Source organism: Brassica napus, chromosome A7 (assembly GCF_020379485.1).
Source record: "Brassica napus cultivar Da-Ae chromosome A7, Da-Ae, whole genome shotgun sequence".
Lineage (NCBI taxonomy): Eukaryota > Viridiplantae > Streptophyta > Magnoliopsida > Brassicales > Brassicaceae > Brassica > Brassica napus.
In genome coordinates, this window is record NC_063440.1 from 35,844 (window position 1) to 98,869 (window position 63,026).

Sequence of the window (63,026 nt, forward strand, 5' to 3'; positions counted from 1 at the left end):
GAAGTGATGATGACTGTATTTGTTTGTAGAGAGTAGAAAGACTGACATTACCTTTGCTCGGGAGGCTACATTATTGTTTGCAGCCGATGCCCTAGCATTGACAAACCTCCACTGAACCAACCGATTGTTCATAAGCTTCAGCTGATGAGAAGCCTCTGTCTTTGGTTTTAATGGGGAAGAGATGGGAGAGGACTTGTTCTTGCTCCTCCTGAAGAAATCCAAACCAAGGTTGAATAGTTTACCAACGCCTTTGCCTCTTGGAGGCTTGAGGTTTGAACTTGGATATATGCTCGAGGCCTGATGAGCTTCCAATGATCTTCCTGGTGACAGCGCCCACTGAGACATTGAACTGCCATACCTAGCCGCTGAATTAGTCCTACTCTCGATGCCCCCCCGAAAGCTCTGGGAACCTTGTTGTAACCTCGTGTTGTTGGTGGTGCACCCTTTGCTTGCATCATGCAGATATTTAGAAGAGACTTTGATACCAGGTTTATGGCTCCTGGATAATGAACGACTTGTGCTAAGAGTTGTTGAAGCAAAGGACACATCACTCAACTCTGAATCAGATTCATCATTATAATAGAGTAGAGAGGAGCGAGAGTTTCTCCTTGATGATGATGATCTGTGCAATGCACATTCGTCAACGGAAAATCTGCCAGGAAGTATGACATTATCCTCATCATCGATCCGCCTACGATTTTCTTTTGTGTCAACTTCAGGACCATTACTTTGATTTGGGATCCCATCTGACATCCGATCATGCTTTCTCAAACCGAGATGGACGTTGTTGGCAGATGAATTGGAAGTGGAGTTTCTGCGGATAGGAGAAGAAGATGATGTCGGAGAGAGGAAACGTGAACTAACCACGCGGGACTTTCCTCTGCTTGTTGTTTTCAGGGAAACATTTTCATGCTCACAACTCTTCATTGTTACTCTGAGAGCTTCCTCTATGAGAGAGAGAGAGAAGTAGGGAAGATTTTAAATCTTACTAGAATTACAGAGAATCTTTTTTTGTAACTTTCAAAAAAAAATGGCGGCTCAATCATAAGTTGGTTCGGTTCCCACTATGGTCGCCAATATTATAGGGTTTGTTATTATTCAGTTAAACTTATTCTTTGAAGCAAAGATTTTTTTTTCTTTCATTTTTGTCTTCTCGTAAGGAAATATTATTGTATACAAACAGAGAATAAGCGATGCTTCACTGAATTTGAATTATCAACATTCACAACATATAGAAAGTGATTGGTGTCTGTCTGAGCATACAAAACACTTGCAAGTGTCTCTGTAACCAAATGTGGGAGGTATGGCTGTCTAGAAGATGGAAGTAAATCTAGCCAAACACTAAAGTATCAATGAAAATTGCATTGTTTCATAAAAAAGGTGAACAGCTCCATTGTCGATGAAACGAGCATCCACATTGGCATAGCCCAATCCCAGAATATGCCACAATGCCTCTAGTGCCTCTGTGTTTCTCGATTGAGGATATTTGATTGCCCTTTCTTTTTTTTTTGGCAGCGCAAGTGAATCTGTATATTATTTTTCTTAATTCTTTAGAATCTAAAAGAAGATGAAGGTTTTTTTTCTAGCATGGAACATGTCAGACAATAAGCCTATTGTTAATAAGGTTATCTTTTGTATACACGCTACTAGTCCCGGAGAGAACCGGGAAGTCGCTGGAGCAATAGAGTTTATGTTTCAGGGTTGGCTGGAAAGGAGCGGTCAAGTTGAGCTTGGAGATTATGAGCGTCTTGTGCTCAAGGGTCAAGAGTCTTGACTTTTGAGAACAGATTTGGACATTGTTAAACCAGAAGAGGCAGAACATAAAATATACTCTGTTCTGTTCTCTTGTTTTTTTTTTTTTAAACATAAATATATCTCAAGAAGTCCAAAGCCAAAACAAGAGTTTCTATGGCGGTGAAAACTGACATGAGCAAAGCCTATGAAAGGCTCGAATGGGGCTTCATTCGAAGAGTGCTTTTGCGACTGGGGTTCCACGCAAAATGGGTAAATCTGATCATGGCTTGCATCACATCTGTTACCTACGCCTTCCTCATTAACGGCTCGCCTAGAGGAAGAGTTAAATCGAGTAGGGGAATCCGCCAAGGAGACCCACTTTCACCTTACATTTTCATCATGTGTAGTGAAGTTCTCTCGGGGCTGTGTAACAATGCGCAAGCAGATGGGAGTATGGAGGGGATTAGAGTGGCCAGGGGATGTCCTCAGATTAATCACCTCCTCTTTGCCGATGATACGATGTTTTTCATCAAGGCAAATGAAGAAAGCAGCTCGGCTTTAGTCTCTATCTTGAAGCAGTATGAGCTTGCATCGGGCCAGACTATTAACCCCAACAAATCGACTGTCACGTTCTCCGCCAAAGCACCTGCCTCCTTGAAGAACGCCATCAAAAACAAAATGCAAATACAGAAGGAAGGGGGTATTGGGAAGTACCTTGGACTGCCCGAACATTTTGGTAGGCGGAAAAAAGATCTCTTTACCGCTATTGTGGAGCGAATAAAGCAAAAGGCCAAGAGCTGGTCGAACAGATACTTGTCTACGGCTGGTAAACTCACGATGCTGAAGAGTGTACTCACACCGATCCCATCTCATGCAATGACTTGCTTTAAACTCCCGGTATCTCTTTGTAAAAGAATACAGTCTTCGTTTACGCGATTCTGGTGGGACAGCAACGACGGAATCCGGAAAATGGCTTGGGTCTCATGGTCAACAATGACAAAACATGCGTCCGAGGGGGGTCTAGGGTGGTTCCGTGACGTCCAATGTTACAACGACGCGTTCCTGGCTTAGCTGAGTTGGAGAGTCTTAAATCACCCAGAAAGCCTCATGTGTCGAATCCTTCTTGGCAAGTACTGCTACACTGAGAGTTTTTTGAAGGTGGAGAACAGAACAAATGAATCACATGGTTGGCGTGGAGTCCTTATAGGATGTGACCTGATCAGAGCTAACACTGGTTGGACAGTGGGAGATGGAAAGTCAATAGAAGTGTGGAACGAGCCCTGGCTGGATAACTCGACTCAGCTGCGGCCTACTGGACCTGCCCCTGAGCATCTTACACAACTGAAGGTTTCAGAACTGATTGATCCAAACAGCCAGGATTGGAACAGGGCAAAGATCCAATCCATCATCCCACAATATGAGGAGCTGATCCTAAAAATCAAACTGAGCAAGATGGGGGTCGTGGATAAACTTATTTGGCTCAAAACCAACTCAGGTGAATACACTACTAAATCTGGTTACTGGACAGCCTATGAGATGACGAGAAGGGATGAAGAACAACACCACCAAGCAGATTTTGATTGGAACAAGGGAGTATGGAAATTAAATGTGGCGCCGAAGATCAAACTCTTCCTCTGGAAGACGTTCCAAGGAGCATTACCGGTCGGAGAAAGATTAATATCAAGGAACAATGTAGGCGATACTAAATGTACGAGGTGCGGCCTCACTGAATCTATCCATCATCTACTTTTTCAATGTGAGTTTGCTCAAAGGGTATGGGCTTTGGCTCCAATTAACCCAAATGTTGAGGGTAGCGGATTGATAGACTTTCCTGTGAACTGGACGAACCTGATGGGACTGACTTGCCTCCCCCCGATCGGTCTCTCAGCAGAGGTGCTCATTCCATGGCTATTATGGTCACTCTGGATCGCACGCAACAATCTCTTGTTCAACAAGAAAACAGCGGCACCGGAGGATATTATTTCAAGAGCCGTCGGCTCTGCTAGGGAATGGTTAAATGCCCAGGAACCAGCAGAACTATCTCCTCGAAGCAGACCTATAGTCGAAAGACCAATTGACAACTGTCACAGATTACAATCAGATGCAGCATGGAGAGAAGATACTGGCATTGCAGGCCTCGGTTGGACCATCAAGAAGAATACAGAGCGAGCTTCCTTTGGTTCTCACTGTTATTTTGTAGCGTCCCCTATGGTGGCAGAAGCTCTAGCGCTACGCGAAGCGATCTTCAAAAGCAAAGAGTTGGGGATCCAACGACTCAGGTGTGAGACAGATTCGTTACAGCTAGTCAAAGCTATTACAGCAAAGAAGCCGCCTCCGGATATCTATGGCATTGTGTCTGATATTATTAGCTTAATTTCTGAGTTTGAGTTGATTCAGTTCAGGTGGATCCCTCGGGAACAAAACAAAGATGCTGATGTCTTGGCAAAGCAAGCTTTGTTGCTTGAAACCAATGTAATGAACCCCACCCTTAGGGGCTTTTAAAGTTTGAATGAAAAGTTGGTGTTACAAAAAAAAAACACAACTTATATTAATGCAACGGAGAGAGTTAGGTGATAGTCATAGAGACTTCACCATCTACAAGACCCTGTTTTGTTAAGAGATCAGCAGCATAGTTCTTATCTCTAGGAATCCAGTTAAAGGAAATAAACTCAAAGTGAAATGAAAGATCAACAATGCCGGAAATGATCAGCAGCAGAGTTCTCTTGTTTTAAATTCAAAGAAAACAAGACAGATTTTGCAAGTGCGGTTGATGGTGTACAGGCCCATGCATATTCCAGAAAGATAAGTGCTCTGGGATTATTATTTTCCCCTTGTAATACTCGGAGACAATACAGACCTTTGTGGTCACTTCATGTTTCACAACCTCACCCTAACATTCACATAGTTAAAAACAGTTTCCAGAGACATCTCCGCACATTTTCACTAGACATATCAACTCTGACTAATTCACTATCAAACAACACCATCATTTTGCTTTTACTAAAATAAAAACACAACATGACTACCCTTGTGTCTACTTTATTACTTACAAAAGTAGGATTCGAAGAGCAAAGATACTTTATCGATCTAACACTTCAAAGCTCGTAACCTGGGAACCTGGCCTGCGACGGGTCGACCATGTCAAGGAAGAGATAGGCCATCTTTCCAACGTACGCCTTCAAACAAGGAATAAGGACTATCACCTCCGTGCATTTCTCCTTTTGAGAGTAGCTTGTGGCCTCTGTCAAGCAGAAAGCTGGCGAAGGCTTTTGCCCGGTGGAGATACTCGTTCCGTCCAGTAGCTCTGTAAAAGGAGAGAAAAACATATGCATTGCCACTGATCCCATGACAGATCCCCACCCGCTTGAGCAATCCACGGTTCCAAACCACCTCTGCTGCAGCTTCACCAGCCTCCAGAAACTCTCTCCCCAAAAACCTGTGTTTCATTTTCATATCCCAGAGATCAATGATGGTCTAGAAAGCATTAAAAGGAATCATCAGCTCAGCTGCCTTCACAAGGGTGAGGGCAATCCCAGGAGCTCCATGACACCAATGCACAAGAAGATCTCTTCTCCTATCCTCTTCGCTAGCAGGGTAGTTCCACTTGGAAACCGATTATTGATCAAATACTTAAGGGTTCCCTTCACATCCTCTGCCTCGTCTGGCTTCAGCTGAACATCCATCAAGACATGCATAATACCAGCAAGCCCATGTGCTGTGCCCCAGTACCTTTGGCCATACCATTCAAACATAAGGGGCGATTTTTCATTCTTAGTCATTGATCTACTTTCCTTGATAATCTCCTCAGTAACTTGGTGCTGCACACTTATTCTTTGTCAGAAAGATATTATAATATTAGTGATGGGCTTAACTCACATCCAAAAGTTAGCTCAAGAGTTGAAGATTGCCCATACACATATATTGCCCAAGGAATATTATTATTCCCGATGTGGGACATCTAATAGCCCCTCTCGAGATATGGGTGGGAAACGGTCCAATGGAAACAGCTCAAGCCCAACATCTCGGACATACCACAACAAGATGGGTCATTTGTAGAGGCTACATAGGTAGGAAACTGTTTATATAGGAAATCATCTGCTGGGCTTTCACCATAGGCTATGATATCATATTAGTGATGGGCCTAACTCACACCCAAAAGCTAACTCAAGAGTGGAGGATTGCCCATACACATATATTGCCCAAGGAACATTATTATTCCTGATGTGGGACATCTAATATATAGTGACAAAAAAAAGGCGACGTATCAAAATCTTTAACATCCTAAGCATTACTTACAATGGTAGTTGAAGACAAAGTTTCTGCACCAACATATTTGTTCACAAAGAGACAAGCCCATAGATAACCAACTATTCCGTATAGCAGCTCGTTAGCGATATAGCTAGATAGTCTAATCTGTTTTTTGAAAAGCTCGATTCAGTAAAAAAAAAGGAAAATGGAGAAAGAACAAAGTGGAGAAGCAAAACTGACGGAATTGTGACAAATAGTAATTTAGCAACTCTTGGTCACCAGAACGCTTGGCGGCAGCAGTGCCGAGAGCACATACACCAGCTCGGCCACATATGAAAGTGATATCCCTAGCAAGTAAGGAAAAAGAGGGTACCGACCGAGAGGAGGCAGAAGCAGCATCACAAGACAAGCTTTGAGGATTTGCAAGAAGAGGGAAAGGTCGTTAGGGTTGGCAGTGACCTGATAAGCTCTAAAGAGCAAAAAGGCAGCTCCAAGTGTTCCCGAGTAAAGAGGGAAGTCCTGAACAAGCTGACCAGTAAAACCCCAAGTCTCCATCACAACCTGAGAAACAGATCAAAAGGCCTAATGGATTCTATAGAAGAAGAATTAAGAAGAAAGAAAAGAAAAAGACGATATCTTTGGCATGTACAGTTTCTTTAAGACCCAAGGCAGAGCGTTGGAGGTTCTGGGAAAGAAAGGAGTAGGGCATAGCAAGAAGATTCATGAGCGAATCTCCTTCTTCCGCTACACTTTGCGAAAGGTCAGGCATCAGATTATCGAAAAACCGATCCGTCATTTTTTAGGAGAGTTAGCTCGAAATCAAATGAATGATTAGCTTCCTACAAGTACAAGGTAAAGACGGACAAAACAAAAACGGTATATGTAATAACCCTCACGAGCCAATAAATTTTTGGTAGAGAAAAATCCCGCTCAACCAGTTTTTAGTTGGTTCGACCATGATTAATAAAAATAAAAATCGACCCGGTAGATTAATTTCTCGACGGGACTGTCTTGTGGTCGAAAGACCTTCACTTGATAGTTTGGCCGAGTCTTAAATATTTTGGTCGGATTTTTATTAAGCTGGACGAGACTTTCCGGGAACAAGACGAGAGACAAAGACAAGGAATATTTGGTTGAAAAATTATTTAAATGATCGACCAGCTGCCTAATTAATTTTGGACCAGACACTACAAGAAAATAAGGATATTGTGACGAAATTTTCCGTCACAATAGTAAAGAATTCGTAACAATATCATCATTGTTACGTTTTTGTTACCAATTATTAATGGTTACAATACGTGTGTCACAAATGTTCTGGAGTAACAAAAATGTCACAATTTCTTGCGACTAGACTTTTTGTAACAAATCGTCACACATAGTTACATTGTATACTAGTAATAGAACTGTAGCAATTTCTTACTTATTAAATTGTATCAAACTGTCTTAATTTGTGACTATTTAATGTGACAACTATATCACTCATTGTGATGGGTCTTTTGTTACAAAATGTCACTAATATTGACGAAATTGTAGTCTTTTTACCGTCATTGATACTGACAATATATATTGTCTCAAACCGTCATTATTCATAACTAATATATCTTTCGTATGGTAAAAATATTAGTCACAAAACATAATAATCAATGACGAAATAAATAATATTTATCCGTTACTATAATTGCGTAACAATTTTTTGTATTTTGTAACATTCATTATGAAATTAATTTGTCATAATTAAACGTCTAAAAGTATGACAGTAATAGTAACATCTCAGTTTCAATTGGTTACTGTCTATAAATCGAAATAAATATAACTCGGTTTACAAAATGAAATTGGTTTAAAATAAAATTCGGTTTAGATAACTAAACCAAATCATAAAAAAAAAATTCAACCCTAAAAAAAATAAGCGGCCATGCGTGCCTCGCCTTGCCTCCTCCAGCCGCCATGTCTGGCCTTGCCTCCGCCGCACAACAGCCACTGCGACCACCGCTGGTCTTGTCTCATCCACCATCAAGCTTCTTCTGCATCATCACCTTCCTTTACAAAAAACAAACAAAAATCAGATTCAAAGAGAGAGAGACAAAGACAGAGACAGAGAGAGATATGTCGAACCGTGGTGGAGTGGTGGTGGACGGCGAGCGTGACATCAAATGATGGAAGACAGAGAGATCACTCATTCAATTATTCAACCTGCACCAAAATAAAAGCCATGCAGAAGAGAGATGATGGAAGTAAAACTTATAATAAACGACCATTAACGGAGGTGGTAGAAGATGGAGAGCGATGAAGGCAGAGCTCTTGCGAGGGTACACGGAGCAGAGATCTTCTGACGAATGAGAAGAGCGGAGATGCGGAGGCCAGCAGTTAAGGAAGCATATGAATGGAGATCTGAAGAAAAGGAATAACTTTGGTCCATTGGATCCAATCTCATCCGACGGTGAAAAGCTTGATCCTTGTGCTTGTGAATCAGCCAATAGGAACTTTTTGGCTGTTATACTTTATTTCTCAACTGACAGAATAAGTTTTATTCTTCTTTTTTTTTGTCAACAAGTTTTATTCTTTAATGTTAGTTGTTTTAGAGTTTTTGTTTCTAATCTCATTTCGTACAGCGATATAATTTTGGTTTCTAATTTTTCTTTAGTTTTTATGTTTATTATAAGTTTTATTGTTGATAAAAAAAAGTGTTATTAAAATTATAAGTTTTAGAGTACATGTTATATAGTTCTAGATATGAAAAATAGATTTAGAAATGAAATTTATGATATATGATTTGGAGTTTGAGGTTTAAGTTTAAAATTTAGAAAATATTTAAAAATAGTTTGAAGTATGTATATGACTTAATGTCTTAAGATATAAGGTTATGTATGAGTATATGGTTTGAAGTATATGTAAGGTTAAAAGTTTAAGTTAAAAAAACTTGGGATTTAAGATTTTTAAGAAAACAAACTTTGAAGTTATGTTTAAAAACAATTAAAGTTTAAAAACTATATTTGAAGTTCAGATTTATGATATAGGGTTTGATGTAGTTTAGGGTTTAGACTTGAGATTTGGACTTAACTTATTTGATTCAGGATTAAGTGTTTAGAGTATATAGGTTTAAATTTTTAAAATATATATTTGAAGTTAAAGTTTAAGAATTAATTTCTAAATTTTAAAAGATCAAATTAATTATTTTGTATGTAAAATTAAGTTTAGGGTTTAAGTTTAGGGATTAGTCTATAAAAAGGTTTCATATTCAACCACAAAAGAAAAATGATAAATCATGGTTTATTTTTTGAAACCAATGATAAACTATGGTTAAAACTGGAGCTACATAAATAAAACTTACAAGATCACCCAAATAATTGTGTGCTTGAAAAGTTACAACATTTTTTATTTGTTATCCTTTTCAATGTTTTGATCACAAACATTTAGTATATAAACGGAGTCATAACCTTTAGTCACAGACTCGCATAGTTGTCGCCATGGTAACAATAAACATAGTTACAATTATGTCACATTTTTTGTCTCATTTATTTTTGTCATATTTATGTCACTAAATGTGACATAATTTGGTTACAGCAAAACCGGTCACAATATTGTGACCAAATAACTACTCTTTTTTTGACATAAAAGATCAGTTACAAATCAGTGTCTGTTATGTCACAAATATGTGACTAAGAAATCTAGTCTCAAAAAATCGTAACAATAGCTCCTTTTTCTTGTAGTGAGACTCATGTATTCCACCAGCTTGTTTGCTCAGTATTTAATCACATGACTTGCACCTGTCTGCTTACCTAGCTTCTTCAGTATCTGGCACATGACAATCACAAGCTGCCTGTGTGCTTGTTTCCTTACTCTTTGATTAATTTTGATTGGCTGGAGACTGCTTCATGGGAAGGAAAGGACAGTGTGCTGCAGATGATAAAGCAGGTTGCCAACTGTCTGCTCTCAGCCAAGCTTTGTTATGAGCTAAACCTTCAGGTGAAGCAACCACAGCTTGTATTTAACCCTCCTCCAGCTGCTTCCCACGTTCAGAACCCTGCAGAAAAAGCTAGAGAATTTCAGTGAGAAAGAGAGAAAGAAGAACAGAAAACTCAGTGAGAAAAATCAAGAAAAAAATTGGTGGTGACCTAATCTTCAACCTTAGCTCAGTTTGGTTCTTGAGAAAGATCAGAAGGTGAGATTTTTAAATAAAACCCTAGACCTAGTTGAGTTCAGATCATGATCAGACCTTGATCTTTCTCTTTGATCAGTCCAGCCACAAGCTTACCTTGGAGAAGAGGATCAGCTGAGGCCATCTAGTCCTTTGGTTTGTCTTGGTAAGCTTTGGTCTCCTAGCCTCAGTCAGTATCTGATCAGAACAGTTCATGGCTACCTTAGATCTTGGTCGGATCAGTTGTATAAGTTATGATACAGTTCAGGTCTAGTTTAGTTTCGGTTTGAATCCATCTCCTAAAACAGTTTGCTAAGCTGTTATGGATTGATTGGAGAAACGAAACTAAACTCAGTCTGATCTTGTCTTGAACTGTTGTTAACTGAATAGAACTGAACTGATCTGATCTGGTATGAAAGGAACCGAGCTTGAACTGATTTGATTTAAGTTGTTTAGCTTGAACCGAACTGTCGGATTGTTGATGTTCTGAACCCAACCTTACCCTGTTTTGATCAGCTAAGGTGTGGAGCTTTGCTAGTCCCATCTTATCCATTCAGTCTCTTGGTAAGCCACAATCAAGTGAGTCAGATGAGTTGTTGAGTTAACCATAGTAACCGATCAGAACCTTGTCCATTCTCAGGTCCATTCAGCTTTGTTCAAGAGGAACTCAAGTATTGTCCAAGCCAGTTTCAAAACTGTTCTTTAGGTGAGTCTAGACAGATGTTGAGATAGATCATGAATGAGTCCTTGATTAAGTTAGTAAAGTGTCTGAATATTTAAGAATGGTGTTGTGTTTACTCATGCTAAACACTTACACTTAAAGAATAATTTTAAAGTGAGGTTAATCCTAATCTTAGTACTTGTTCTCAAGTACTAATCATAAAATAATCATGGTTTTGATTATGGATTAATCTAGGATTAATTAAGAGTTAATTATGATTAATTAAGGATTAATTATGAATTAATTTCAGAATGATTATGGAAGTAAAATCATGTGAAGTCTTGTTATATTCACTATCCCTAAAGCCCCCGCATTACCGTGACTTGGTCCTGCGAATGGAACAAGGTCATGAAGACACGATGATGGGGTAGCTCCCTGGAGACCGTGTACTGCATGACGATGCAGTGTCGGATTGTTCATACCGGACATTCGACAATGATGGTGATGCTAACTCACTAGTCTCGGTTAGCCTTAGTGGTTTCTCGGGTCTAGTATATATATTGTATTTTATGAGTATGGTAACGGGCGGGTGTTGTGGAAGTGATGTTTAAAATAAGAATTCACAATGATGATCGATATTAAAGTATAGTACTAGTACTTGCATGATCATGTATATGCATTTGATAATTGCTTGATTTATTATTGATTGTGTTGTGATTCTAGATTCACTGAGTAAACTAGTTGCTCATGACTCATTTGTGTGTGCAGGTAACCCTTAGGCGGGAGACACTTAAATCTTTTGGACGGAAGGAGCGGCCAACCAGCGGTAGTATTTTGTTGTCCTTGCAACGTACATTTTGATGTATATTTACTTAAAACGTTGTTGGGCGATAGGCCGTAGGGAAAACTATAACACTTTGTAAGATGTTTAAAGTAAATAAATAATGTATAAAAGATGTTTATAAATCACGAGTTCTCATATGATATTAGTCCTTGTCCGGGACGAACTAACTATCGAATATTGCTTTATCGGGTTGAAAAGCCTAGAGTAATATCCGATAGGAGTGTCTGTGTTCTTTGGTTGTTGGTCTAAGGTGATCGGATTTATTTCGAGAACCTCGGGTCGACCATCAGGGAACATCGACCGTGTCATTTCCGGTTATCTACGATCGGGGGTGTCACAAAGGTGGTATCAGAGCATGGTTAAACGATGCTTGAATGGGACTTGTTTCAAATAATTTTCGAGTCGAAAATGTGTCGCAAGGATAATTAGGATATGCTGGTTTGTTCCTTCTTTTAGAAATAGATAGACCTGGGTAGAAACTTACCATGATCTTTCGTTGCAGATGCCACCGAGAAGAGCACTCTTTGGACGCCGTGGAGGTCCAAACCTCCCAATTTCGATTTCATCATCTTCAGACTCTTCGCCGCCATCTACTCCGGCACCACTTCCGACTCCTAGCTTTGATGCTACACCTTCGGGCTCTAGCTTTGAGACTGACCCGTCTGAAGGGTCATATGATCAGACACCGGTGCACATGCCTTTGTCTCCAGACCCGTACTTTATGGACATCGAGGTGGATGTGGTACACGATAGTCCAGTGCACGGAGATCATCCCGCAGCTCCTGCATCTCCTGCCGCTCATTTTCCACCAGCCCCTGCTGCACCTATTCCGGCAGCACAACCTGGACCAGCTCCAACTGATCCAGCTATAATAGCACTTCTAGAACTGATGGCTGAGATGGTGAATTTGCAACATCAAGCATTGAATGCACAGCGTGAAGCACAGCGTGCTCAGCCAGCTCCAGTACCTACCACTTCTCATCCGGACTTTCTGAAGATAGTCATGATTATGAAGAACTTGGGGACGAAGCGTTACCAGGGAGGCACTGATCCCTTTGAAGCTGATGCATGGCTGCACAATCTCGAGCAGAACTTTGCTGCAACCCGTTGTCCGGTAGAATTTAAGAAGGACGTGGCTGTTTACTATCTGGAGAAGGACGCCATCAGTTGGTGGTTATGCGTAGAGAGGAACTTTGGAGACTTCAATCTGAGTTGGGCTGACTTCCGTACAGCATTCGTTCGAAAGTACTTCCCACCGGAAGCCCGTGATCGATTGGAGATTAAATTCATGGAGCTAGTTCAGGGAGGATTATCTGTTAGGAAGTATGAGGCAGAGTTCACCCGTCTCAGGAAGTATGTCCACTATGGTCGAGAGGACGAGATGATGATTATCCGTAAGTTCCTTCGAGGACTTAACCCATATATCAGGAGCAGACTTGAGGCAGTAGAGTTTCATAGGCTTGCTGATCTTGTTGAGCGTGCTGTGAACGTGGAGGAGGCCATTGCTGCTGAGAGAGCTTCTTCTAGCCATTCTGCACAACCTAGACGTCCATCCGTTCAAAGTCAGCCTCAGCCACATTCTCCTATGCCGCGAGGACGGGGAGGTAGAGCTTTTCGGGGAGGTCGATCTGGAGATCCTAGACCTAGAACCCCAACTTGTTTCACTTGTGGCCAGCTGGGCCATGTTAGGAGAGATTGTCCGACCGTGGGACAGTTCCAACCGGCTGTACCATCTCACATCACTTGTTTCACGTGTGGAGAGCGAGGACATTACGCGACATCATGTCCACACACTCATCTTGCTCAGCCTGTTGTTACGAGTGCTCAACCCGTTGTACCAGTTAACCCACCTTTACCCTTACCTCCTGCTAAGCGTCAAGCCACTGCTGGTAGGGCTTATGCTTTAGAGTTACCAGGACCATCCGGACCACCTCAGGGTCCGATTTCAGGTTTGTTTTCCTAACCAATTGAGTGTTGCATAATTTTTAAATGATTGGTAAATTGGTGATATAAATAAAAAATAGTATAAAAGTTGTTGAGTAAGTAATTGAAGGGAAAGTCAATTATTGTCAGCGACTTTGCTTGTGGGTGGAATATCCGCCCAAATCCTTTTCGATTTGGGAGCAACACATAGTTTTGTAGCTCCCGAAGTAGCATCATGATTCGATGGAGAATTCACTAAGGTGAATTTATCCATTCCCGTTCTCCTGGAGATCAAGTTCTTGAAACTGAAGGTGATTGGCTGTCAAGTTACCGAGCTCACCTTGATTGTGGTCGAAGGAAGATTGTTTTCGAGAGAGATACCCAACCCCCTTTAGCTTACCATGGCATAGTACCAAGTGTTGGAGCGTCATTAGTGTTAGCACTGAGAATTGAAAACCTTTTGGAGAAGGGTGAAGAAGTATACTTAGTGACCTTAGTTGTTGGACCAGTAGAAGACGAGAAAGAGCAGAACATGGAAGAAATACCAGTAGTCAGAGAATATGAGGACGTGTTTAAGGAATTAGAGGGATTGCTGCCGTCTAGGAATAACTCCTTTAGTATAACCTTAGAACCCGGATCCGCTGCAATAGCAAAGGCACCATACCGAATTGTCGCTAGAGTTGGAGAAGTAGCCTATAGACTAGAACTTCCACCCGATATGCCTATGCATCCGGTATTTCATGTATCGATGCTATGTAAGCATATACCAGATCCAAATATGGTCGAGCAGCAGCGACCAGAGGACTTGCAACCTAACCTCACCTATACTGAAGGTCCTTTGCGGATAGGCGAGCGTCGTATCAGGAAATTGAAGAATAGGGAAATTTTGCAACTTGAAGTATTGTGGGGAAAGCGACAGAGAGTTGTTATAACATGGTAGGATGAAGATAAGTCTGAGCTGATTACCCATAACTCTTCTCAGATACCCCAGTCGTCCAGTAAAGGGTGTACACTTGTATTTTGAGAATTCGGGGACGAATTCTTTTAAGGGGGGAAGAGTGTAATAACCCTCACGAGCCAATAAATTTTTGGTAGAGAAAAATCCCGCTCAACCAGTTTTTAGTTGGTTCGACCATGATTAATAAAAATAAAAATCGACCCGGTAGATTAATTTCTCGACGGGACTGTCTTGTGGTCGAAAGACCTTCATTTGATAGTTTGGCCGAGTCTTAAATATTTTGGTCGGATTTTTATTAAGCTGGACGAGACTTTCCGGGAACAAGACGAGAGACAAAGACAAGGAATATTTGGTTGAAAAATTATTTAAATGATCGACCAGCTGCCTAATTAATTTTGGACCAGACTCATGTATTCCACCAGCTTGTTTGCTCAGTATTTAATCACATGACTTGCACCTGTCTGCTTACCTAGCTTCTTCAGTATCTGGCACATGACAATCACAAGCTGCCTGTGTGCTTGTTTCCTTACTCTTTGATTAATTTTGATTGGCTGGAGACTGCTTCATGGGAAGGAAAGGACAGTGTGCTGCAGATGATAAAGCAGGTTGCCAACTGTCTGCTCTCAGCCAAGCTTTGTTATGAGCTAAACCCTCAGGTGAAGCAACCACAGCTTGTATTTAACCCTCCTCCAGCTGCTTCCCACGTTCAGAACCCTGCAGAAAAACCTAGAGAATTTCAGTGAGAAAGAGAGAAAGAAGAACAGAAAACTCAGTGAGAAAAATCAAGAAAAAAATTGGTGGTGACCTAATATTCAACCTTAGCTCAGTTTGGTTCTTGAGAAAGATCAGAAGGTGAGATTTTTAAATAAAACCCTAGACCTAGTTGAGTTCAGATCATGATCAGACCTTGATCTTTCTCTTTGATCAGTCCAGCCACAAGCTTACCTTGGAGAAGAGGATCAGCTGAGGCCATCTAGTCCTTTGGTTTGTCTTGGTAAGCTTTGGTCTCCTAGCCTCAGTCAGTATCTGATCAGAACAGTTCATGGCTACCTTAGATCTTGGTCGGATCAGTTGTATAAGTTATGATACAGTTCAGGTCTAGTTTAGTTTCGGTTTGAATCCATCTCCTAAAACAGTTTGCTAAGCTGTTATGGATTGATTGGAGAAACGAAACTAAACTCAGTCTGATCTTGTCTTGAACTGTTGTTAACTGAATAGAACTGAACTGATCTGATCTGGTATGAAAGGAACCGAGCTTGAACTGATTTGATTTAAGTTGTTTAGCTTGAACCGAACTGTCGGATTGTTGATGTTCTGAACCCAACCTTACCCTGTTTTGATCAGCTAAGGTGTGGAGCTTTGCTAGTCCCATCTTATCCATTCAGTCTCTTGGTAAGCCACAATCAAGTGAGTCAGATGAGTTGTTGAGTTAACCATAGTAACCGATCAGAACCTTGTCCATTCTCAGGTCCATTCAGCTTTGTTCAAGAGGAACTCAAGTATTGTCCAAGCCAGTTTCAAAACTGTTCTTTAGGTGAGTCTAGACAGATGTTGAGATAGATCATGAATGAGTCCTTGATTAAGTTAGTAAAGTGTCTGAATATTTAAGAATGGTGTTGTGTTTACTCATGCTAAACACTTACACTTAAAGAATAATTTTAAAGTGAGGTTAATCCTAATCTTAGTACTTGTTCTCAAGTACTAATCATAAAATAATCATGGTTTTGATTATGGATTAATCTAGGATTAATTAAGAGTTAATTATGATTAATTAAGGATTAATTATGAATTAATTTCAGAATGATTATGGAAGTAAAATCATGTGAAGTCTTGTTATATTCACTATCCCTAAAGCCCCCGCATTACCGTGACTTGGTCATGCGAATGGAACAAGGTCATGAAGATACGATGATGGGGTAGCTCTTTGGAGACCGTGTACTGCATGACGATGCAGTGTCGGATTGTTCATACCGGACATTCGACAATGATGGTGATGCTAACTCACTAGTCTCGGTTAGCCTTAGTGGTTTCTCGGGTCTAGTATATATATTGTATTTTATGAGTATGGTAACGGGCGGGTGTTGTGGAAGTGATGTTTAAAATAAGAATTCACAATGATGATCGATATTAAAGTATAGTACTAGTACTTGCATGATCATGTATATGCATTTGATAATTGCTTGATTTATTATTGATTGTGTTGTGATTCTAGATTCACTGAGTAAACTAGTTGCTCATGACTCATTTGTGTGTGCAGGTAACCCTTAGGCGGGAGACACTTAAATCTTTTGGACGGAAGGAGCGGCCAACCAGCGGTAGTATTTTGTTGTCCTTGCAACGTACATTTTGATGTATATTTACTTAAAACGTTGTTGGGCGATAGGCCGTAGGGAAAACTATAACACTTTGTAAGATGTTTAAAGTAAATAAATAATGTATAAAAGATGTTTATAAATCACGAGTTCTCATATGATATTAGTCCTTGTCCGGGACGAACTAACTATCGAATATTGCTTTATCGGGTTGAAAAGCCTAGAGTAATATCCGATAGGAGTGTCTGTGTTCTTTGGTTGTTGGTCTAAGGTGATCGGATTTATTTCGAGAACCTCGGGTCGACCATCAGGGAACATCGACCGTGTCATTTCCGGTTATCTACGATCGGGGGTGTCACAGCATAGCTTTAGACGAACGGTTCGGCTAGTTAGTTACATGTTTTGGTCAACGTGTCCCTTTTCTTAAGTAAAATCAAGTGGAGAGAGAGATCTGAAGAAGCAAAAGCTCTCATCCCTCCCTTTAACCATCAATTCATGGCCTCTTTCGATGAGGGGGACTTCCCCGCTCAGACCACCCATTCTCCGTCCCAACCGGACAATTTCTTCATGAGCGACCACAATATCTCTGAGGCCCATCCTCCACCCTCGACTCAACATTCGTTGAATCGAGATGGAGATGGAGATGATGATTTTGGATCTGAAAATAATCCTGCCTCCCCCCAACCATGCCAACGGCAACGACGACGCGTTATTCGCCTCCGACGGGCCATTCTTACGCCTTGAGTGGCGCTGGTCAGTAAAATTAATTAGGGCTGGCTGGTACTTTATTGGTACCAATGTTCATATGGGAGAGATTTAGTAAAATTAATTAATGTGTATCTTGTAAGCTTACAAGTAGATATCAGTTTACTCCATCAGAGTTCATTTACAATCTGATTATGATTCAGAAAGAAGAACCCCCCCCCTCCCCCCAAGTACCACATGTCTTGTCTTCTTTTCATGTACCAGTTAGAGTGGAACCACCATACATATATTAAATAATCTCTCAGTGATTTCGATACTGATGTTTTCCTTCAGCCTAAACGCCATTCACCTTGAGGAGAAGGAAAAGAAAGAGAAGGAGATGCGCAATCAAGAAGGCCTTCTACGAGAAAAGAGAGAAGACCATCGAGACCAAGAAGGCTGATAACCGCGAAAGGGAGAAGGTAATTAAGCAGAGCTATTAATTAAACTCACACAACTTCATGCATGCCAGTTTTGACTTTTGATTTGCCTCGCTTTCCAGCTTTACTGAGTGAACCAAGAGAAGTTCCACAACGAAGTTGACAAGCATTACTAGAAATCCATTCCAGAGCGAGCTTATCTCGCGTGAGGTTCCCAACATTGACAAGAAGCGAGGGAAAAATGATCCCGACAAGAAACCATCCATGATTGTTATCCAGGGTCCTAAACCTGGGAAGCCCACCGATCTTGGGAGAATGAGGCAGATTTTCCTCAAGCTCAAGACTAATCCACCACCCCACATGATGCCTCCTCCGCCCCCAGCCAAAATGCCAAAGACGGAAAACCTGCAGCGGAAACAAAGGGGGCAGAAGAAAAACATGCTTCACCTGAAACAGTGAAACCAGCGGTTGTTGCAGTTGACTCGGGAGGGGGTGAGAAACCTGAGACTGCTGCTGCTAGAGCTGTAAACTGGGCTAGCCCACGTCCATTAGCTCATATCTATTTATCCATCCCCTATATATTATTTGAGAAGCATTATAACTTTTTTTGTAGCCATGTGTCATCACTAGAATGATTCTTAGAATTCTTAAAAAATAGGTTGGTCCATCTAAATATATAATAAACTTTTTATTAAACTAACCATAAATACATTATTAATGTGCTTCATTATTTCCTTAAATAAAATTATGGAATTTCCTAATGTGGCTAAAGTATATATGACAATTAATGATTTTGAATAATAAAGATTTGATAAAAATAAGGGTGTCTTATATTATATTTGTTTAATTTTAAACTATTAAAATAAATTAAAAAACCATAGTAACCATATAATAAAAATTAAATTTTTTCTTTGTATGTTATATTTTGAATTTTTAAAAGCGATTATGAATTACTAAAATTGTTAAAAATTTCATATTCAAATTTTGTGATCCATGGTTTGAATTTTTTGATATGCCTTGATACAAATAATTAAAAAATCATATAAGTTTAAAGTCTCGTTTAATAAGTATTAAAAGTAAAAGATATATATATCATTTTAAATTATATTATATGACCATATAAAAATATATAAATATCTTAATTTTGAAATTTACTGTGAACAATTTGTTTTTGATAAAAAATTTGAAAAATATTGACAATTTAATTTTTAAAAATATTATAAATCACTTAAACTATTAATCTCACAGTAAAAATTTGTTATCAGTAATTTAAATTTTTTGCTATAACACATACAAATGATAAAAAATATATGAGCAAAAATTAACATTTAATAAATATTAAAATATACTATATATATGTTACTATCATTTAAATTTAATTATATACCATATCAAATAGAAAAAATATTTTTTTGATTAATCAAATTTATTATATGTTCTCACCAATTTAATTATATAAGTAGTAGTTACCATTATTTTAATTATTCAATATATATTTTTTATTTTCATAATATGTTAGAAACATATAATATAAAATATATATATATATATATAATGTTCATTCCGCGCAAGGCGCGGATCTTAACCTAGTTTATTATTGTTTGTGGACAAAGAGTGACCATGTCCATTAGGAACCATGTCCACTAAGGACTACACCTACTAACACCCATGTTTACATAGGCTGCCATTAAGTCCATAATAGACCATATAAGAAAAGTTTGAATTTTAATCTATAAGCCTACAAATTTTACGGTTTTGACGGAAAACTCGATTTTGCGGTTTCAGTGAAAAAATCGATTTTGCGGTTTTGTCGGAAAAACTTGGTTTTGACGGACAAACTTGATTTTGCGGTTTTGGCAAGAAAATTTGATTTTCCAATCTTGCAAGGAAAACACGATTTTTTTATTTCGGCGGGACAACTCGATTTTCTATTTTTGGCGGGAAAACTCGATTTTACGGTTTTGGCGGAAAAACTCTATTTTGCGGTTTTGGCAGAAAAACTCGATTTTGCGGTTTTGGTGGGAAAACTCGATTTTGCGGTCTTGGGTAGAAAAGTCGATTTTGCGATTTTGGCGAAAAAACTCGATTCTGCATCATGCTACCTCTGGAGAAGGTGAGAAACATGTGGTTGTGGCTGTGGCTGAGGGAGCCAAGGCACAGTGAAGGAATAGAGTTTGTTAGCATTACTGTTATGGTGGAGAAGTTGGTATTGAAGTCACAGTAGCTGCATGCGGGGAAAAATAAGAAGAGGTAAACATGTGCACATAGAAGCTTCGATTCGGAGCCGTTCTGTGGCATACGATACTCTTCTGGAGCGAGAGAGAATCTTAGTCCTTTGTTATGATTTTCTATTTCTTATTGCTTATTTGTTCTGCATAATTTGGTGATGAGGATATTGTCTGGGATGACGTTCACGTTAATCATTTTGATTCCACGTCTTATATTTGCAAGACTTGAGGATTTTCAGTTACAGGTTGTTTGTTGGATGAATAATATCTATCATAAGTTGTCTGTCAATAGTTTGGGTGGTGAGAGTGTCGTGATTGTGTGCCATGTTAACATTGTTCTCCTAGCTGACCTGACGGTCCGGAAAATAATGGCGTGGAGGCACGTGGTGGTGAGGTCTAGTTGTTTCGTCTGTTTCCAGACACTCTAAAGGTATGTAGGAGCATGTTAAGGAATTAATAATGCCTCCCCTCAATGAGAGAAATGAAGACACTTGGGAAATTATTACATCGAAAGAGTCCCCAAGTTGTTCTCATTGGAAAAAGGCGTGGGGCTCGCAAAAGAGTTGGAAGAGAAAGCAATGAGATTTTGCACACTGTGGTAGCTATTATTATGCATTTGTAGGCTGTCTCATTATATAATAATGTCCCACAAATGACACTAAATATGATAATACAGTACTTTACTCCTATCGCCTTTTACAAGGTTTAGAAGGAAATAAGAAAAAATATTGAAAAAAGGATTACATAGAGAGTAGGTCCAACATTAGTAAGTAGTAAGTACTGTAGTAAGTAGTCACAGAATCAAGCTCTGATGGCTTCATTCACGAACACACATAAACACAAGCCCAAAGAAAACAGAAAAAAAAAACAAGGGAAGAGGGAGGAGAGCATCCTCTCACTCTCACTCACTCAGTATACTCACCGATTCTCTCTCCCGACAAAAAAGAAGTGAGGACAGAGAAATGGGGGTGGGGAGCTTTCAGTTTAGTTAGAGGACAGGGGAGAAGTTGAGGCGGGAGGTGTAAGTAGCTTTGGGAACCCATTTTTTGGGGATGACGTCGGCTGCGGACAGCGTTTTGTTGTTTGACAAAGTGGTGAGCTTAACGGAGAGTGGTCCCTTTAGTGGTCCTCCGACGATGCACCAGTTTGCTCCCCATATGTGCTTCATTGCTATCCACTCCTTCGACCCCGCCTGCATTACAAGAAAAAAAAACGAACTATAAGTAAAGAAGAAAAAGAAGGAATTGTTAAAAAAAAATAAAAAAGAGGATGCTAATTAATAAAGGAATATTCATACTTGACGAATGTGCATAGAGCCAATGTCCCCTTCTCCGTCTTCATACTCAATGAGAAGAGATAACCAATAAGCTGTTGATCCTGCGTTCACGTGGAATGCTATGTTCTTCTCTCTGTATTTGCATGCCGTCCTGTTTTTTTTTTACCAACTAGTTTAGCTCAATGTAACTACGTTAGTTATAAAAAAAAAAAAGACAGACAACCAGTGTAGTGTGTGTGTGTGTCACTGTGTCAGAGCATCCAGAGTTATGTTGTGCGTGAGTCATATATAGTCAACAGTCAAACTATGGGACCATCGAAAACCAGAACGCCGTTAAAGCTAAACCTATTTGTTTACTCCTTCCAATGTAAAATAAAATAAAATAATACATAAAACACACACACACTCATTTGTTCGTTAGCATTTAGCAGTCATTGATCAATATATTTAGCGCCAACAAAAAAAGGAAGAAAAAGTGGTTACTGGCGGTAGAGGACGGAGATGAGGCCGCGGTTGCGCATGATGCCGGAATGGCCGGGGATTGACAGATGGCCGAATGCGGCGCCACTAAGGTCAAAGTGAGTGTGCTTTGCTCGAGCAGATGGTCCTGACGGTGACTGGTCTGTGACAATTATTGTGACTGCTCTCTTTGAGCAGATGGTCTTATCCAGGCACCTGACCTTGTAGCAAGCGCCGCAGCCTTCGCCGCTCTTGAACAGCAACGGACTCACTGCTCCAACACGAGCCTTGAACGGCTTCACGTCCACCAGCGACCCGTATCCGCATGCTCCTCCTGCGTTTCATTATTATATTGTTTTAGTTTCTCAATAAAAGCCTAAACTTTTAATTTGTTGAAGTAAAAAAAAAAAATCAAGATCAATTGTGGCCAAGTATCCAAGTAAAAGAAAGAAGAGGGTGTAGGCGGTTGTTACCGCTGCTGCCGTCGCCTTCGGGACTTCCGTACCAGGTGGCGGTGGCGGGGAGCCAGTGAGGGGCTGATCTGTGGCGATTAGAGTGAGAGGCGGATGCGTCTCCTCTCGACAGCAGCTGCAAGAACAAGAAGCAGAGTGTCGATAGGAGCTGCATTTCCACCGGCTATACCACACTTCTATTGGTGAGCAAGCAGAATCTAAATGGAGTGAGAGAGAGAGGGTGTGTGTAGTTTGGTAAAGGAAAGCGAAGGAAGCCTTTTTGCATCAAATCAAAATGCATTGTGTTTGTGCCAGTTATGACCCTGAGTCCTTCTCCTTATTTACGAAAGGTATGCCATTGATGGACCCACTGACAGTTAGGGCCTCGATTCCACACGATCCCGTAGGGTAATGCATGTTTATGCAATTATTTATAAAAAGATTCGGCCGTTGAAGTCTTCTTTTGGGAGAAAGATTCTTCTTGTGCTTCTGCTAAGAAAAAGAACCCGTTGTTCTCTTCTTGTTACTTAAGTTCTTTATTCGAACAGGTAATAATGTGGTCGAACTGGTTGAATATGTGAGGATATGTGCCGCTCAATAGTATGTATGATGTTTCACTTGTTGGGACAACATTGAATTCACTAGCTAACGGATTTATCTTCACATCATTGAACTCATTGCTCGCCAGCATACAAGTTATGTGTACTACTTACAACAACAAACAAACAACTTCACCTTTTTCATGCATCTCTGAAGAAGAAACAAAAAATCTTTATCAAAAGATTGGTCAAGGTCACTGAAAGGAGCTATAGATCAATAACATCTTTCAATAGACACGATAAGATTGGAGAAACAAAATCTTGTTCGCCAATCTTTTTCCCACAGACACAGCGACAGCGCATCAACCATTTCTACAATATGAAAATAGTATTATTTTTCATAACTGTTTCTGAGTTTCATATTTTCTTTTAACCAAGTAACTAACAACTAATCGTCGACCAAAAAAAAAAAACTAACAACTAATCATACCTCAATGAGGCCATTATTCACTTTGATTTCCGTCTACATTTATTGTTAAAAAGAAGAAAAAAATGATATTGCAATTGTAATTTCTAGGGATGGGCGTTTGGGTACCCATTCGGGTTCAGTTCGGATCTAATCGGGTTTCGGATTTTCAGATTTAAAGATTTCAGCTCCATTCAGGTATTTCTAAATTTCGGTTCGGGTTCGGTTCGGATCTTTGCGGGTTCGGTTTGGGTTCGGATAACCCATTAAATTATTTTTAAAATTTTAATATTCATTATATACTTAAAATTTCTCAAAATCTATATAACAAAATAATATATTACATATAAATTTGTATAATATATGTTAAAATACCTAAAATTAACATATAAATTGGTTTGATTTAAATATTTGGATAGAAAATCAATAGATATTTCAAGCATTTTGGTGTTTTGAATATATTTTAGCTATTTTAGACATTTAATTTTGACTATTTATGTATATTTTCAAGTATTTTAGATAATTTAAAAGTATCTTATATATTTTAGATGTTTTTAATATATATTAAATCTAAAAATAAGTAATATATTTAGGTATATAAATCTATTTCAGTTACATTCGGGTATCCGAGATATTTCGGTACGGGTCGGGTTCGGTTTTGGTTCTTTAGATACCAAAATTTCAAACCCGTTCGAATATTTAATCAATTTCGATTTGGGTTTAGTACTATTTTTTTAGATCAGGTTCAGTTCGGTTCTTCGGATTCGGGTTTTTTGTCCGACCCTAGTAATTCCTTTTTTTACGGTTTGTTGTATTAGGCTGCACATGACAATATGACATAACTAGTGCCTACGCCACAGTCCAGAGTCCTTACTTTTGATTATACGGCTCTTCTTATTCTCTTTCTTTTGAATTTACAAAGAAAACGATTCTCTTTAGATACAACTTCGGAAGGAACTATATTCTATCGTCAATTACACTCCAACTTATAAAGTATGTTGATGCCATAATATGGTGGTTTAAACCTAGTCCAAAAATTAATTACTAGTAGATATGCTTATTTTGTACGTACAGTGCTTATGTAGGAAAAGTTTGTCAAGAGAAATGCAGCATTTTTTTTTTTGGCTAACTGAAGGTAGATTTTGTTTATGATAATATATAAAATTAATTTCTTAATATAAATCATGATTCTTGGATGTATATATGCCGTGTGTGCATTAGCAAAAGACTGATGAAAGATATTATTGACAACTTCAATAATGGAAAATATAAAATGGAGATACGTTATGGGAATGATATACTCTTTAATCAAAGTGGAAAAGTCAGTCATATTGTATTATTGAGAATGACAACAAGATAAAGATGATTTTGTATTTTATGAGACTACAAAGTCACATGAGATGATGAAGAGGGGTATCAATAAAAACAGTTCATATACGAATCTTACAGTTCACGATCACATTCTTAATTAATTCCTTCTTCTCATTTTTACACTACTAGAAGACTTTATTCACTTCCTCCCATGTGCCCACAAGGCAATAAGATTACTCATCGAATACCAATATTGGTGTTGGATTATTTAAAGTGTTTTTTTTTTCCAAAAAAATTGTGTGAACACCTAAAGAAGACTGGCTTCATAAGAATCTTTTTAACAGCGATGAGCATGAGACGCTATGGTAGCTCAAACAAGGGTCACTGATGTTCATGAAGACTTGGAACAAGATAAATAAAAATTATAGGCAGGGCCAAGAAATCCCGAATAGTTCTGTTGTAAACCAGTTGGTACAGAACCGGTATCGACAGGACAAATCACAAAATTTCTAGCGATGTTCATGAAGAGTGGACATTGATGCTTGTGGAAGGGCATAACATGAGATACAGAGGGTTGGAACCGAACTGATCACACATTGTAGTTTTTAAAATGCATATGAGAGTGTGTGTATATGTGTATGCAATTTTTTTTTTACAAGAGTAATGGTAATATATTGAAAGAGGTGAGTCTTGGCTATGTTGCTTGGTGCTTGTCTTGGTCTACACCTGTTTTACCGGTTGGCTCTTTCATTAATCCTAACAGTCCACGAATCCGGTTTGGGTCCATAAATAGGTTCTCCAACAACGTATGGATGAGGCTGGCGAGCATCCCGGAGGAGTGCAACCGTGCTCACATCATACTCATCGTCACTGTCATAATGCCGGTGAGGCCCAAGAGCTTTGAGCAACATGGCCAATAGAACTGATGCACCCTGAGAAACGAAGAAAGAGGAACGCTGTGAAACATTGCAAACTTGAAAGGGAGAGTAAAAAGGTAGAGAGGCTAGAAAGAGACCTGGACAGAGACAATGGAGAGACCAATCCATCTGCAAATCTTATAGTTAGACTCGACGAACTTGGAGAAACGGTAGAAGGCACCAGTTGGATCCTCTGGAAAGTCCTGAAAGAAAGCTTCCAGAAGAAGATTAAGATAAAAAGGGAAGATTTAACAAAAACAAAAAGAAGAAAAAAAAAGAGAAGAGAGAATAATAAACCTGTTTCCAGTCAGGGTTTAGAAAGGTATCGGCGATGACACCACCTTCAACCATAATAAGCAAGACGATGAATCCCATATACTGAACCCAACCAACAAAACAATTCCATCAATAATTCACATCAGAAAAGAAGAAGAAGAAGAAGAAGAAGATGAAAGGAAAAAGAAGTAGCTTACAAAATAAAGACAGCAACCATTAACGGTTTCAGCAGCGATGTGGCCAGCGCAAGTGACAAGACAGAGAAGAGCCCCGAGACAAAGAAAAGCAGAAATGAACCTGGAGAGTGAGATTGGCTGATTTTATCATAACAATTGACAACAAAAAGGAGAGTTCATTTCCAGCAAGATGAGTAACTCTTGAGAGACAAATCCTAAAAGATAGATATGATATTATTTTTCATAGCCTAACAGGTATGATGAGGTCCCAGACATAACATCAAACACCTAAAGCTAACAGAATCTATATATATATATATCAAACAACTTAAAAAAAAAAAAAAAAGAGTCTAATAAGTAATCACCAAGGAAGAGGGTGAGAGAAAGGGAGAGATCCAGTTTGTTGTTGCCATTGCCTGATGAGCCAAACAGCGTAGAGGATCACGGCGACCCCAACCATGCCAAGAAGGGAATTCACCAGCTTCAGCATCGACTGTAAGCAGCTTCTCACCATCCTCACCATCCCCCCTGGAGACAGACGAAGAGACCTGATTTAATTTATTTTTTCTCCGTCGGTGGGAGAAGAGAAATCGAAAAGCACCAACCAACCTGTTGTTTCCTCTTTCTAAATCCCAATCAAGCACGAAACTTGTTTCTTTTCTTTTTTTTTTCCTAACAAAAAAAAAAAATAAAATTATATTATATTTATTGGAAAAAATTAAAATAAATGGACAATTATTTGGAGACCACAGAATAGAATTGAATTACTTTGCTTGAAATGAAATGAAGGTTGACTGACTCTAAGGTCAAAGGCTTTGTCCTCCATCCATCCATCCATCCATCCATCCATCGATGATTCTATCCCCATGGCTTTCCCTCACGCCGGTGGTGGCTAGTCCTTCCCTCCGACCACCACCATATTCAGTGTTTCACCCTCTCTCCTCCATCCCTTTCCCTTCTCTCAGATGCTCTTGTCTCAGTAGCAAACCCACTCCCCATGTAATGTTCTAACTCTGTTTTTTTTTTCTTTCTCCATTTTAACTGAGGAGGGTTTTCTAAAATTCATGGAGAAAGAACAGGGGTTCTCGGTTTTGGCATCAGAGATTCCGTGGGAAGACAAGAACGTATGGAGCACTTTCGCTCTTTACATGTTCTGCCTCCATATTCCTCTCAGTTTTGGTGGTTTATCCATCCTTGCTCGCACCCTCCACACCCCTCTTCTCCATCCTCAGACCCAAGTCACTCCCTCCCTCTCTTCTTCTATTTATATATACTTCTAAAGTCAATACTGAACTTTACAATGTACAGGTGCTATCCCTTGTGCTTCTCCAGTTGCTCGAACTTTCACTCACCCTCTTCCTTCTGAGGTCCACCGCCAAGCCTCAATTCAAATCATTCAACTTTCTTAAGGGCACTAACAACAGTGTCGGGAGAAACTGGGTGGTTGGTTCAGCTTTGGGTTTTGGAACTCTTGTGGCTTTTATCTTCCTCACTTCACTTGTAGCTCATCAACTCTTTCCTTCTCAGGTCTCTCTCTCTCTCTCTCTCTCTCCTGAATCTTTGGTATCATTTTAGCATAAGACTGTGTGTGGTTTGATCTCTCAGGATGTGCACAACTCCGAATTGGATAAGATTATTGAGAGCGGGGAGGTGTCGAGAATTGGGTGTTTTGTTCTCTACTGCGTTGTAGCTCCCATACTTGAGGAGATTGTGTACAGACGATTTCTACTCAGCTCCTTAGCGTCCACAATGGAATTGAGGAAGGCCCTTGTGATCAGCTCAGGAGTTTTTGCAGCATCTCACTTCTCTGGGGAGGATTTTGTGCAGCTGTTTGGGATAGGGTGCCTTCTCGGGGGATGTTACAGCTGGTCAGGGAACTTAGCCTCGTCCGTGGTCGTCCACTCCTTGTACAATGCCTTGACACTCCTCCTTGCGCTGCCTTCTTAGCCACACCACCCAAGATGGGCCATCTTTCTTTGTTTAGAAGACAGAGTATAAACCGTGTGTGTTTGTTTAAAGAGAGAATCTTGATCCCCTTTTAGTTTAATAAAGTGTATTGATTAATGGTAGTACAATAAACTAAAGGTAAGAGGCGCTTAGCTTAACTGAGAAGAAGAAGAAAAAGGCTTTACCAAAAGGATGTGATAGGTTGGTTTACACAGAAGATGATATGTAGCTAATAGACATAAAAAATTACGTGTACAGACATTTTTTTTTTAAAAAAACAGAGTTTAAAGCATTTGTTAATCGGTGTTTAAGGCAAAAAGGAAGAAGTAAAGTGTGAAACAGACGAGAGAAAAGAACGACAATCAAAACGGGTGTGTGGTCCGTTAGTGGGTCTTCCGTTGATGAGAAATGCGCCCAGCTGAGCTGGCTATATCATATTCACCGCAAAAATTATTTCACAACGATCATCGATTCAACTAGCTTTAAAAACAAACTAGATCTCGACCCCCACAATTGTGCGGCTAATTATTTTCATTTTTATACACATAATTATTTATTTTACATGGTTAACTATAATATTTAACATTTACAAATTGTTTAATATAACATTTTAAAACACAACAATTTTATAGTTCACACGCAGTAACTTAATTTATTTGTTTTGAATTTTCAGCGATAGCATATATTAAATCATGTGATATTAAATTTTAAATTGAAAATCTTATTGATTAAGGATCAAAAATTTAATTGAAACCACAGGGTGGTGGGCTAGTGGTCTTGAGGTAGTTAACACACCAATATGGACCCGGGTTCGAATACCCCCTGTGGCCACGGAATGCTTTACGCCCTCCCCAAGTTTAAAGTTATCGCGGCGTTGGTGCTGGGTCCTTGGGTAATGGGTATTAGTGCCGGCTGGTTCCGGGCCAGGGGGATTAGATGGTTGGCAATCGGAAACCATGTGCGGATTACGGGCCTTTGGGCAAACGGAAACCACGTGCGGATTACGGGTCACCTTTGAACCTCCTGTTAAAAAAAAAAAAAAAAAAAAAAAAAAAAAAAATTAATTGAAAATTATTATATTAAATTAGTATCATAAATCTAGTAAAATATTGTACATGAGATAAGTTATAATTAAAAAATTAATTAGATATTTTAAAAGTTTGTTTTAGTTAAAATGAAATATATATTTAATTTTCAAATGAACACGAAAATAACTAAAAAAATATTTTTTTGTTGAAGTGAAAAATGAAATATACATTTATTTTAAACAAATACGAAATTGATTAAATATTTAAAACCTTTATTTTAATGAAAAATAAAATATATTTTATATTGTAAAAAGGATATGAAAAGATTTTTATTCAGATACAATTTGAGAGAAAATATAGGAATATTTATTTGATTTGTTTGTTATAGAATATTCAAATAACTGAAATATTTATACAAAGTAATTTAAACAATTTTCTAAGGGTGGTCCAAATTAAAAAAAATTACACATGAATTAAGTCATGACTTCTATTTTAATAGTATAGACTAGTGTTTGATCCGCGGATGTTGATATTTAGAGGGGTTATTGGTAAGTGAATTTTCATGAATTTAAAAAATTTGAAAATTCTATTGTTTTTGGTTTTTGGATTTCAAAAGTTTTAATAAAATCCATTGTTTATTGGTTTAAGAATTTTCAAAATTCATTCAAATTCTTTTTTTTTTTCAAATTCTTTGTTATTCAAAAAGTTTAGTTATTATTGATTCTCTAATTTTAACTAAATTTAGTGTTATTGGGAGATGAATTCTATTCATTTTTACTCATAACACTCAACTTTCAAAATATCATATGTATCCATGTGATAAAAATTAGAAAACAAAATAATTATTCTTACCAAAATCTATTTCACCTTAAATCCAAATTCTTTGTCCAAAAACTATAATTCGTTACATTTATATACTTTTAAAATTTTAAATATATAATTATTTTTATAAACATTATCATTTTTTTAATATAAATATCAATAATTATAAATTATAAATATTACCAAATTTTAATATAAGTTTTTTAAAATAGTTTCAAAAAACATTTTCGAATTTCAAAAACAAAATTAGAAAAACAATTATGAAAAAAAATCAATACGATTTATAAAAAAAATATAAAAAGTTTGAATTTGAAAACATATAATCTGAACTTATAAAAGAAACTTTTTATTTTATTTTTATTTTTTATTACTTATATATCTATAAAGGAAGGGGTAAAATAATCTTTTGCCCTTTTAATGAAACTTTTTTAGTCATTTTCTTTTTGAATGCTCTTTTTGTAACAAAAACTTAAAAATTGTTATTTAAGAAAATTGTACAGTTTTGTATGTATCACTATTATTTTCTTTTTAATTTGAAAGGAAAACATAAATAATCATGCTATATGATTTAGAAAATAAATAAATTATATATTTACTTTACAAAAAGAGGTAATATAAATTCATGAAAATCTATACCAATCTAAAAAAGATACGATCAAAATTCATAAGTCAATGTATATAAATTTCACAATCCACATAACTTTTAAAAATCTATCAACTCTTAAAATTTACAAATTCTACACAAATTTGTCTTCCAATAACCCTTATTTTATTATCTTATAAATGGTTTAACGACATTTTTAAACTTATATGTTATTTGAATATTTTTGGGTTTCTATTAATCTACCCGGATTAGGAAGAATCCTGTCCAAAAATTTATAATATCCAAACATAGTTCAATTTAAAATACAAAAAAATTGATATCCAAAAAATTGGTATATATTCGAACGTGTACATGAATTTCCATCTTTAACTTATTATGTAAACAAATAAAAAAATTATTAACCGGTTTGAATTCTTGTCATTAATGTAGCAATTTTATTAAAACATATGAAACTGTTATGTTTAACACGTAAAATAAATAATGTTGAATGAAGTAGAAGTGGACGGGATACATCAGTGAAGTATCTGGAACTTGAAATGTGAAGCTGATTCAAAGTTACTTATCAACAGCATCAAGAATGGAACACTCTACCAAAGTGTGTATGGAGTCGCGGTGGATATTCTCTGCATTGCGAACTACTTTGATTCTATCTCTTTTGGTTGGATTTATAGGAAAGAAAACATTGCAGCTGATATGCTTGCAGAAACAAGTATTGAATGTATATCTTTTTTTTTATATTGGTTAATTATACATTACAAACTATGAGAAACATTACAAAGACGATATTAGAGCTGATAATTCTACTTGTCTTATGAGGAATCACGTCTGACTACATCACCCTGAGTCGTCTTATGAAATTTAATATTGACGGTATTTCTTGCGTCATGTTGAAGATATCTTGTAAGCCTCTTCAATATTAATTATGCATATTTTGCCTTCTTCTAGAATTGAAACGTATATCTCATTGTGTATAAGAATTAATGAACTCTTGGTCGAACCAATGGACTAAAGATGATTCCACAAAGTATTGCTCTTACTTAAACTTTTAAAATGAATGAAAATTGTGTTTCAAGAAAATAATGTCTACTTATTATGGTAAATCCAATAAATGAAGTAGTTAAAAAATTGAAAAAATATATGAAAAAGATGTAATAAACACACATAAAAATAGGTAGATTTTGTTTTATATTTTGTAATAAATGATGTCGAATTAATTAAAAAATAATAATAAATAAAGTGGTTATAATTATTTTAAAAGTGATAAAATCTGTGAAAAAACCAATTAAAATAGACAAGTATCATTTCGTAATTTCAACTTTAACAAAATAGATTTACCGGCTAATTGCTATATTTAGATATTCTACTTTCTTTTTGTTGTTGTTGTTAAACCTACCTATACATGTTATATAAATAATTAGGAAAATAAATAGTAAAATTAGGGAAATAAATTTGAGAGCAAAAATACAGCAGAGATTAGCTTGCCTGTTAGGTGTAAATCTTCCTGATTTAGCTATTAATAAAATGAAACAATATCTTTCTCAGAATAAACTCACCACAGCTGTCATATCCCTTGTCTATAGTTATAAATACAGGGATGTGGGCACAAGAGGGACTTTACTTTTAATACACAAATATCTCCGGTGCCCCCCGAGGAACAGAGAGATAGAAAGGAAGGGAGAAAGAAAGAAAGAAAGATGGGAGCATTCGAGGATAAGGTGAAGCTGAGGGCGATAGAGCTGAAGCATCTTCTGAAGAAAGGTATCAAAGTCGTCAGCAAATCTTGCAAGAAGGGATGGTCCAAAGTCAAGAACCTTAAGCGCTAATGATTGCTCCTTGCTTCTCCTCCATCTCTGTGTTTTCTTTCTTTCCCCTCTAAAAAAAGATAACCTACGTTTTGTCTTCTTTTTTTTTTGCTGTTAAGGGTGATTATATATTGATCTAAGTATTTTCTTAATGGTGTCTTGTTTTCATTCTTTTCTTCTTCGTCCTAATTACTTACATATCTTCGATATGGTTGGATGTCAGCAACACCTTCTTTTTAGTGGATATGATGAGATTTACTCTTAATAATACGCAAGTATTTACACATATTATTCACTTTTCCAGTTATGAAATGACAATCTGAAAAAACTTCTTCTAAATTTGTATTAATTGAAAGATTAAGCCTAAATGAAATTAAATATGAAACCATATTTAGCTATTAAAACTTTTTAAAAATAATATGAAAACAGTAAAGTAGAAGAAAACAAGAAAATTGAAAAAAAAACTAAAGAAGAAGATATTTCCTTTTGAAAATGGGATTGAACTTTGAACCAATCACCAAGTACAACACAATGGGAAGGTTACACGTCGGGTGGATAATGTTGAGTTTTATTAGGCCGACATATGGGCCTCTACCCGAGTTTGGTCCAGCGCTAATCACCACTGTTGCAACTTGTAAGCATATAACGAAAGATTCTAGGGTTTCTGTGGAAAGGTATAAGAACAAACTCTGTTGGCTGGAATAAGCGCGCGCGCACACACACACACACAAAATCGTTCCCATTTTTAACAACCATAGATGCTGTGTTGGTTTTATATCATGCGTGTCTTTCAATTATTTGATGTTGAATTGAGTAAAGTGGCGATTTTGTTCTTGGTAAACATATTGATTGTCTTTTCTTTTTTTATTTTTGAAAAATTTTATCTTCTTTTTTAACATATTGATTGTCTTTATATGCTTGGTTGTGTTGTGTACATGGTTGGGCCAGTGATGATTGAAAAAGTTTGCCTACATTGTTTGATTTTACCACTGAAATGGAAACTTGAATATTTTATTCACTCTGAGGCTCATTCATTCTTGCCTTCCTGTCTTTATTATTTTTTCATGGAAATATCTTTTCTCTCATCAGGCAGGCTTATGACGATTCAAAATTTACCTACATTGTCTGATTAACCAATGATAGCTCTTCTTACAAATACTTCTCTTGTTTTCTGAATGAGAAGTCTTCAAATTTGTAATTTTTTTGTGTCCTTGTTGGAAGAGGCTGGTGATGATGTAACATATCTTTGCCTACATTGGCTGATCAAAGCTATTTTGGCTTTGAGCAAGTGACTGAATGATAAACTATTCTGAAGCCTCTCATCATCAAGAAGTTTTACATATCTTTTTCTTATCATTTATTTTTGTTTGCTAAACTAAATTATAGCAAGTCCCCTAACTAAATATTTTGCGGACTTGTTTGTCGAGATTGAAATGTCTTCCAAAAGACAAAAGAGTTGAGGACTTATATGGTTGGTTGCTTCTACATGGATTTTGAATAAAAGGTGCTCTGAAATTTGTTCAGTATGTGGTAGAGCATTTTGGCTCAAATAATTACAGTGCAGTGTTGAAATTGATTGATGGTTAATATCTTTTGAACGTTATTAAGTAGTAAAAATGTAAGTGGAGACGCAAATCGTTATCAACAACATTCATTAATCAGGGCTTCCAATAACTGAATGAAATTACAAGTCTATATTATAAACAAATTCCCATTTGTTCTCTTCACCGGATCTGATGAACAACAGCACAGGACACGCCAAAGAGACTTCAACTTCTTCCAAACCGAACCGGATTCCCGTAGTTTAGAAATTAATTGGAAATTTGATTGCAGCAGTCTTCCGGTTAAAAAGAAGACAAGCGTAATTTTTAAATAAATAAATAAAATACAAATATATGTTGTTTAGTCAAAAGCTTAACAGTTGACGCACGGACAGGAGCGAAAACCTAGGAAGAGGAGTGTGTCTGTGTCTGGACGGCTTTGAGCATGAATCATCTACTCCGCCCACAATTTGGAAGCTTCAGGAGTAGCCTTCCTTTCAGATGTTCCTTCCTTCGTTTCCCCAAAACCGTTCCTTCCCCCGATCCGGTTCACGACTCTCTCAAGCGTCGTATCGAACGCGCCCCAGATTCGATGCCCTCCCTCACTCATTTGCTCCACGAATGGCGACAACTCGGAAACAAACCGGGTCTTTCAGAACTCAGGAGCATCATCTCCTCCCTTCACAAATTCGACCGCTTCTCCCACGCCCTCCAGGTTTAGTTTGTTTGTTTCCACCAATCAAATATATACTTGTACAAAATCCAGTTTGATTCTTAAATGGATTTGGGTGTTAGGTTTCGGAGTGGATGAGTGACCAACAAGTTTACAATCTGTCTACGGTGGATTTCGAGATTCGGCTTCTCTTGATTGCTAAACTTGATGGTCTTGAAGAAGCCAGCAAGTTCTTGGACACCATTCCCTTGAAGAAGAGGGACTTTTACGTGCACAACGCTCTCTTGAACTCTTGCAAAACCCACGGCTCCCTGAGCATTGCCGAGACCACGTTTCAGAAGATGATAGACCTCGGCTTGGCTTCCAACAACCCTAAACCCTACAACACCATGCTCTCTCTCTACCACAGTGCTGGAGATCACGACATGGTTGTCAAGCTCCTGCTCGAGATGGACGACCAAAGATTAGAACCCCAAGGAGTTCCCTTTGGCAAGCTCTTTTCCTGTTTCGCTCTTGCATCATGCGTCAAAGACTCTGTGGGAATGGAGAAGTTTCTCAACAAGTGGAGGGACCGGATGGAGCCATGGGCCACATGCTTCTTCCCTGCATGCCTCTATATGGAACTTGGATCTCTTGATAAGAGTTTGTCTTTGTTTCGTAAGACTGAGGAGTTACTCGATGATGACTGCAGAAAAAACATGTATGGAGCTCTCATGAGAGTCTATTGTCATAAAGGCGAAAGAGAGGACGTTTACCGTCTCTCCAACTTGGCTAAACTCCACGGGATATCCTTCGACGCCACTGTAACTTCTGAGATGATCAAGTTCTTTGCCTTGAAGCACGATTTTGATGGGGCTCACGAGATCATGGAAGAGTGGGATACAGGGGCTGGAGATCTTGGTCTTTCAGATTTTGGTCACCGGAAAAGATGCATGAAAGAGGAGGCTGATAAAGCTATCAACATGCTTGGGAAGAAGTGGGAGAGCAAGTGGGAGAGTTTGACTGACATGTTACAGCAAAACTTGGCGGAGGGTGAGGACGAGGATGGTGAAAGGGAGAGGAGGAAGAGAGTGACGGAGGCCTTGGAGGGGAGGCTGCACGAACGCTGGAACCCAAAGACCACTATGACTCTCTCCGCTTACGCCTGCGTGCAGTATGTCGAGGGTCGAAGGGACATGGAAAGTGCAGCTGAGATTCTCAAACTGCTTAACAAACAAGAGCTAGTGTCACGTGCAATGGACAAAGACAGATTGTGTTTGAAGATGGTGGAGGCTATGAGAGGTGGAGGATACGTTGGTGGACAAGACTAGCATAAATATTAATCCAAAAAACAATATTTGTAACTCATATAATTGATTTAACATTATTAATCTAGTAGACCTCAACCAACAGAAAGAAAAAAAGAAGGCTTTATAATATTTAAATCCAAATGGTGTTCAAGCAAGACTCTTCTGGCTACAATCTTACTTCAGTGTTGTACCGACTTTCTTCCACATGAACAGAAGAGCTTATAATAATAGTTGATTAACCGTACAATATGAACAACGCAAGCCTACAAGGTTGTCATACCAACGTATGTGCCCTCACTCGCTTACCATACGTTTTGGTATGAGAACCTTGTAGGCTTGCAGGCGCATGTATATGATCTTGGTGTTATGTACTCTTAAACTCTTTATAATTATATTATTCTCTTTGTTCTTCCTCCATTTTATTATCGAGTAGAAAAAAAGGGGTAATGAAATCCAACCATAAGCTTATTCTCCAAATGAAAAGATCATCATTACTCGAAAAGGTTCATCTACTAAGTTCTGTGCAAATGCTCACGACCATCATTACAAAGAAACAGAGAGGTCAAGATCAATCTTACATAAACCAACAGTTCTCTTTCTCCCAGCTGAGGTTCAGCCCTTGTTTTCCTGTAAAGAGAACATGAGCTAAAAGATATTGGAACAAACATAACAAGAACAAAATCACCTCAGACAAAAGTAGTCGAATGGCAGTGAGAAATAATACGAAAAGCTTAGACCTGGGGAGTGTTGTTGTTCATGGAGAGAAGAAGCCTCTCAACGTATTTGCCCATGATGTCAACCTCGAGGTTCACTTTCTGCCCAACTTTCTTGGTGGGAATCACGACATTGAGCTGCGTGTAAGCAACGAGCATGAAGTTAAAGCAGCTGTCCTCGTCAGACACGTCCACCACCGTCAGGCTCGTCCCGTCGACGGCGACAAAGCCCTTGGGGACAATGTATTTGAGCAAAGCCTTGTCCGCTCTCACCTTCACCCACAGCGAATCTCCCTCGGCTTCCATCGAAACTATCACTCCCGTACCGTCCACGTGTCCCTGCACCACGTGTCCGCCCATGCGGCTCACCGGCTGCAGCGCACGCTCCAGATTCACCAGAGACCCTCTCTCCAGCTCCTCCAGCGACGTCTTTCGCAGCGTCTCCGGTGCCAGCCCCACGGTGAACGCCTCGGTGTCGAAATGGGTGACTGTAAGGCAAGTGCCGTTGACGGCGATGCTGTCGCCAAGCTTCACGTCCTCCAGCACCACTCTCGCCCCGATCTTAAGGTCGAAGCCGCCGCCGCCGTGGTCAGCCAACCCCAGATCCTTTACGTGGCCCATTTCTTCCACGATTCCCGTGAACACGGATCGGATGCTCAGATTTTGCCTCCGACTCCTCCGATGCCTTGTTGAGTCGAATCTGAGGAGATTTGGTCTGAGTGAAGAAGCCAAGGTTGGAGGAAATGCTTTCGGAAGCAGATTCAAAGAGTGAGTCGCCATCATCCTTATTATCCCAACCACGGCGGCGCTCGTCTCTCTAGATTGATTGTAGTTGTAGGTGTGTTCTCAAAAATTAATAGGATAAACGAAAAGAACCCAACCCAATAACCCAAACCGACCCGATCCAAAATATTATACTAGTAATTTGAATCTGACACAAAAACATCCATCTGTTCATGGATTTTGTTTTACTCTAATTAAGATTTCAGGTTTCACACAACAGAACCCCAATATGTTAAAAAATCCAACAAAATAAAATAAAAACTCGAAAATGTCCATAAACAAATTTGAAGCATTTTTGGGTATCAGTTCGGTTCGAATAGTCAATTAAATAATCAAATAATCTATTTTCCGTTCGGATCAGATTTTGATAATTTTGGATTCGTTTACTTTGGATTGTAAAACTATAAATCAAAAATAGAAAAATCTGATTTCCGTTTGGTTCAGTTATTTAGGTAATTCAAATAAATTATTAGGTCATTTGGATACATTGTTGAATAACTAAGATGATTCGGATAAAAATATCAGATAATTCAAAATATCCTCAGAAATTTAAAGAAAAAGATTCAAAATAAAATTATAATATTGAAGAACAAAAAATAAAATATTATTAGAAAAGAAATCCTAGTGCTGATGCTAGCGCAAGGCCACAAAAAAAATCTCTTTTTATCCTCTGAATGTTGACCTTAAATTATATATATATGGTTATGCTATATATATATATATATATAATTAATATTTTTATATATTCGAGTATCCATTTAGTTTTGGTATAGTTATTTCAGATATAGAAGTATAACACTCGTTTGGATATTTGAAAATTTTGCTCCAGTTCCAGTTTATTTTTTGCCAAAACTACTTGTGATACTTATTAAAGATCCCAGCAAGTACCTAAACTAAAAATGTATTACATGAGAGAACTCAAAAACTCAGTTTGATTTATGTTTTGATATTTGGTCAAATATTGAAATTTTGTGTTTTTGATAATTGCATTTGAAGTCTGATCAGAATCCTCCTCGTATGGCTTTACATGTTGTGAAAGTGTATTACAGATCATAAAAGGTAAGCTCAGACAATAGAAAGGTCCACTAAATTCACTACTTATAGTATGTATATATATATGATTTGAATCCCTTTGCATATATGGCCGATTACATGACAAAGACAAAAACAAAAGCAAAAACTGTATTTCTCATTCTCATGGTCTGTGCGAACATATTTCTCTCGATTTCTTGTCCTGAAGATGGCGTCCTGTGACCCGAGCCAATCTGCAAGATTGCTCAGTCATTAGTCTCTGTATCGATTTTTTCTCCCAGGGGACTATCCCAAAGTCATCGTTGAAACCTTCCATGCCTTGTATCAAAAACTGCCACACCAGTGTTCCTGCCCCTGACCTCTTGCGCTTGGCTGATTTGTATACAAGATCAAAGATTGTTCTGTAGAACCGATCACGCTGCGACGGCTCATAGTCTTTGTTCAGATTCGATAGCCCGAACTCGGTGAAGAGAACAGGCTTCTTCAGTTCCTGGTCCCCGTCTTCAATGTGAGATAGCATCCATTTCACCACAAACTTTACTTTGTCTTCAAACCCCTGATCGTGAAACCTGCACCCAGTGAATCAGAACTGAAGACTTCCACGCACACACCAATCAAAACAAAGAGAGTGAGGCTGGTTACCAGTGATCAGGGTAGATATGAACCGATGCAAAATCAATGTTTGGGGACTCAGAGTTTCGAACAAAATCTGACCCAAGCTCAGAGGCCCATCTTTCTGGGTTCACCGTCAGCCGTTTTGGGCTCTTGGGACCGTAGAAACCTTCCAAGCCGACGGTAAGAAGATGCTTGTTGTCAATCGATTTAATGAATGCTGTCATTTCGTTAATCCAGTCCTTTTAGAATGAAAAGAAAGACTAACTTGTTAACATAAACACTAATTAATCATCAATGGTATTGGACAGCAAGAGAGAAACTCACTTGGAGAGTATCCCCAGAGATATCAGTGAAGCAGCGAGGCTCGTTTATCAACTCCCACGCAAATATGGTAGGGTCGTTTCTGTACTCTATCCCTGTTATCGAGTTTTTGCGGGTCAGCAGGACCTGCCAAAATGAGAGTTTCAACACCAACTAACAACTCCCTGCTAGTGCTAGGCTAGAAAGAGACATACAGTGAGATAGTTCTTGAAGTATCTGCGGATAGATGGGTCAAAGAAGAAAGAATCGTTGGAGGAGCTGAGGCCAACGCCTTCTTGCCATGCCCAGTTGACGTACTGAGTCTTGCCTCCATAGGCTTGGAGGTTATTGACTAAGCTAAGAAGCAACCTAACACCATGTGTTTTTGCCTCTGCGATTACATGATCCAAGGCCTGACCACATGATCCAAGGCAAAATAAGCAAGTGCAGATTCTTTCAAGTGCCCTGTTTTCTATTAATAAAATAAGCTCAACCATGCCTAGTCTCTGCTTAAAAAGAAAAGAAGAAAAAACATCTAAAAACAAGATCCTGGGAATGGACCTTGAAGACGCGTTCGTCGAATCGGCCAGGAGAGATCTGGAGAGCGTTGTAGCCACCATCATTGAAAGCCCAGGTTCGACACACAGTGAGGCCCATTTTGGATCCAGCTTGGAGCATTGCACCCACACGGTGCCTGCTATGATCATTGACGGCGTGGTCCATGAACCAGTACGAGTTCCACCCATTCACATACAGAGGCTTGCCATCCAACACGAACTGCGTGCCGTTCCGACTCACGAACCCTACCTCGGGCTCCCCTCCTCTGAACCCCAAGGAGAGATACATAAAGGCGGCACATGTAAGGAAGCCCAGAATTGGTATCACTGGGCCCATATTGCCTCTTCTGCCTCCTCCTATTAGCTTCAGATATTTCACGATCCCTTGTACTCTCGCCAGTTTTTTTTTTGTTCCGATTCCGAATCTCCCCAAGCCCAGACGGGAAACAATAAGTTACCCACAGACAAATTGCCAGCCGATGATTTCTTTTTGAAAGAATCAGAAAAAACAACACCAACTAGAGAGGTTAGTTCAGAAGAATGTCTGTCTGTTTGTATCATTCAGAAGAATAAAGGAAATGCGAATGCGCATATATTAAGAGATCCAATTAACCAGTTGAACAGTCAGACTCGATTGTTCGGTTCGGAAAAGAAGAAAAAAAAAAAAAAAAAAAAAAAGTTAGGAGCAAAAATTAAGAAACGAATTTTCTCGCACTTTGTTTGAGGGGCCTTTTGCGGTGAAATGCTCTTTTCATTCTTTACTACTACTCCACTACTATTTAATCAGATCTGTACAGAATGAAAACAGATTATCATGACCACACACTCGACTTTAATTTCTCTTTTTTTGGTTTATTACTTTTAATTTTCAATCGAGTAACCCATGACATCATAAAATAATCAATTCTTTTCAAAAGTTAATGATTATTAATAGAAAAAAAAAATCAAAATAGCACTAAATCAAATTTTTGTTTCAAAACTAGCACTTAAGGCCAAAAGTCACAAAAATAGCACCTCAAAGAGTGGGATTTAGGATTTAGAATTTAGGGTTTAGAGTTTATGTTTTAGGGTTTAGAGTTGAGAAGTGAGGTTTTGGGGATAAGATTTCAAATTTTTAAAAATAAAAAAATTTAAATTTTTCAAAAGATAAAATGCTATTTTGGTCATTTTAGTTTTTGAATGCTATTTTTGTGATATAAACTTAGAAATGTGCTATTTTGGAGATTTGCCCTTATTAATATTAGACTTAACTTGTTTTTGATTTTGTCTTTAATATCAGCCGGTTGATGGTAAAAAAAAAACGAATTCTTGTTCTATTTTCTATAAAATCACATACAATATACAACACTACGGTAAAGGCAAGACTTACAGAGGGACTTCTTTATTGGGGTTGATTTCAAGAATCACTACAACTAATGTTCAACGCTTAAAATGATTCAGATGTGTTTGAAAATTAAATACAACAAACTTGACCGTTATACATAATCTTTTTGTTTAAAGTTCTTATAGTATTAGAAAATATAAGCTATATTTATATATTTGTGTTTATAATAATATTTCAATTTTAATATTTACATATTTAAAATATTAAAAAAAACAGTTTACAATATTTTGTGATTATCGTAAAATGTCAACAGTCTTTTGGTAGTGCTATGAAATGGTTATTACTTTTTATAGACCAAAATTCTGTACAGTTGAGTAAAAGTAAAACATGGCAATCATTTTTTTAATACTGTCTCTTTTTGTTCTTAAAATAGCTTCTCTACAATCTTGTTGTGTCTGTGTATGTATGGGCAGATCTTTTGTTACTTATAATAGTAAATGAAACATAATATAAAAGAAAGGCCTGTTAAGATTAACAATCAGAGAGATCTTGAAAAGAAGAAAAAGCAAACACTGTCGGTGACTTTTTTCCCCATTATTAAATAAATCATTGTACGGTTCTGTTTATTTTATTAATAGGCTTTCCCGGAGAAGAAGGTTTCCAACTTTCAACGTTTAAAAAGTGTTGTCATCAGCATTCTAATATTAGTTCCTCTAATTAATGCCTTTTTCTCCTTTTCTTCAATCAACAGAAACGCAGAAACTCCTCATTTGCTGTCCAGAGACAAAGACATATGGTCACTACTCACGAGACTATACTGTGTTAAATCCCCAATAAGTCTCTGTTAAGTTGTTTTTTTTTTTTTTGTTAAAAGGCTTTCATTGCATATAATAAATAAAAGAGAAAACATACAAGCCTGCTTGAGGCAGTGTTTTAGAGCAAGACCCAGTACAGAAACCATTCTAAAAGTCTCTGTTAAGTTGTTGACATGTTGCTCTTGTAGTTTGTTGTGTTGTTACAAACAGAGTAACTGAAACTGTTATATTTCAAAAGGAAATCACGAGCCATTGTTTTGAGTTTGATTTAAGACTTGTATTCTATTTTATACTAGTGGTTTTACCGCGCGGGGTGTTTGCCATTTGTGTTATCAAACAATGATCATATGTCATTAGACATGTTCAAGCAATACAATTGTTTAATTTGAACATCTACGATTGTATTTTTTAACTGTATCTTACTGTTGTAGTTGCTTATTTTGTCAACGTTCTTTCTTTTATTTAGTTGTCATCGGTCATAATGTTAAAAATGTATGATCCCACATACTGTTCTTTCTGAAGCAGTACTTAAAGGTTGCATTCTTGTGTGCTATTAAAGGAATGCTCATGCGCAGCTTCTGGAGGCGTTCTGCTGGTGGTTTTGAATACCTTTTGTAGAACAGCAAAGGTCCTCATACTAAGCAAGCCTTCAGTAGTAACGATTTGGTGTGTGTACGATGTATAAGGCTAGTGGTACTGTTTGAATGTTTCAGCAAGAAGGGAAATTTGAAATAGGCTATAGGTGAACCTCATATGTTCAAATATTGATGAATGTTTTTTAAGACAATAAAAATATAGACAATGAGAGGTAACATGATCTTTATACACAAATGGCTGAGAATATTATCGAGAAAGTTTAAATGAAATAATCAGGATGATGGTGAGAATTAGAGCAATGATCACTGAAGTAACGATCCATTTGTTCTCATCATTCTTCTTGACGTAGCGGTCAAGACCGTTTGGACAAAGTGTTCTCGTCTTCATGGTGGCTTCAGCAGTGGAAGTTAGAGTTTCAAGGGTACTTTCGGTTATTTGAGGTTCATTGTTATTGGGTTTGTTTTTTTTTGTCAATATTGGGTTTGTTTATTTCCAAAAAAAATAGACAAACTGATATAGATTATAATATTTGTATTATATTATGTATTTTAATCAAATATTATTTGTTGACAAAAAAAAATAGATGTTCAACTTCTGGTTGGATTGAAACTGAAATATAGATTAGAAAAGATGGATTGTTAAAAAAAATTAACAGGTTTGATAAAAAGAAGAAGAAGTTGAAAATTTAAGCACTATATAAAATCTTCTAAAATGATGACAAGGTGTCAAATTTATAGAGTATTTAATAATGAAATCTTCCAATTCTGCATTGGATTCACCCTCAAGTTCACATCAAGAGCATGCATGTATTCTCGAGGCAGAGGAGCCAAGTTTGCACCTTCCTTTTTCTGTGCCTTCCCATCAAACTTGGACTGTTTGACACAAGCCTCATGTTAACCCTTAACAGTTTATCAATCTTCTTCTGCGGTAGCTTCTCACGCAAGTCACCACACTTGATCAAAGTATTGCAGGATGGGATAGGGAGGTTCGCAAAGAACTCAAACCTATCTTCTTGAAACTCCAAATAGCTGTAAATGTTTTTCCTACCATCAAAAGCAGGGACAGCACCAGAGAAGCTATTCTGCTCAGTCTCCACGAGATTTTGTTTTGATCATCTGAGCAATTTCCTTTGAAGGGTTTTGAGAGATCTCAACGTCGTAATGGTCAATCTTATCAAACTTGACAAGAAAATGGTTGGCGAGAAGATGTATAACAGAGCCTTCTTGATCACCAGAGTCAGGTCTTTTAGCAACCACTAATGCTGCTTCCGCGTCTGTTGTTGTGGACCCATTCACTTTGTTATTTCTAACGTTGGCTTTATGTTCTGAAAGTTGTGTCTGCGTCTGCTGTTGCTGTTGCTGATGTTTTCTCTCCACAACTTTTTTTGATTGAAACACAAAAGATGCAACTAAATCAGTACCAGTAGAAAGTATTTAAAGAGACAGAGAGTTTCTTTCTAGGCAAAAAGTTTCAGACATTAACACATTGAAGAAGATTTAAGAAAAGGTGATACTATTGTAGTACAAAGGAGGAGGACCATATAGACATTTATGCAGCAGTGTGGGAAATCACACTAAGAACAATAAAGGGGAGGGGGGAAGAGATAGCCTTGAAAACCTCTTCCTCATCCATACCATGAAGCTCCAAGTACATACGAAAGGTATACGATCATGCACTTGCACCTAATGAGTAAAGGTATATGAGTATATGAAGAAGGTTTTGACATTGAGGCAGCAAATGCCTGCGACTGATGTAATGTCTGATACCGTACCTTGCTATGAGAGTGAAGGAGAGTTTGTCGGTGCTGGCTCAGATCTTGCTGGTCATACACCAAGATCTTTTGTCTCCATCATGGTTCTTCTACTCTGTCTGATTCTGTCGCTAGACTGATCAAGCCTCTCCACTAATGATATTGTCAATCTCTCTCTTTGATCAGCAGAAACCTGGAAAGAAAATACTAACTTAAGTTTATTCTCATCTACTTCCCTTTGGTGAATTTAGTAACTACGAAAGTCTAGAAGAAGTTGAGTAATATGTTTGCAACCTGACGACACCGACATCTATGGAATCATCATATGCTATGCATGAGAAGGAAAATACCCCTCTCTATAGCTTCTTTGAGAATTTTAAGCATGAAAAAGAACACCATCCGTTATCGGCTTGAATCCTGATCACCTTTCCGGTACAGAGAAACTCAGTTGGATGTGATGATAAGAGAACCATGACAATCAGATGGGTCAATTTACAGTGTTTAGAATTGTAACCTTGCTTTTGGAACATGGTTTTACAAAAGATTTGTGTTGGGGATGGATTTAACCCATCCATAAAGCCCATCGAACAAAGGGCCCAATCCAGCAGATCGAGTCAACCTCGGCTCGGAAGCCGATTCTCGGGGTATCGGCTTAGCCAGGAAACGCTGTTAGTCGAAGCAGAGAGCAAACGAAGCAGGACCAATCGACTAAGCGGCTCAGAGCGATCACCTCCTAATCAGGCCCGAAGGGCCGACAAGGCCCAATCGGTAAAAGGAGATTAGGTTAAGGTAATCGAACAGAGTATAAAAGGAGAGGAAAGCAAAGGAGAAAGGCATCGACACTTAGCTACACAAACTTAGCGGCGAGATTAGGGTTTATCATCCGTACAATCATCTCTCTGCTATTTGTACTTTTCCGGTTTAAGCTCTCACGAGCTCCGGCTTGCTTTTACTTTCTCCACCTTTGTAACATCGTCTCGAAATCTAATAAACGCCTCTGTTCGACCCATTTCTAGTATTGTTTACTTTACCCGAGACCAAACTCACCTTAAACAATTGGCGCCCACCGTGGGGCCGAACAGACCCAGCGTTTCTAGACCGATATGACCACCGGAGGTACGAACCCTGATACCTCAGGAGAGGAGCCGGAACTCACGCCTCCTCCGCCTCCTCCCCTCCTCTCGTCGGAATTCATGAGTTCAGTCATAGCCCGACTTGCTCATCAAGAAGAAGTTCAGAAGACGACGAATGATCAGCTCGCCGCCATTGTCGCTGCTCTTAGCGCCTCCACCGGCAACTCACAACCGCTCCGTCGTTACTTCTTCAATACAAACCCTCCTACTCCGGCAGAAGGACGAACGACGAACCCAGTCGATCCCACTCTTCAACTCGCGGAAACCCTAGCCGCCGATGCTTCTCCTACAGCGTCAGATCCATCAACTGTCCGAGAAATCGCTGAGCTTAAACTAAATTTCCAACAAATGAGTTCGAGGATCCACCAAGCAACGAGCGCAGTACCCGAGATTGACAATGTCATCGCATCAACATCGCGTACTCCTTTCACCGAGGAACTGACGGAGGTCAAACTCCGAAAGATGGACAAGTTGCATCTTCCGGAATACAAACCAGGAGGAGATCCCGTCGAGCACTTGACGGCTTTTAATGTTGCGGTAGCGAGGGCCAGACTCGCCCCCGATGAAAGAGACGCGGGATACTGCCAACTTTTCATTGAAACACTCAACGAGCAAGCCTTAACCTGGTTCTCGGGACTCGAAGAGAATTCAATTAGAAGCTTCAAAGAGCTCTCCTCGGCTTTTCTCAAGACTTACATCATGTTCACCAAGCGTGAAGCAACGGCGTCGACTCTCTGGAACCTCAAGCAAACGAAGGATCAGAATCTTCGCGATTACATGGAACGTTTTAAGTCGGTCGTGTCAAGAATCAATATCCCAGACCACATCGCCGTCGATGCCTTGAGGAACAATCTCCTTGTGGAATGTAAGTTCCGAGAAGATCTCTATCGATGCACCGCCACGACGTTGCAAGATGCCGTTGCTCGTTCTCACAACTTCATTCGTATGGAAGAAGACACTAAAGCCATCTTGAGCAAGCACAACTCGGCGAAGCAATCGGCGCCTAAAAATGCCGCCACAGCTCACGTCGAACCTCGTCAGCATGCTCCAAGCGACAAAAACAACCGTAAGAACGGTCTCCTTTACGTCGTCGACGAAAACGGGAAGAAGTGGAACACCTTTCATCGGGAAACCGATCCTCCAAGCGAATCCCCCCGAGCAACAGCGCCAGCCACGGTCGCCCAGGTCGATTCGGCAGCGGGATCTTCCCGGACCCCACCAGGGCTTACTAAATCGTGCAAACTCCACGGTGTAAAAGGTCACGACACTTCGGAGTGCAAAACACTTTTTGCGCAATTCCTCTCCTCACTCGAAAGCGGTGAAATTAAGATTCCTCCTCCGAAGCCAAAAAGCGAGAACAGTTGGAGCAGAAACAAGGACAGGAAAAATCAGCGAAAAAATCAAGCAAAACCGCGTCAAGACGACCAAAAACCAAAGGTCGCCGAGCAAATCCCACATCGAGACGATGATGGTGACGCCTCAGCTGACGAAGATCCGCCAGCAGCCAGACAAAGGATTGAAGTCATTCGAGCCCAACCGGAGTCCTCATCAGACGAAGAGAGCGATTTCGAGGAAGCCCTCGACCCGTTGGACTTACGTGTACTCCTCAAACGAAAGACCACGTCAACGAATGACAACACTCCCGGATCTTCCGATCTCCGAGTCGAGCTCAATGCTAAAAGAACTAAGCATTCGCTGAGCCCAGGATCTTCATTGGCAACTACGGAAAGCAATCCTATCGTCGATCTACGAGATCAGCTTAACGCGCGAGTCAGCGATTTGCGTGCAAAACTGGACCACAAAAAGGCCGGGTCGCCGAAAGAAAGCGAAGACCTCCGAGCTCTTCTCACCAGGAAGCAATCAAGTGTCAGGCCGCGGATCAACGTGATTATGGGAGGATCTCCACCTTGCGGGGACTCCGTACGAGCAGTCAAAGATCACCGACGAATGGTGGACACCTCGCAGCGCTGGCCGCAGAAGTTCCCAACTGATCTCCCAATCTCCTTCTCAACTGAAGACCTTGTCGGAGTAACTTTTTCTCACAACGATCCTCTTCTCGTCGTTTTAGCTATCGATAAGTACGATGTCACCAAAGTGCTGATCGATACTGGCAGCTCGGTCGATATCATTTTTCGCGAAACTCTCGTAAAAATAGGAATCGACTTAAAAGACGTGAAACCGTCATCCAGGACTCTCACCGGCTTTAACGGTTCTTCCGAAGTAATCATGGGAACTATCCGTCTCTCGGTACAAGTAGAGGGAGTAGCTCGGATGGTCAAGTTCTCGGTAGTCAGCACCAAGGCTCCCTACCACGTGATACTAGGCACTCCATGGTTGTACTCCATGCGTGCAATCGCATCCACGTACCATCAGTGCGTCAAATTCCCGGGAATGGATGGCACGACTAAGACAGTGAGAGGAGATCAACGGGCCGCGCGAGATCTCTTAATCGCCACGGTCAAACTGCAGCGATCTCAGTCGCTAGTCAACTCGATCTCACCTCCTATCAGCAAGATCTGCCCGCAAAAGGAAGAGGTGCTCGAAGTCCCAGTCGACGAATCGGATCCAAGTAAAGTGCTACGAGTAGGCGCTTATCTATCGGACGAGATGCAACGTGATATCACGGATTTCCTGAAGCAAAACTTGTCTACCTTTGCCTGGTCGATGACTGACATGCAGGGAATCGACCAGTCCATCACGACTCACGAACTAAACGTAGACCCAAATATTAAGCCCATCCGACAGAAGAGACGAAAGTTGGGTCCCGAAAGATCCAAAGCAGTTGTCGAGGAAGTCGAGCGCTTACTAAGCGCGGGCTCGATAGCAGAAGTTCGTTACCCGGAATGGCTCGCTAACCCGGTGGTTGTCAAGAAGAAAAACGGCAAGTGGCGCATGTGCGTCGATTTTACTGACCTCAACAAAGCCTGCCCAAAAGACAGCTACCCACTTCCGAACATCGACAGACTTGTCGAATCAACTGCCGGCAATGAAATGCTCACGTTTATGGACGCTTTCTCGGGATACAACCAGATCATGATGCATCCCGACGATCGAGAGAAGACGTCGTTCATAACGGATCGAGGAACTTACTGCTACAAAGTAATGCCCTTCGGGCTGAAGAATGCCGGTGCGACGTACCAGCGACTTGTCAACCGCATGTTCGCTAAACAGCTCGGTACAACGATGGAAGTCTACATCGATGACATGCTCGTCAAATCAGTCCGAGCAAACGACCACCTGGCACATTTAAGGGAGTGTTTCGACATCCTAAACGCGTACAAGATGAAGCTAAACCCGGCCAAATGCACTTTCGGGGTATCGTCCGGAGAATTCCTTGGCTACATAGTGACGCAGCGGGGAATCGAAGCAAACCCGAAGCAAATATCAGCTGTCCTTGATCTCCCCAGTCCGAGAAACTGCCGAGAAGTCCAACGACTAACAGGCCGAATCGCAGCACTTAATCGTTTCATCTCCCGATCCACCGATAAATGCCTCCCATTCAACGATCTCCTCCGAGGAAACAAGAAATTCATTTGGGACGATAAATGTGAGGAGGCTTTTAATCAGCTCAAACACTACCTTACGACGCCTCCTATCCTGGCTAAACCAGACATAGGCGACGTTTTATCTCTCTACATTGCAGTCTCGTCTGCCGCAGTCAGCAGCGTACTAATCAAGGAAGACCGAGGAGAACAACGACCTGTTTTCTACATGAGTAGAAGGATGACCGGACCAGAAACCCGGTACCCGACACTTGAAAAGATGGCCCTGGCCGTCGTCGAATCAGCAAGGAAACTCCGCCCCTATTTTCAGTCACACTCGGTAGAAGTTCTCACCGACCAGCCGCTCAGAACTGTCTTGCAGAACACTAACAGAGCTGGCCGCCTTACCAAGTGGGCGATCGAACTCGGAGAGCTCGACATCACCTACAAGTGTAGAACCGCCGCTAAGGCCCAAGTCCTCGCCGATTTCCTCGTGGAGCTATCTCCGGAACTCGCTCAGGATTTGGAAACTTCGGATTCGACCTGGATCTTGCATGTCGACGGTTCCTCAACAAACAAAGGCTCTGGTGCAGGAGTTCAACTTCAGTCTCCGTCAGGAGAACTCATTCGACAATCGTTCAGTTTCGGTTTCCCAGCGTCTAACAACGAGGCCGAGTATGAATCACTCATCGCCGGTCTTCGCCTCGCCAAAGCAGTCAAGGCTAAGCGGCTCAGTGCATACTGCGACTCGCAGCTCGTCGCCAGTCAGTTCAGCGGTGATTACGATGCGCGCAACGATAGAATGGATGCTTACCTCCGAGTCGTACAGTCGTTAGCTAAAGAGTTCGAATTCTTCGAGCTCACAAAGGTTCCCCGCGGAGAAAATGTATGTGCCGATGCATTAGCAGCACTCGGAAGCAAGCTCCGCGATCAAGTCAAAAGGACTATCCCAATCCATCGAATCGAGAAACCAAGTATCGACATCTCAGCGGAATCGGCTAACTTCGTCACCACTGAATCCGAAACAACGTCCTTATCTGAGACCAACGACGACTCCGAGATGACAGAACAAGATCAACTGATACCAGATTGGAGGACTGAATTCATTCAGTATCTCACCAAGGGCACGCTTCCTACTGATAAATGGGCCGCAAGACGACTAAAGCGACGCAGTGCGCACTACGTCGTCATGGAAGAAGAACTCCACCGAGTAACAGCTAACAAGGTTCTCCTCAAATGCATTTTCGCCGAGCAAACACAGTTAGTAATGGCAGAAACTCACGAAGGAGCGGGTGGAAACCACTCTGGAGGTCGATCACTAGCCTTGAAAATTCGGAACTTGGGATTCTTCTGGCCAACTATGAATACCGACTGCGAAGCATATGCCCGGCGATGCGACAAATGCCAACGACACGCTCCGAGTATCCACAGTCCAACCGAGCTACTGCGAACTTCCGCAGCACCTTACCCATTTATGCGATGGGGGATGGATATCATCGGACCAATGCCGAATTCTCGCCAACGTCGCTTCGTGCTGGTATTGACCGACTATTTCACCAAATGGATTGAACCAGAAGCCTTCGCGCAGGTTACAGAGAAGGAGGTTCGCGGCTTTGTTTGGAAGAACATTATCTGTCGCCACGGCCTACCATACGAGATCGTGACGGACAACGGATCACAGTTTATGGCCGGAAATTTTAAAGATTTCTGCAACAAGTGGAACATCCGACTAAGCCCTTCAACGCCGAGGTATCCTCAAGGAAACGGACAAGCAGAATCCTCGAATAAGATCATCATCGACGGAATCAAGAAGCGCCTCGATCTCAAAAAGGGACATTGGGCCGATGAACTCGACGGCGTGCTCTGGTCGCATCGGACAACCCCCCGAGGAGCAACAAAATCTACTCCCTTCTCACTCGCTTACGGGATGGAGGCGATGGCTCCGGCCGAGGTCAATGTAACGAGTCTCCGCCGGTCTAAGATGCCTCAGCACGTTGAGCTTAACCAAGAGATGCTGCTAGATGCCCTCGATGGGCTAGAAGAGAAGCGCGACCAAGCCTTACTTCGGATCCAGAATTACCAAAACCAAATCGAGAGCTATTACAACAAGAAGGTCCGCTCGCGTCCTCTCGAGCTCGGTGATCTGGTCATGAGAAAAGTCTTCGAGAACACCAAAGAGCCCAACGCTGGAAAACTCGGCGCGAATTGGGAAGGACCATATAAGATCACTCGAGTTGTCAAACCAGGAGTATACCGACTCGAGACTTCCCGCGGAGAGGCAGTCCCACGAGCTTGGAACTCCATGCATCTTCGCCGTTTTTACTCATAAAGTGAGCAACTTTTAAAAGCGAGTAAAATGATCTACATCACCTTTTTGCTCGCGCCAAAAAAAAAAAAAAAAAAAAAAAAAACCCGAGCAGATGCACCCTACGGTCACTTCTACTCGCCCAAGTAAATGACTACCAAGTCACTTTTACTCGGACTAAAACGAACTACGAAAGGCTTGATCCTCTTCGGAGGTACGTAGGCATCCCCTCTACGGGGTCCAGCCCCAACAACCCAAAACAAAAAGAGTTTTACTCATCTCGTTCCTCTCACGAGCAAACGATGCCAGCCCCTTAACTCGAAAAGCGGCGCACGAGCACTCGCCCAAATTAATCGAACGTATCCTGATCAGATATCGAACGAAGGGAAAAACAGAGTCACCGATGATGTAAATCATTGACCAAATTCACGAAGTGGAATTTCGGATCTTATCGCAAATCGAAAAATAATGAGTTGGCCGACCAAATTTTCTCGATTACTGCGTAGCATTCAGATACCTTTCCCTCGGAAACTTATCAAAAAGAAAATTCTTGTCTTAATTCTTTCCCGACTTATCACAAGAAAGAATAGTGGGATTGAGTTAACGAGCAACGAATAATTTCATAATCGACTAAGATGTTAGCGGTTATCCGTAACATACTTAAAAGAAAAACACACGTTAGACGAGCACACGCTACAATCATCACGAAAGGCAGTGTGCAGTACCCATCTCCGCATTCCAAAGAACGCGATAACCAGACTTCGGAGGTTCCTCGAACGCTGACCTGTTCGACTTCACATAGAAGTACGAACGTTGCCAATCCGAGGTTTTGGTCGGGTACCCCGTAACCACGTTGTAGTTTGGGCGCATCCTCGTCGAGACGAGCCCATCATCGGAAATTGAAACCGAGGTCAATTCTTCAAACGACCTCACACTCATCGACGTCCCCGCCTCGGCCGCAATTACCGATAGAACGACCATCAACCGAAGAGACCCGTTCATCAGCTGGCTTAAAGCGACTCCTCTGCGGAACGCATAAGTCGTGACGATTCGAGGAATCGGGAACCACAGCTTCGTGTCGTTCCGGAAATATGACTCGTAAATGCACTGATACCCCTTCGGGGGCGACCAAGGCCTCTGATCCCGCTTTGGAATGATGAACGAGACCCCGTGTGCATTGAGATCTCGGAGAATAGCCTCCACCGACTCCACGGTGGACTTCGTCCTCTCGACGTTGGACCAATCTTGTCCATCGACGACCGAAGGTCGAATTCTCCAAACCTCCAGTGGGCTCTCCTCGGCGAAGATGTTCCCAGGGTAGTAGCTGATCGGAACAATCGAGGCGTCGACCGCTTCTTGACCGTCGTCGTCACCCCGGAACTGTTCTCTTGCTTCCGAGACCAAAAGACGCTGCGCTAAATCCATATTCTCCGTATCCATCATTGCTCCGCGATGGATACTGTCAGGATTCTCAGCAGAATCCCGAGAAGATACCGCCCCCTTTCCTTTTTGTTCTCGCGTCAAACGATGCGACGACATCTCGGATAATCGCAGATCTAAAAACAGAGATAAAGAGAGAGAAGGAGCGTAGAGAGAGAAAGTACCTTTAGCGCTGCGGAGAAAAATGAAAAGAAGTGGAGAGGGGTGCGCTATTTATAGGGAGAGATAAGCGCAGGGATCAAGGCGTCATCATTACGCCTAATAAGGCCTAAGTGGGCCTAAACCCAATTAGGCGCGTGATCGACAGATGCGTCGATCCGTCTTCTCGATCCGTAAGCGTTTATCTCACGATCGCAACGCGTGATAAACAGATGCGTCAATCCATTTCCTCGGTTGAGAAGCGTTGATTAAACGGATTGACTCCTCAACGATCAGTCACTTGCTCGGATTGAACCTTTTGTTCTCCGAACTAAAGATATCAAATTCATCGAAGATCGATTGCTCGACCATCAATGAACTGGGGGGGGACTTACTGTTGGGGATGGATTTAACCCATCCACAAAGCCCATCGAACAAAGGGCCCAATCCAGCAGATCGAGTCAACCTCGGCTCGGAAGCCGATTCTCGGGGTATCGGCTTAGCCAGGAAACACTGTTAGTCGAAGCAGAGAGCAAACGAAGCAGGACCAATCGACTAAGCGGCTCGGAGCGATCACCTCCTAATCAGGCCCGAAGGGCCGACAAGGCCCAATCGGTAAAAGGAGATTATGTTAAGGTAATCGAACAGAGTATAAAAGGAGAGGAAAGCAAAGGAGAAAGGCATCGACACTTAGCTACACAAACTTAGCGGCGAGATTAGGGTTTATCATCCGTACAATCATCTCTCTGCTATTTGTACTTTTCCGGTTTAAGCTCTCACGAGCTCCGGCTTGCTTTTACTTTCTCCACCTTTGTAACATCGTCTCGAAATCTAATAAACGCCTCTGTTCGACCCATTTCTAGTATTGTTTACTTCACCCGAGACCAAACTCACCTTAAACAATTTGGCATGAGCAACTTCACCTCTAAGTATGTCATGCTCCATCCCGTTGTCTTCGATCATGTCACTCGATAGCATATGTTGTACATGTAACCATAAATCAAAGGGTTATTAAAAAAAGTACAGAAAAAAGGAAAGAGTTCACCTTTTCTTGAGAAGGAGTCCATTCTCGATCAGCTCATTGATCTTCTCCTTAGAAGGAGGCTCAGCATCATCAGGCATGGCCTTTGAAGCCCCTTTTGGTATCCATGAAATTGCAGTTCTCATTCTGCAAAATCAACTGAGAAAGCTAAATAAAAGTTGTGAAATTTACTTCTGCAGCTCAATCACAAAATATAACCTAAAAAGCACAGTGTAAAATTTTACCAACTTGCTTCACAACTTGAGATCATAACACAGGTTTGAAAGAAAGCTTACGATCAGAAACAAAAACCACAACAGTCACTGGTCCAGGAAGAAAGCGGCTCAAAAGAGCAAGGGCGAGGGTTAAACAACTGTAAACAATTCCACACTCCTGATTAAAAATCAAGGACTCGATAAGAACATATGCTTATGCATGACTGCATCAAGACATCAAAGTCATTCAAGCAGTATTAAATAAATAAACTGAACTGAGACTTACACATAATCAAGATCTTCTTTTGCCTCTAATCCGTTTCCTAGTGCTTGGGAGGGAGAAAGTGATGAATTTCACTGAATCGTACACCCTTATTTATATCTGCAGATTCGTAACCATGGAGAAAGGAGGGTGTGTTGAATGTGATGTAGTGCTTCCATGGCATTACCACATTAATTGATTGAATGCAAGCCGAAACCGTTAAGCCGCCGTGATTTCAGAGGTGGTGAGATAAAGTCTGATCGTCACGACGAAGCCGTCTTCACGCATGGATCAATAAGGTAATAGTAGGTGGGCTTATTCAAGGACTGGGCCTTTGAGAACAAACTATCAAGTTAACTGAGATAATGATGCTTAATTGTTCAACTAAAGTATTAGGGTTGTCATATGAATACTGAGGTGGCTTCATGAGAAGTGAGACGATCTAATTTTATTGTAATAGATTTCGTAAAAGCCGGCATGCAAATGTTCAAAAAAAAGAAGACCGGCATGCAACAGCAAATGGATCGCGATATAGTGTAGAATGTGCATCTTTCATAAAAGGAAAAAGAAGAAATCTCTGGGATCAGCGAGTAATGTCAAAACATATAAAAACGGAACTATTTATCAATCCTATCTTTCGATTTTAGTTTCCCTATGGAGATTGTCCTATGGAGATTGTCCCTTTCGCATAGGCAATTTTTGATGTGTAATAGTTCACCCAAAACGGAACTGTTTATCAATCCTATCTTTCGCCAATCTGGGTTGAACGTAAATAAACTTTTGTTTAGTTCTTCTCCTTTTGTTTGATTAAGTATTCCGTTTGAATAAGAGGTTTGATTTCTCTATTTGCTAGACACGCTTAGATTTTTGATTCATAAGTGGTGTCAAGCTTTGTTTCGATTTTGGGTGGAGTCTCCACGATGATCAAAATATGAGATTTAGATCACGCTTTGAAGATTCAAGACATAATCCAGTTAAATTGAAGCTGCCATAAAGGTTAGTGTTCTGACAAGATTCTATTCTTGGTTCTGTTAAAACTTTTCCTCAGACTAAATTCTTGCAACCGGAGAAGAAGTCTTCAAGTTTGACGACGATTGAAGGCAAGAATAACATGCAAGCAGCCTTAAACGAGTTCTAGATGAAAATTGATGGCTTTCTAGCGAGATGGTTTTGGCACCGCTTTCTTCTTTCTCTGTTGAAGAAACAGAGCCGCTTGGTAGACTACGTGTCGTCCAAGTGTTCATGTTTATCTTTAATTTAGGTTCCGTTTGGGCCGAAAGTTTAAAATTAAGACTGCTTGTAAATTGCCAATTGAGCTTTTGTTTAATAAAAACGAACGTTGACAAAAAAAAAAAAATTATCATTTCAACTTGGTGATTCTTTGATATCTTGAAAGACACAAAATATGATGTTTTGTTTCGATGAGACTAACGAGCAATTCAGATCAAATTAGTGAACCATTATGGTTACAAGAAATTCTTTTTTAGCATGGAAATCAAGTGTGATGCACCTATTATTCTTCATTCCGACATTTTTTTTAACAATTAACCTAGCAAATAATCTTGTTTGGTCATTAAAGAATCAAACACATTAGTTTTGAATTTTTTATTGTTATTTCACTAGGAAAAGATATCTCGAGGCACAGTTATCATCAAATAATATCAGTGTTCTAAAATACGCTATGCGCTCTCTGTGCGGTGACGTAGCGCCTAGCGCCTAGCCGTATACGCGGACGCCTAAACGGGGCCTAAACGGACTGTATATATATATATATATTAATGATTAATGATATATATTATTAATGATTGATATGAAATAAAATAATATTAGTACTAAAAGAAGAAAAGGGTTCCAATACTAAATTCTTAAAAATCAAATAACCAACATCTAAAAAGATGATAATAATTCTAAATAAAGTAGAAAATATCCTCGTCCTCAAATCAAAAGAACAACTAAAATGAAAAAAAAAACAACTGAAAGTTTAATTATCATATTCTTCTTCACCGTACATGTTTGGAACTTGGTCTTCATCTGATTCCAAATTAGTACCAGCAAAATCTTCCTCTTCAGCATCAGAAATAAAATCTTCATCACGCAGTTCTCTAATATCAGCCATATCATCATCATCTGCCGCTCCTTCTGTATCACCAGCTCCTACACCCATAGCTGATTCATGCTCTGCATCATCACCTTCAACAAGCCATTCTTGAGCATGAGTAGCATCATCAGCCAGCAATATATCAATGTTCTTCTCCTTCCGTTTTTTTCTTTTGTTCAACAATCTTGTATTAAATTGGACAAATACAAGATTATTCATTCTACTTGTACTAAGCCGGTTTCGCTTTTTTGTATGTATCTGCATTTTTAAAACAAAAATCATCAATACATATGAAAAGATTTTAGAATCATAGACTAATAAAAATTACCCCTTCAAAAGAACTCCAAGCTCTTTCACATCCCGATGAACTAGTAGTCAATGACAAAATTCTCTTTGCCATTCTTTGCAAATTAGGCACTGACGTCCCGTAAGTATTCCACCATTCAACTAATAAGAAAACAAAACAATTAGTGTTTTCTGTTTTATTTAATTTATTAAAGTGAAAACGTTACGGAATCCACTTATTTCTTACGCATTTTCTACGTACAAGACTCAAGATAAAACAATATATTCCAGTACACAAATTATATCAAACAAAACTAAAGATATATAGTGGCTTTGAATTTTTAAACATACCTGGATCATAATCATCTTTAAATTCTTCACAGCCTTTTACAGCCCATGGTGTCCCAAAATTATCTTCCTTGTTCTTGTACTTATTAATCTCAGAATTGATGACGTTGCATTGCTTGGAAAGGTCGTCGGGAATAAAAGCATTGACGCACTTGAAAAAGCTTGTGAGCACATTGTTATGTAATGGAATGGTTTGATCCTTGTATAAATAGTAAGGATTCAAGAAATAACCCGTCAAATGCAAAGGACTGTCAAGTCGACCCTCAATCCTTTGGTCAATGATAGTCATGATTGGCTGAATATTCCTTTGAACGTTATTCAACCCAGCACATATATCTTTCTTTGCTTGTAATAACTCTCCATGCAGATATCCCATTGTAGGTTTCTTATCACCATCCACCAATCTAAGTACCTTAACTAAAGGTCCAAAAACCTTCAAACACATAGTTACTCCATTCCAAAACTGCATACTCGTCATTGTTTTAAAAGCTTCCACTCCCTTAGGATGCTTTGCCCATTTGCACTGTTTCCATTCAGCACTAACAAACATGGACTGTAACTGATCAGTCTTTTCCATCAGGCTTTGCAAAGTTAAGAAGCATGATGCAAATCTTGTAACCCCTGGTCTAACAATGTCTTTATTGTCTGTGAATTTCCTCATCATCGCTAAAGTCTTGTGGTGAGCATAAACAAATATTGTGAACCCTTTAGCCCTCTTGATGATGGTCTTAAAACTTTGGAGTTTTGCAATGCTCTCAAGCATCAAATTAACAGTGTGGGCAGCACATGATGTCCAAAAAATGTCTGGTATTTTTTCTTTCAAGAACCTCGCAGCGGCCATATTGTTTGGAGCATTGTCAGTCACCACTTGAACCACATTTTCTACCCCAACATCCTCAATGCACCCTTTGACATACTCATAAATAAATTCACCAGTGTGAGCCTCCTCTGAACAGTCTTTAGAAGAAAGAAACATGGTTCCTCCTCTGCAATTAATACATAAGTTCATAATACTTCTTCTTTTTCTATCGGACCAAGCATCCGTCAAAACTGAGCACCCGTTCTCTTTCCTCTCTTCTTCCTGAGCTTTTAATAAACCCTTGACTCTCTCAACTTCTTCTTTCAGTAAAGGTTCTCTTAGCAAATATTGACTTGGTGGCGTAACTCCCGAGCCAAACTGTCCAACAGCTTCAAGCATCAACTTAAATTCATCGTTTGCAGTAGCATGGAAGGGGACACCAGAAGCAAAGACCCATCTGCCAATATATTGGTGAACTTTATGTAATCTATCTTTACAAAGAGCATCACTGATATTTTGTTGTCTAGTCTCCACGGAAGAGAGTCGTGGGTTGATATCTGATGCAAATTTATCCATGGGACCAAGTGTCCGAGGAATTTTTTTTGACCTCAACTCTTCAAGTTCAGCACCAGCCTCATCATCTTCATCTCCAACATCACATATCTTCACAGAATTTCGCAAGTCAGCATCTGAGCTCCTCTTGCTCTTCTTTTTCTTCTTAGCTTCATCAATAGCATTTTTGCACTTTTCTTGATCATCTTTTGTTGATAGTGGACAAGCAGAAACATTTCCTGGAATCTTGGCAATATGCTCTTTAATCCTAAATGCACCACCAGAAAATAATTTTCCACATAGTTTACACTTCACCTTATCTGGATTACTTGGGTTACACAACATCCCATATTCCCAAGCAACATCCTTTGAATTTCTTTTCAAAGCTTGTGTTTCTGAAGTTCCTGCTTGGTTCATATTTGAATTTGCAGATGATCCAGCCATACCAAAATGGCAAAATCTCTTGAATGATTTTCTGCAGTTTTTGGAAAAAAGTCAAAAACAAATCTTTAGTAACTAGTAAGAAAAACTGATCGTACTTTAGAACTATTGCAAACTTCAAAAAAAAAAAAAAACATATGCAGAGAAACAAAAAAGAAGAGAACATAAATCAAAACAAAAACCTTTGGTAGATAAGAAAGCGATAAAGAGGCAAAGTGAAGGTGGCAGCCTAGCAGGGCTCTGTGGTATAGACTTTAGAATACAATGAATTGAACGTGAATTGCTAATTAGGGTTAACAACTTAAAACTTTAGCTAAACTACGTAGTTTTATGTTTTTCAGTTTTTTTAATTCAACTTCATTTAATTACGTAACTTTATCTTTTCAAACAAAACAATGTCTAACGCCTAGACGCCACTACCGTATAAACGTCCGCGTAAGCCGTATGTACGCCCGTTTTTTAACAAACCGCATATAAAGCCGTATACGATGAATTTCGTACGTTACATAGCCGCATAGCGTATAGTGACCGTATCGGCGGCCGCGTAAGCCGTATTTTTGAACACTGTCAAATATATATCGACCAAATCACAGCAAACATACATGTCGCCTAAAACATGAGGATGCAAAGAATTCGAAACATTTCCTATCCTTTATACGTATCAAAGACTTTCATATGTTAGCTAGTCGTAGCCTCATATTGGTTGTGCTAATAAATATGTGGGTTTTTGTGATTAAGATCTTTATTTTCGTTTGGTTGAAACTTTTTAATCTAAGTTGTGTATGTAAGTAACCTCCAAACCCCGACCTAGCATATGAAACCAAACTAACACAGACTAGTACTCGTAATATTATAGTAGCCTCCAACTAATAATGTGGAGGATTGCCTCATTTTGACGTCACTCCATCTGCTTAGAAACGTTTTTTTTAACTAGGGCGTTGTCTTTTTCTTGTAGTCGGCACTATTACTTTCTCTTTTTCTGACATTGTCTTAGATATATACAGTTTTAAAAATTAAATCTAATCTATTTAAATAGATGTACAAAATAAGAATATTTCTTAGTTCTGCGAGTTATTTACACTTCAATGTCATTGATATATTTAATAAATTTATTTTTTAATTTCTTTTGTCTTTTACGATTAATAAATGTATGTCTTAAATTTATTTTAACAGAAAAACGTTTAAAGCTTAAAATTAACTCCACAAAATAATCCTAATATCAAGAACATTACAAATTTAAAGTATCTATGTTTTATTTCTATCAAATTAACTAAAAGAAAATCAATCTTTTGTATACAGTCTATATCCTTGACTAACCATATAGTAGATAAACAATTAAGTATTAGAAAACCTAACATAAAAATGAACAACAAGATTCTTTTCATATATATACTATCACATATAAAAATAATGCCAATTTTTCAATTAAATCGTTAATAGAATGTTTGAAACACAAATATCTCTTTTATAAAACTATTTCATAGTAGAAAATTAAATGTTCTGTTACAAAATCATAATATAAAATCTTAATTAACCAAATATGATATAATCTAAAATATTTTAAACTAATGTGGAATATTTTATCGCAAAATATTTTATAAATTAAAAATGTTTTAACTTAATGTGAAATATTTTGTCTTAAAAATAGCATCCAATACCTAACTATTTAGAGAAAAAGACCAAAATAATACTAAATCAAGTTTTTGTTCTCAAACTAGCACTCAAGGTCAAAAGTCACAAAAATAGCACTCAAGGGGTGGAGTTTAGGGTTTAGAATTTAGGGTTTAGGGTTTAGAGTTTAGGTTTTAGGGTTTAGAGTTGAGAAGTGAGGTTTTGGGGATAAGATTTCAAATTTTGAAAAATAAAAAAATTTAAATTTTTCAAAAGATAAAATGCTATTTTGGTCATTTTAGTTTTTGAGTGCTATTTTTGTGATATAAACTTAGAAATGTGCTATTTTGGAGATTTGCCCAACTATTTATTCTTAAGAACTAAAAGTGTTTAAAACACATGTAAATAATCAATTAACATCACCAACTGAAACATTGTTATGTAAAATAAACAATTATTTATAAATTCTTGTTTTACGCATATTTACATTATTGATTCTATTAGAAATACAATATAACAAAACAAATATATAAAATTGGCTAATTTTATTGCTGTTGAAAACACAATAAAATTATTGTTGATCTCTCTTATCAAATTATGTGCTTAAAAAATACATATTAAAAAAATATTTAATATTAGTAGGTTTTTAATATATATATCTATACTATTATTTGCGAAGTAAATTTCTGGAATCGAGCTCTCACGTTAAAAGTTAGAGTGGTTAATATTGTTTATACTCTTAATGAATAAAATTTATAACTACATTAAAAAATAAAAATGAAATATTAATTTATTTGATTAGATAATTGATTAAAATTAATAATAGTAAGAAATATCTAAAATCTGAAAATATAATTTTAAAAAGAGATAATTTATGTAAATGTTGTATTGTTATCTGAAAAGGTAAAATATATAATTTATGTAAATATTGTATTGTTATCTTAAAAAATCTTTTAGTAAAAAGTTAAAAATATGAATTATATAACTAAATATTAATCAAATAAAATTATTAATTATATAATTAAAAATAGAATATTGAATTATCCAAAATCTTAAAATCTAATTAAAAAAGATAATTTCTATATATATATTGTATTGTTATCTAAAAAAGTATTTTAGTAAAAAGTTAAAACATAAATTATATAATTAAATATTAATCAAATACTATTTTTTTAATTATATAATTAATCGAGCTCTCACGTTAAAAGTTATAGTGGTTAATATCGTTTATACCCTTAATGAATAAAATGTATAACTAAATTAAAAAATAAAAACGAAATTTTAATTTATTTGATTAGATAATTTATTAAAATTAATAATAGTAAGAAATATCCAAAATCTGAAAATATAATTTTAAAAAGAGATAATTTCTTTAAATATTGTATTGTTATCATAAAAGGTAAAATCGATAATTTCTGTAAATATTAGATTGTTATCTTAAAAAGTCTTTTAGTAAAAAGTTTAAAACATGAATTATATAACTAAATATTAATCAAATAAAATTCTTAATTAAGTAAATTTCTGGAATCGAGCTCTCACGTTAAAAGTTAGAGTGGTTAATATTGTTTATACCCTTAATAAATAAAATTTATAACTAAATTAAAAAAATAAAAATTAAATTTTAATTTATTTGATTAGATAATTGATTAAAATTAATAATAGTAAGAAATATCTAAAATCTGGAAATATAATTTTGAAAAGAGATAATTTCTGTAAATATTGTATTGTTATCTGAAAAGGTAAAAATATATAATTTCTGTAAATATTGTATTGTTATCTTAAAAAGTCTTTAAGTAAAAAGTTAAAAATATGAATTATATAACTAAATATTAATCAAATAAAATTCTTAATTATATAATTAAAAATAGAATATTGAATTATCCAAAATCTTAAAATCTAACTAAAAAAGATAATTTCTATATATATATTGTATTGTTATCTGAAAAATTATTTTAGTAAAAACATAAATTATATAATTAAATATTAATCAAATACAATTTTTTAATTATATAATTAATCGAGCTCTCACGTTAAAAGTTATACTTTTTAATATCGTTTATACCCTAAATGAATAAAATATATAACTAAATTAAAAAATAAAAACAATATTTTAATTTATTTGATTAGATAATTTAGTAAAATTAATAATAGTAAGAAATATCTAAAATCTGAAAATATAATTTTAAAAAGAAATAATTTCTTTAAATATTGTATTGTTATCATAAAAGGTAAAATAGATAATTTCTGTAAATACTGGATTGTTATCTTAAAAAGTCTTTTAGTAAAAATTTAAAAACATGAATTATATAACTAAATATTAATCAAATAAAATTCTTAATTATATAATTAAAAATAGAATATTGAATTATGCAAAATCTTAAAATATAATTAAAAAATAATAATTTATATATATATATATATATATTGTATTGTTATCTGAAAAAGTATTTTAGTAAAAAATTAAAACATAAATTATATAATTAAATATTAATCAAATAATATTTTTTAATTGTATAATTAAAAATATAATATTAAGTTATTTTAAAATTTATTTTAGTATATAATGATTATAGTGTACAAAGAATTTTTTAAAAATTATGAAAATGTTTAAACCCGCATCACAAACAAAATACTTAATATATATATTATATTCAGTTTTATAAAA

General features: G+C 38.5%; 10 protein-coding genes, 1 non-coding gene and 1 pseudogene across 15 annotated transcripts in view; 4 read left to right on the plus strand and 8 right to left on the minus strand.

Moving 5' to 3' along the window:
* LOC106354903 (QWRF motif-containing protein 3) overlaps window positions 1-2,313 on the minus strand; it is a 3,219-nt gene extending 906 nt beyond the window's left edge. The window contains exon 1 of the mRNA XM_048737109.1: window positions 52-2,313. Coding sequence (XP_048593066.1) covers window positions 52-927 — 876 coding nt within the window. The 5' untranslated portion in view covers window positions 928-2,313. The remainder of the gene's footprint in view (window positions 1-51) is intronic.
* Window positions 2,314-4,829: 2,516 nt separating this feature from the next.
* On the minus strand, window positions 4,830-6,778 carry LOC111214686 (annotated as a pseudogene).
* Window positions 6,779-17,446: 10,668 nt separating this feature from the next.
* Window positions 17,447-18,398, plus strand: LOC111199537 (clathrin light chain 1-like). Its single transcript, XM_048737255.1, has 3 exons — window positions 17,447-17,568; window positions 17,882-17,981; window positions 18,129-18,398. Exons 1-3 carry the CDS (start codon window positions 17,447-17,449, stop codon window positions 18,396-18,398), a joined length of 492 nt encoding a protein of 163 aa, XP_048593212.1.
* Window positions 18,399-20,879: 2,481 nt separating this feature from the next.
* Window positions 20,880-22,638, minus strand: LOC106357533 (expansin-B1). The gene is made up of 4 exons (XM_013797199.2): window positions 22,376-22,638; window positions 21,927-22,236; window positions 21,465-21,594; window positions 20,880-21,359 (listed from the first exon to the last, which is right to left on the minus strand). Exons 1-4 carry the CDS (start codon window positions 22,527-22,529, stop codon window positions 21,156-21,158), a joined length of 798 nt encoding a protein of 265 aa, XP_013652653.2. The 5' UTR covers window positions 22,530-22,638; the 3' UTR covers window positions 20,880-21,155.
* Window positions 22,639-25,071: 2,433 nt separating this feature from the next.
* Window positions 25,072-26,711, minus strand: LOC111199173 (tetraspanin-19). Of its 2 annotated transcripts, XM_048737110.1 has the most exons (6): window positions 26,649-26,711; window positions 26,405-26,567; window positions 26,061-26,160; window positions 25,885-25,965; window positions 25,686-25,790; window positions 25,072-25,602 (listed from the first exon to the last, which is right to left on the minus strand). In XM_048737110.1, the coding sequence occupies exons 2-6, from the start codon at window positions 26,560-26,562 to the stop codon at window positions 25,402-25,404; spliced, it is 645 nt and encodes a 214-aa protein (XP_048593067.1). In that variant the 5' UTR covers window positions 26,563-26,567; window positions 26,649-26,711; the 3' UTR covers window positions 25,072-25,401. The 2 variants fall into 2 exon arrangements, with proteins under 2 accessions (XP_048593067.1, XP_022544265.1); XM_022688544.2 differs by having other exon boundaries at window positions 25,686-25,801; window positions 26,405-26,664.
* An 82-nt stretch (window positions 26,712-26,793) lies between these two features.
* BNAA07G00530D lies at window positions 26,794-28,108 on the plus strand. 3 transcript variants are annotated; one of them, XM_022688539.2, is made up of 4 exons: window positions 26,795-27,038; window positions 27,119-27,277; window positions 27,348-27,566; window positions 27,645-28,108. In XM_022688539.2, the coding sequence occupies exons 1-4, from the start codon at window positions 26,892-26,894 to the stop codon at window positions 27,984-27,986; spliced, it is 867 nt and encodes a 288-aa protein (XP_022544260.1). In that variant the 5' UTR covers window positions 26,795-26,891; the 3' UTR covers window positions 27,987-28,108. The 3 variants fall into 3 exon arrangements, with proteins under 3 accessions (XP_022544263.1, XP_022544260.1, XP_022544262.1); XM_022688541.2 differs by having other exon boundaries at window positions 26,797-27,038; window positions 27,372-27,566; XM_022688542.2 differs by lacking the exon at window positions 27,119-27,277 and having other exon boundaries at window positions 26,794-27,038.
* A 5,073-nt stretch (window positions 28,109-33,181) lies between these two features.
* On the plus strand, window positions 33,182-33,273 carry LOC125576790. The gene has a single exon (XR_007315216.1). It is a non-coding gene; the product is annotated as a small nucleolar RNA SNORD34 (small nucleolar RNA).
* Window positions 33,274-33,894: 621 nt separating this feature from the next.
* On the plus strand, window positions 33,895-35,900 carry LOC106357538 (pentatricopeptide repeat-containing protein At2g20710, mitochondrial). The gene is made up of 2 exons (XM_013797209.3): window positions 33,895-34,498; window positions 34,579-35,900. The coding sequence occupies exons 1-2, from the start codon at window positions 34,229-34,231 to the stop codon at window positions 35,764-35,766; spliced, it is 1,458 nt and encodes a 485-aa protein (XP_013652663.2). The 5' UTR covers window positions 33,895-34,228; the 3' UTR covers window positions 35,767-35,900.
* A 292-nt stretch (window positions 35,901-36,192) lies between these two features.
* On the minus strand, window positions 36,193-37,462 carry LOC106357539 (riboflavin synthase-like). Its single transcript, XM_013797211.3, has 2 exons — window positions 36,483-37,462; window positions 36,193-36,372 (listed from the first exon to the last, which is right to left on the minus strand). The coding sequence occupies exons 1-2, from the start codon at window positions 37,239-37,241 to the stop codon at window positions 36,358-36,360; spliced, it is 774 nt and encodes a 257-aa protein (XP_013652665.1). The 5' UTR covers window positions 37,242-37,462; the 3' UTR covers window positions 36,193-36,357.
* Window positions 37,463-38,314: 852 nt separating this feature from the next.
* Window positions 38,315-40,493, minus strand: LOC106357542 (mannan endo-1,4-beta-mannosidase 2). The gene is made up of 5 exons (XM_013797213.3): window positions 39,750-40,493; window positions 39,404-39,601; window positions 39,213-39,335; window positions 38,916-39,127; window positions 38,315-38,842 (listed from the first exon to the last, which is right to left on the minus strand). The coding sequence occupies exons 1-5, from the start codon at window positions 40,080-40,082 to the stop codon at window positions 38,437-38,439; spliced, it is 1,272 nt and encodes a 423-aa protein (XP_013652667.1). The 5' UTR covers window positions 40,083-40,493; the 3' UTR covers window positions 38,315-38,436.
* Window positions 40,494-51,248: 10,755 nt separating this feature from the next.
* On the minus strand, window positions 51,249-55,263 carry LOC111199415 (meiosis-specific protein ASY2-like). 2 transcript variants are annotated; one of them, XM_048737113.1, is made up of 3 exons: window positions 54,252-55,263; window positions 54,047-54,123; window positions 51,249-53,897 (listed from the first exon to the last, which is right to left on the minus strand). In XM_048737113.1, the coding sequence occupies exon 3, from the start codon at window positions 52,688-52,690 to the stop codon at window positions 51,854-51,856; it is 837 nt and encodes a 278-aa protein (XP_048593070.1). In that variant the 5' UTR covers window positions 52,691-53,897; window positions 54,047-54,123; window positions 54,252-55,263; the 3' UTR covers window positions 51,249-51,853. The 2 variants fall into 2 exon arrangements, with proteins under 2 accessions (XP_048593070.1, XP_048593068.1); XM_048737111.1 differs by having other exon boundaries at window positions 54,047-54,143.
* Window positions 55,264-56,029: 766 nt separating this feature from the next.
* Window positions 56,030-58,726, minus strand: LOC106354905. Its single transcript, XM_048737256.1, has 3 exons — window positions 56,962-58,726; window positions 56,654-56,772; window positions 56,030-56,583 (listed from the first exon to the last, which is right to left on the minus strand). The coding sequence occupies exons 1-3, from the start codon at window positions 58,724-58,726 to the stop codon at window positions 56,209-56,211; spliced, it is 2,259 nt and encodes a 752-aa protein (XP_048593213.1). The 3' UTR covers window positions 56,030-56,208.
* Between the last annotated feature and the right edge of the window lie 4,300 nt (window positions 58,727-63,026).

Excerpts from the sequence above, each read along its gene's own strand:
- LOC106357539 (XM_013797211.3), bottom strand. The coding sequence starts at position 37,241 with ATGATGGCGACTCACTCTTTGAATCTGCTTCCGAAAGCATTTCCTCCA.
- LOC106357538 (XM_013797209.3), top strand. The coding sequence starts at position 34,229 with ATGAATCATCTACTCCGCCCACAATTTGGAAGCTTCAGGAGTAGCCTT. Across the intron at positions 34,499-34,578 it reads GCTTCTCCCACGCCCTCCAG|GTTTCGGAGTGGATGAGTGA; the intron begins GTTTAGTTTGTT and ends TTTGGGTGTTAG.
- LOC106354905 (XM_048737256.1), bottom strand. The coding sequence starts at position 58,726 with ATGAACCAAGCAGGAACTTCAGAAACACAAGCTTTGAAAAGAAATTCA. Across the intron at positions 56,773-56,961 it reads TAAAGATGATTATGATCCAG|TTGAATGGTGGAATACTTAC; the intron begins GTATGTTTAAAA and ends TTTTCTTATTAG. Across the intron at positions 56,584-56,653 it reads CTTGGAGTTCTTTTGAAGGG|ATACATACAAAAAAGCGAAA; the intron begins GTAATTTTTATT and ends TTAAAAATGCAG.
- LOC111199173 (XM_048737110.1), bottom strand. The coding sequence starts at position 26,562 with ATGGTGAGGATGGTGAGAAGCTGCTTACAGTCGATGCTGAAGCTGGTG. Across the intron at positions 25,966-26,060 it reads ATGGTTGCTGTCTTTATTTT|TATATGGGATTCATCGTCTT; the intron begins GTAAGCTACTTC and ends GGTTGGGTTCAG. Across the intron at positions 25,791-25,884 it reads TAAACCCTGACTGGAAACAG|GACTTTCCAGAGGATCCAAC; the intron begins GTTTATTATTCT and ends GCTTTCTTTCAG.
- LOC111199537 (XM_048737255.1), top strand. The coding sequence starts at position 17,447 with ATGGAGATGGAGATGATGATTTTGGATCTGAAAATAATCCTGCCTCCC. Across the intron at positions 17,569-17,881 it reads TTACGCCTTGAGTGGCGCTG|GAAAAGAAAGAGAAGGAGAT; the intron begins GTCAGTAAAATT and ends CTTGAGGAGAAG. Across the intron at positions 17,982-18,128 it reads ATAACCGCGAAAGGGAGAAG|AGCGAGCTTATCTCGCGTGA; the intron begins GTAATTAAGCAG and ends AATCCATTCCAG.
- LOC106357542 (XM_013797213.3), bottom strand. The coding sequence starts at position 40,082 with ATGGGCCCAGTGATACCAATTCTGGGCTTCCTTACATGTGCCGCCTTT. Across the intron at positions 39,336-39,403 it reads ACTTCAAGAACTATCTCACT|GTCCTGCTGACCCGCAAAAA; the intron begins GTATGTCTCTTT and ends TCATTTTGGCAG. Across the intron at positions 39,128-39,212 it reads TCTCTGGGGATACTCTCCAA|GACTGGATTAACGAAATGAC; the intron begins GTGAGTTTCTCT and ends TCATTCTAAAAG.
- LOC106357533 (XM_013797199.2), bottom strand. The coding sequence starts at position 22,529 with ATGCAGCTCCTATCGACACTCTGCTTCTTGTTCTTGCAGCTGCTGTCG. Across the intron at positions 21,595-21,926 it reads ATCTCCGTCCTCTACCGCCA|GACGGCATGCAAATACAGAG; the intron begins GTAACCACTTTT and ends AAAAAAAAACAG. Across the intron at positions 21,360-21,464 it reads GCTCTATGCACATTCGTCAA|GCGGGGTCGAAGGAGTGGAT; the intron begins GTATGAATATTC and ends CTTGTAATGCAG.
- BNAA07G00530D (XM_022688539.2), top strand. The coding sequence starts at position 26,892 with ATGATTCTATCCCCATGGCTTTCCCTCACGCCGGTGGTGGCTAGTCCT. Across the intron at positions 27,278-27,347 it reads TTCTCCATCCTCAGACCCAA|GTGCTATCCCTTGTGCTTCT; the intron begins GTCACTCCCTCC and ends TACAATGTACAG. Across the intron at positions 27,567-27,644 it reads ATCAACTCTTTCCTTCTCAG|GATGTGCACAACTCCGAATT; the intron begins GTCTCTCTCTCT and ends TTGATCTCTCAG.
- LOC111199415 (XM_048737113.1), bottom strand. The coding sequence starts at position 52,690 with ATGTCGTCGCATCGTTTGACGCGAGAACAAAAAGGAAAGGGGGCGGTA.